The sequence below is a fragment of the Hylobates moloch genome, unplaced genomic scaffold (assembly GCF_009828535.3).
Source record: "Hylobates moloch isolate HMO894 unplaced genomic scaffold, HMol_V3 SCAFFOLD_14, whole genome shotgun sequence".
In the NCBI taxonomy this organism is placed as follows: domain Eukaryota; kingdom Metazoa; phylum Chordata; class Mammalia; order Primates; family Hylobatidae; genus Hylobates; species Hylobates moloch.
The window spans coordinates 51,635,289-51,705,495 of NW_026652289.1; the positions used below are offsets into that span (position 1 = coordinate 51,635,289).

At 53.7% G+C, this 70,207-nt stretch overlaps 1 protein-coding gene and 1 pseudogene across 1 annotated transcript; one reads left to right on the top strand and one right to left on the bottom strand.

Moving 5' to 3' along the window:
- Positions 1–4,567: 4,567 nt before the first annotated feature.
- Positions 4,568–47,169, bottom strand: PSTPIP1 (proline-serine-threonine phosphatase interacting protein 1). The gene is made up of 15 exons (XM_032176130.2): positions 46,699–47,169; positions 23,847–23,947; positions 23,561–23,635; positions 16,840–16,874; positions 16,552–16,658; positions 14,183–14,245; positions 13,468–13,566; positions 12,544–12,589; positions 11,438–11,517; positions 10,741–10,839; positions 9,632–9,728; positions 9,072–9,162; positions 6,491–6,546; positions 6,118–6,251; positions 4,568–4,997 (listed from the first exon to the last, which is right to left on the bottom strand). Exons 1-15 carry the CDS (start codon positions 46,732–46,734, stop codon positions 4,866–4,868), a joined length of 1,251 nt encoding a protein of 416 aa, XP_032032021.1. The 5' UTR covers positions 46,735–47,169; the 3' UTR covers positions 4,568–4,865.
- Positions 47,170–61,830: 14,661 nt separating this feature from the next.
- On the top strand, positions 61,831–63,309 carry LOC116481659 (keratin, type II cytoskeletal 8-like; annotated as a pseudogene).
- Positions 63,310–70,207: the final 6,898 nt, after the last annotated feature.

A 70,207-nucleotide genomic window follows, 5' to 3' on the forward strand; every position in this document is an offset into this window, starting at 1 on the left:
TTGGGTTTTGGTTTTTGCTTTTTGCTAATAGGAATTTTATCCTACAAGGTCCTCTTTCTGTCTTCACAACATAGTCTGATGCTCTTTCCACGTTGGACTGTAGGATTTGTCATTCCATTGTGTTAGCTGTGTGGGTATATTAGTACCATGATTAACCAAAGTGCATAAAGGGCGGGCCTGCAGGCTGCCTCCAGTGCCTCCACTACTCGCCACGGTGACCATCTCTATATACACACTGCAGTCATTTACAATTTTTAAAATTAAAACAATTTTTATTGAGATGAAATTCACATGGCATGAAATTCACATGGCATACAATTAACGATTTTAAAGTGAACAAGTGGCCTTGAGTACATTCACCATGCTGTGGCACCACTGCCTGTATCTAGTTTCAAAGCACTTTCATCACCCTGTGTCATGTATTTTACATGAACTCCAAGGGTGGATTCTTGATAGTTGGATTTACTCTGGATTGAAAGTCATGTTTGGCTGGGTGCAGTGGCTCACGCCTGTAATCATAGAACTTTGGGAGGTCGAGGCAGGTGGATCACTTGAGGTCAGGAGTTCAAAACCAGCCTGGCCAACATGGTGAAACCCGTCTCTATTAAAAATACAAAAAATTAGCAGGGCGTGGTGGCATGCATCTGTAATCCCAGCTACTTGGGAGGCTGAGGCAGGAGAATCGCTTGAACCAGGAGGCAGAGGTTGCAGTGAGCCGAGATTATGCCACTGCACTCCAGCCTGGGCGACAGAGCAAGACTCTGTCTCAGAAAAAAAAAAAAAAGTCACGTTTAAACATTTTCATGTATACATCTGGTTGCTCTCCAGAAAGATTATATCAATTTCTATTCCCACCAGCAGTGAATGAAATGTGCATTTATTTACACCCTTGTTGACACTTTGGGTGTGATCAGCCTTCATCTTTTCTTCCATTCTGAGAGATGAAAATACGTGTTTGTTAGCTAGGGCCAGGATGCTTTTAAAGGTGTTTCAGCCATTTGTATCTTCCGAATTTTGTTTCTGTCCTCTGCCCGGTTTCATTGGTTATTGGGTTTTTTTCTTTTGGATCTTAACAGAGTTTACTTAGGAAACTTTTCTGTGAAGCTTAATGTCTGTAGCTATTGTGAATGCAATGGTTTTCCTAACTTATTTCCCAGTTGGTTGTTGTTGGTGTGTAACAGCACATGCTTTTTGGGTGCATCCTTGCAGTTCTTGAAAATAACTTGCGTGTTGCACGTGGCTTTCTATTGCAGTGCCTGTAAGGTCTGTGAGGTCTCCTGAGAGTGTAACACAGTGACCTGGCAGAAACCCTATCTACTGAATGGTGCTGCTGCATTGCTGGTTGTGGGGAAGTTGAGTCATACATAAATCCTGCTTTCCTGAGTTTATCCGATGAAGAAAGTAAGACAGATGTAGAAATTATAGGGTAGAAAAGAGACTTGCTGATCTTTTTTTTCCCCCGAGACAGAGTCTTGCCCTGTCATCCAGGCTGGAGTGCAGTGGCACGATCTTGGCTTACTGCAACCTCCGCCTCATGGGTTCAAGCAGTTCTCCTGCCTCAGCCTCCCACATAGCTGGGATTACAGGCGCGCACCACCACGCCTGGCTAATTTTTGTATTTTTAGTAGGGACAGGGTTTCACCCTGTTGGTCAGGCTAGTCTTGAACTCCTGACCTCGTGATTCACCCGCCTCCGCCTCCGCCTCCCAAAGTGCTGGGATTACAGGCATGAGCCACTGTGCCCAGCCTACTTGCTGATCTTTGTTATCCCACCATCTGGCAGGTAGTGGGCACTATCACCTGAGATAAGTCACTATGGTGCCATAACTGTTTTTCAAACTTTTAAAAATGTTTAGCTGAAGATCCTGTTAGCCAGGGGTTTCTCAGCTCCGGCTGCATATCAGAATCACCAGGAGAATGTTTCAAATATTTATGCGCAAGCTCAGTTTGCAGGGATTTGGTTTCAGTTTGTCTGAGGTGGGACCCAAACATCAGCATTTGAAAATCTGCTCAGGTGACTCCGTTGGGCAGCTGGGTTGAGAACCACTGCACGTGCAATATGTAAACTCTCCAAGTAGATCTCGAAGTGGAATGGCTGCCCCCATTCTCCTCCTGTTGGCCCCTAAGAGGGCTCTACTGAGCACAGTTTGATAATCCCGTGAGGGTGCTGAGGGCAGCAAGCCCACTTGCTGGTGCGACCTTGTCCTGGGCTTGTGCTGGCTCAAATGCCAGGATGGAGAAATAGGCAGACGCCCAGGTACGGTCAGACCAAGGCAAGCAGGTGACCCTTACGCTGAGGTTTCTTGGCCTAGGAAAGGCTGTGAGAGTGGTTGGAATTAGGTGTCGGACACCAGTGGCGCGTGCTTCCAGTTTGGCCAAATGTGAGTTGCTGCTTTTCGTCATCATTGCAAAGGATTCACTGACATAACCACAGCTGTCCCAGAGGGCGTGCTGAGTGAGGGGGATTATGCCAAACTCAAAGCTGCTGTTGAGTGTAGCCAAGATTCAGAGGTTGTGGGCCTTTTCCTTAAAAGTGGTATCCCTTGCTGGTAAGTAACACCTAACCATTGTTTAATTTGAACCTTAGGGGATTTTGCATGGGGGCATGTTGCACCCATCTTACTGACGCTGAAACAGGCCCAGAGAAATTGTGACTTGCCTAAGACCACCCAGGAAAGCGTGAGCCTGGATTCAGGCCCTGATGTTCTGATTCAGAGACCGTGCTTGTCCTCCTGCTCTGTGCTGTCTTTGAGTGGCCCTCTGTCAGGAAGAGGCTGCAGTTATTTATACACCCAATTACACGCTAACTCCCTCTTTATCTGGCACCGTCTCTGCTGGGAAGGCCATCCATCCATGCAGTTGGTTCCCAGCAGCTGAGGTGGTGCCCGGTGATGGGAGAACGAAGAAAGCTGCAGAGGCAGTGAATCTGACTTGGATTCATTTGTGGGCATTCTCCCCCTGGCATAAATTGTGACCCAAGAGTTGCTTTCAGTTCTATTCTCTGGCCACCCAAATGACTGGAGAACAGACTCTGTTATCTAACACTTGTTACCCATCACCCTCTGGGGCCCACAGACACTGCGGCACCCGTCAGAGATGATGATAAATATCTAGGCCAGAGGTTTTTAAAAAAATCTTTGCAGTGGAATGGAATGTTCAATCAAGATGACAAGGCATCTTCAAGGAATAAGTAAAGTATTGATTCCTAACTTTTTCCTTTCCCTTCCCTGTCCACACATGGCCTGACCCAGTGGTAAGCCTATGCGGCTATCCTGCCTCTCCCAGCCCTCACCCAGGCTTTGTTCCCGCACCACTTCCTCCAGCTTCTCCACCTGGGGAGGAGCCCATCTTCAAGTCTCAGCTCCGAAGTCACTCCTCACCTCTTCACTTTCCTCTCTTCCCACCCGTCTCCCATCCCGTAAGTTACCAAGTCCTGTCCATCTGCTCTGTGTTCTTCCAGAATTGCTCTCCAGCCCAGTCACCACTTCCCAGACAAGCCACCCTCCCCTCTGCTGGATGGCCTGCACCGGCCCCCAGAGCCCACTCACCCAGCTTACTGCCTCACATCTCAGGGCCTAGAGGGTACCTGTCTGTCCTCCTGGGCTGAATGAGCTCTTTGAGGGCCCCTTTATCGTAGCACCACACCCCCATCATCAGGTACAGTGCGGGTCACACAGAAGTCATCAGAATGTCCTGGTTGAATTACTTGGACCACCTGACAGGTCTGGGACCCAGCTGGACCTGGTGGGGCTTGAGACGTGTGTCCTGGGCAATGTTTTTGGCCCAGGCAAGCATTTTCACATCCAAGGCTTTATTCACAGACTTCTCTCTCCTTCAGGAGGGTCTAAGACCAAGCACCAGATGACATTTTTCTCTCCAAATATCTCTATTGGGAAACCTTGGATGTATGAGAGCAGGAGTGGGCATTTGGTCGGCTCTCACAGGATAGCTTTAGGAGGGAAAATGGCATTTCAGGAAGGATTTAAGCATCACTGAGTTTTTTCAGAGAACCAAAGCCTTTTCCCACCCTGTCTGCCACACGCCCTCTGATGGGAAGCAGTGATTGATTGATGGGTGACATTCAGCAGACGGCTAGCCTGTCCCCAGCTCTGGAGCCCCACTTCCAGGGTCCTGCACCTGCACCCTGTGTGCCCGGGGCCAGCCTGCCTGGGCTCTGGAGCCCTGCTCGGCCGGGGTTGCCAATGTTGAGGGGAGTGTCACAGGCAGCAGTGGCTTCCCCAGGCCCCAAGCCTGTCTTCCTGGGCTCCCACCGTGGCCTCTCCAACAACAGATCCATCACCAGCTTCCTGTTTCCAAACTGAGTCCTCAGACTATTCTTGGGTGTACCCCCAACCTCACCTTTGCCCACGCAGTTGCCCTGGCCTGGCCGCTGCTGCCCAGCCATGGACCTGCTCAACCCTCTGCCCCCAAGAAGCCTGCTCTCCCCATTGCAGCCCTGCTGAGCCCCTTCTTGCCCCTGCCACATCCTCCTGCACCCCTGTGTCCTCTGTCCAGGTGTGAACGTATCTCCCTGGCAGTCTGGGAGCTCCTAGCAACTGGGGCCAGGCCTCTTCTCCAACTGTAGCTGAAGCCTCGGCCGAGTTGGGGAGCTCCGCCATCCAGGCTCCTTCCCTTGGTCCTTTGCCTCCTCTGAACTGAGCACTTGGACACTGGAGCAGGAGAAAAAGAGAAAGGGACCCCCAACACACCAAGGAGAACAGAACGCACTCCTTTATTCCCTGGGAGACAGGCTCCCTCTCAGGGCTGGGGGACGCTTAGTTCTGGGCCCCAGCAAGGCAGGGACAGTGCTGGGGGCACTGCTGGCTCCACTGGCAGGGCAGGTCCGAAGGGGCTCCTGGCCCTTCCTCAAAGCTTCTCCAGGTAGGAACCAGGGACGAAGCCACGCTGCCCATTCCTCTCCACGGTCCACCAGCCATCCTCCCCTTCCAGGATCACTTCCAGGATGTCTCCCGCGGAGAGGTCCAGCTCATCTGGGTTCTGGCCAAGAGATTGAAAGCGCATGACGCTGGAAGGGCCTGCAGGGAGGGGCCTGGCGTTCTCCCACCCAGCAGTAAATGCGGCATGTCTCCCAGGGTGGGCAGGGGCAGCTGAGCTGTGTCCGTGCCTGCCGGGGCAGCCCCTTGGAGACACAGGATGGGGGTAACCCAAGGGACCGGGCCTCCCGTCCCCTTCAGTTTGTCATCATAGGCCTCCCCCAACCTGGGTTTCTTCCCAGCCTTACCTCCCCTCTCCCACTCTGGAGACACAGTGACTGGACCATGTCAGGGGTCATGGGTGCTCATCATACCCCAAGCCCACGGCACACACATGCCCAAGCTTACCACATAGCCTCCCCTTTGTGGTCCCCAGCCCCAGCTAGCCACTGCCATCCAAGTACCCCGTCATTCTCCTGGCCTGGCTTCCCTGCCTCCCCGAGCCCTGGCCTTGTCAGTGGAGTCCACACCCAGCCTGCCTGGCCATGTGGGGGTGCTTGGCCTCAGTCCAGGTGGATGTGAGGTCTGGCTATGCACCCCTCCACTCAAGCAGGGAGCAGAATGGACTCTCATAGCTGCCCCATGGCTGCCTTGGTGCATCCTCACCCTATGGACATCAGAAAATCAATCCTGGCAGGATTGTAAGACTTATTCTGGCCACAGTTTTCCACACCCATGGCCACGAAGGACAGGGCCCTGACCCAAAGGCACAGAGCCTGGCCCTCAAGCTATGACCTGCAGGCAGCCCCAGGCTCTGCCAGCTCCCTGCACGTGTGCACCATGCAGCGCCCAGCCTGTGTGGACGGCACAGGCACATGCGCTCCACGTGTGTGCTGTGTACAGGCCCAGGCAGACACAGGCCTGCTGCACACCAGCTTCCAGTCAGTACATGCACACTGAGGCCCCCCAAGCCCTGGGTGCTGTTCTCAGAGCTCACACCCAAGCACACTCCCAGGTGCCCTTGCTAGTGTAGACACACAGGCACATGTGCCCTCCTGAGCAGGAGAGGACGCTCGAAGATGAGTGAAACCATGAGGAGAGAGGACACAAGGCACTGGATGGGAGAGGGAGCTCTCAGGTGCAGGGGAGGTGGCACAGGTGGGTTTGGGGTGTAGAGGCCTCACCTGCGCTGTATAGTCATAGAGTGCCTGGTACTCCTGGGCTGGCGAGGCCGGGTTTCCCTGCATCTCCTTCACTGCGATGGCTGCGTAGACACCCTCATTCCGCTCGGGGGTGGGGGTCATGGTCTCTGTGGAGGCTAAGAGGAGGGTGAGATATGGACCCCTCGCCTTTCTGGGGACACTGGCCCCTGGAGGTCCTGCTAGAACGGGGTTTCTCCATGCTGGGCCCTGCCTCTTCCTTCCACTGTCCACACTTGCTGTTGGGGACACACTCTTCCCCTTGAGGGCCTCAGTGGCCCCATCTGTGCCATGTGGGAGACCTCTCCTCCCCCCCCGGGGTCCGTGTGTTTGGGGGTCCCCTCCTGACCCCCTTTACCAGCAGAAGCTGCCGACGAAGTGGTCTTGGGACTTCCGTGCAGCAGTCCAGAGAACCTGGGAACGGGGAGGATAGAGGGTGAGTGCCCCCGCCCCACACTCGGACCCACCGGGAGGGAGGGTTTAGACAGGGAGAGGTCTCAGAGCTGCACGTGCTCTGCCAGGGCTGGGGCTGCCCCTAGCCTCCAGGCATGGATGTCATTTATGAGGTGCCCCTCAGGCAGGAGGGCTCCCCAGAAAGTGGTCCCGGTGGCTCCACCTTCCCCAGCCACGCCCTCCACTGGCGCCCTCTGCAGGCCATCTCAGCACCTGCTCCCTGCAGGGCCCTTTGGGGGCATCCTAGAACCCCCAAAGCTGCAGCTTCATGGGAAGACTCCCATGGCCCTTTGGGGGGTTCTAGGACCTCCGTGCTGAGGCCTCGTGGGAAGACGCCCAGTCCTCACCCTCCAGGCTCCTGCTCTAGCTTGCCCTAGCAGCTTCCCCCGCGGGTGGGGGTGGGGGGTGCACTGCCGCACAAAGCCTGGCTCACGTGCCCTGCTGAGGCCTCCACTGCCTGGGCCGAGCCAGCCCTCCTCCCTGTGGGCCTACGGTGATCAGGCCAGCTCAGCCACCCTGTGCACAGGAGTTCGGGGACAGCGCTGGGCTACTTACCCCTGCCCCTGCGCCAGGCTTAGGCCTGGACTGAGCTGGGGTCATGAAGGTTTACTGAATAAAGGAAAATAAAATAGAAGAGGCAGATGCTGGGGGCACCCCCTGAAGTGGGCAGTAGTGAGGGCTCAACAAGTAGAGGCTGACACTGCCTCCAAGGCGAGAAGGCTTCTTGGTGGAGTGGGGCTGAGTCTTCAAAGGTGAGTGAAGCTTTACTAGGAGAGAAGGGGGAGCGAGGCACTGCGGGTGACCAGGAGAGGGAGCGCTCAGGTGCAGGGGAGGAGGCAAGGCACAGGCAGGGTTTGTGGAGTGGAGTGGACCAATTTGGGTGTGTTGGGGACAGGACTGAAATAGGGACTGGACCAGACCCTGAGGGACCTTGAATGCAGGTGAGGGGCTGAGCCATGACTCAGGGTCCTGTGGGAGGCAGCCCTGCAATTCAGGGTGGCATGTGGAGGGCCTTTCCCACATGAGGGGCCAAGGGCCAAGGCCCCAGGAGTACACACACATGCTCAGGGTGGACATGCGTGGACCCAGCACATGGGAGGGCCTGACACCAACACAGGCGGGCAGACACACGCGCCAGCAACCCAGGCAGCAAAGGACAGGGTGAGAGCTAGCAGGGGCTGGGGACAGGAGGAGGAAGCGACCAGGGCAAGGGGAAAGGTTGCAGGACTTGCTGAGCCATTGTGCTGCCTGCCCCACACCTCTTTTCCCCAGACTGTCTACACTTCTGACTCTCAGCCACTGACACCCGCCTCTTCCCAGCCCTGCCTGGCTTCTAGATGCCCCATCCAGAGGCCTGACCAGCCCCCTCCAGCAGCCAGGCCTCCCTCCGCCCTGTAAGACATCTCTCTCTCATTCTTTCTGGGGCCACTCCTTTCTGCCCCTTCCTGATACTGCTTCAGGTGAGCTCTTTTGTCCAGTTGCTTAAATGACCACCTTTGCTGGGATCCAGGTCCTCACCAGGCGCAGGGAAGCCTGTCTCACAAGCTTTTGTAGCATGTGAGGCTGTGAATGTGCTGCCTCCTGGGGTCACTGCTTTCACAAGATTCTCAAAGAGGGTGTGTGTATGCCCCTCTCTAAGCACGGGTGGTTCCCACGAGCCTCTGCCTCCCAGGAGTAGGAAGTTCCAGGGGCTCCTGAGGCCCTGGAATGAGCTGGTCCTTGCAAAGGGCCGGGAACTGCATCAGCCTCTCCCCAGAGTCCACTACCTTCCAGAGGCAGGGCCTTCTTGGTTGAAGGTTGGCTGAAGAGTGGTGGCATGGTGGTGTGGGCGCAGGCACCATGTGAAACCCACAGACCCTTGTGGATGCTCACAGACAGGGCACGTGGCCTCCCTCAAAGGCCTGGCTATGAGGGCTTCCTGAGCTGGCTATAGTGCTGCCAATGGGCTGTCACCTTTGTCATTCAAGGCCTGAACCAGGAGAGTCCTTAGATTCTGAATCTGACCCCAACACTCAGGGCCCTGGCCTTAGAGAATGCGAATGACTTGCCCAGGTCACACATTGAGGCCCATCGCTAGGACCTGGGCACCTGACTGCAGCCAGGCCGGGGAAGGGGCCCTGGAAAAGCCTGGAGAATTCTCCAGATGCCCCAGTCCTGCTCCAGCCAGACAGCGTTACCACTGCAGCCTGACAGCACCAGGCTCACGTGAAGCCTCAGGGACAAGGAAGCCGGCATAGGGGCCTCCCCAGAGCTCGGAGTACATCCCCTAGTGAATAATTGGGGTGTGATTATTCACTTAGTGTCTGGGTCCCTTGGGCTGAGGGTTCCATAGGCTGAACTGAGCTTATCTTGTCTCCTAAACTGGGCACCAGATACAGATACACAGTAGGTGCTCAGTGAACGAGGAAGGGCCAGGCGCGGAGGAGGGGCTCGACCCACTTCCTGGCCCAGCCTCAGGCCCTCACCTCCATCTGTCGGGGCCTCACCTCTTTATCATGCCGCAGGACGGCTGTATGCCAGGGCTGCCGGTCAGCGGGGTGACCTCCCGATCGTAGTAGTTCTGGTAGGGCACCGGAGCTGCAGACAGCAAGCTGTGAGCCCCAGGGCGGCCCCCAACACCCCATTCTGGCCCTGCCAGAGACTCGGCTGGGGCCCTATGTTCCCAATCTGGCCCTGGCCCATCCGGGTGCCTGGGGAGGTGCCTGTCTTGCTCCCATGAGAGACCCCACTGTAGGTACCATCAAGACCTAATATTCTGGACCCGTGATCCAGTGGAACCAAACAGGCGGGGAGTGGGGGCCGTGGGAGCTCCTCACATCAATCCCCATCCCCACCTCTTCCTCTGAGTGCCATTGTGCCCTTAGCTTTGCCTGAGAGAAGGCAGCAGGCCTAGGACCCAACCCCCCACAACCCCTGCTAGGGCTCCTCTGCCCGGAAGGGAGCTGTGAGCTACCTCAGCCCTGTCCTGGCACTTGAGGCTCAGGGCCGGGCCTTCCCAGGGGCTCAGTGCACCCAGAGGCTGCGCTGTCCGCAGGCCGGGCCTCACCAGGGGGCTCTGTGCCCGTGCTCTTGGCCTGGATGAAGCCGTCGATGTCGGCGTCTATGCTGCAGCCTTCCAGCGTCAGCCGCACTTCCTCGTAGAGCTGGGGCAGGAAAAAGCAGAGGCTGCAGCCCGATGCCCACTCTGCCCCTCTGTGGGCCTGAACTCTGGCCAGCGGCCCCCACCCACCGGCCTCCTCACAGGCCATTGTGCGCGGCTCGGGGTCTTTGATCCTGAGGGGTCACGGCCCTGGCTGACAGCTTCCTGTTTCCTGAACACCTTCTGTGCGCAAGGCCCTGTGCAAGGGACTTAACTCACACCTGTCCTCTGAGGTAGACCCCACTTTTCCCATTGGATAGATGAGGAAACTCAGAGGAGAGTGACTTGCCCAAGGTCACAGAGCGAGAATGCAGCACAGCCAGGCCTTGGGGCTAGGAGAGTGGATCCAGAGCTTGCCCTTCCACCTGGAGTAGGCGAGGAGGCAGCAGGGGGCTTGAGTCACTTGGGCAAAAACAACAAGAAAATCAACCCCCACAGCCCCCAGACAGGAGCATCAGGCAGGAAACACAGCAGGCAAGGGGGCCAGGGCCGCCCGGGAGAGCCATGTGCTGGGCTGCATCAGCAGAGCTCAGGGCCCCTGGCTGGGGGCCCCCTCGGCTGGGGAGGACCCACCCAGCAGGTTGGGCTCAGTAAGGGGAACCAGGACACCCTGGAGATGTGGGGAGCAGAGGAAGGACTGCGCCTCGGCTCCTGCAAGCACCAGGCCTAGGGCAGAGCAGCCAGGATCCTCCAGCTTCTTCCAACCTCTGACAGCTGTGTCCACCTCCCCTCCCACCCCCGGCAGAGGGAGCAGGTGCTCTGTGGCTCTGAGGCATGAGGAGGAAGTCAGATGGCAGGGGAACCACAGAGTCACCATCTTCCAGGCAGAGAAGCCATGGCCCTGTGCGGTACTGAGCTTCTGTCCTGGGGTTCTGGGGGCAAAGGCTGAGCTGCTGAGGCCTGAGACCCCTGGGGCCAGGCTGATCACAGAGGACCAGGTGCTTGTTGACTGGACCTGGGCACTTTGCCACCTAGAGGCTGCCCTCCCTTACCCCACCAAGGCCCTCAGCCCCCACCTCATCATCCTTGACACACTGCATGGAGAGCTGGTTGCTGTGCACCCACAGGGCGTTGCGGAGAATGGTCAGCCGGTCAAACTCTTGTAGCTGAAAGGCCTGGGGGCAGTGAGAGGGAGGTGAGCAGTGAGGAGGGGGCTACAGGGCCCGGCCAGGCTTGGCCCCATTCACAGCTCTGCTGGAGCTGACCAGGCCGGCCCTCTCTGCTGGAAGCCCAGTCCAAAAGAGAGAGTGCCCTGGGGTCCCCATCCTGACTCCGGGCCAGCGCTGAGGCTGCAGGGAGGGAGGTGGAGCTGCGCAGGGGGTCCCTGTCCCAGCCTCCCTTCAGGCTGCACCACACCGAGGCAGAAGGGTAGTGAGAGGAACCTCAGACAGGAGTCCTGAGCCCTGTTCCCCAGGCCCTGTCCATCGGCAGCGCCCAGAGAGGCTGTGGGTTTTGTCGAAGTCTCAGTTTTGCCTTCAACAAAAAGGGTGGAAGAATGCCTGCCTGCAACGAAGGGGCCCAGGACTCAAGGGCAGGCAACAAGCACCAGGGCCAGGGCTCAGCACAGGCCTGTGAGCAGGAGGCTGAATAAACGAGTGAGTAACGGGTACCTTCCCCCACTGCCTCGCTTGGGCCGTTTGAAGCGGCTGGAGCAGGGATGGGCGTCTCACACTTCCCAGCTGGGGAAAGCGAGGCTCCACGTGGGCCACTCACCTCACAGGTGGTCCGGTGCTCCTGCTCCCACTCAGCCCGGACCTTCTCCAGCTGCGCAATACTCTGCCTGTATACCCGCTCTGAAAGCGCAGGCAGCCTCAGAGAGGGCCCTGACAGGAGCTCCTCCACCCCTGTGCTCCAGCAGGGTCCCATCCTGGAGGCCTCCTCCCCCCTGGGAGCCCCGCCTCCCCCGTGGGACCTGCCCTAGCAGCTGGCAGGGCCTCATCTGAGTGCCTGTCAGGGCCACCCACGCTGGTACTGCTGCTGCTCCCCAACTGTGCTCTGAGCTGCCTGAGGGCTGGAGTGGAGCCTCATATATGCAAGTCCAGAGTATTGGCCTCTGGGCATCTCTGGGCGCCCCACCTCACTTTCCAGAGGGGAAACTGAGGTTCAGAGAGGGCAGCTGAGAGGGCGCTGGAGGAGGGGTGGAGTCCCACAGGCTTGGGTCACAACTTCCGTGCCCAGATCTCTGGAGGTCACCTGTCTCCCAGCCAAAGGAGTAGCTGGGTCCCAGTAAAGGCAGAGCAGAAGGGAGAGGCCTTCCCAGGGGAAGGGAGAAGGGTGGGTGCTGTGTCTGGTGGGTGGGGCACCAGCAGGGACAAGGGTGTTGGTAGGATTCGGGCATCAAGTGAAGGACAGAGGCCCAGAGAAGGCTGTGTGCACACATGAGCACACATGCGTGTGTGTGTGTGCGCACATGCATTTGAGAGATGAGTGGCTGTCTCCTGGGGCTGTGCCATGCAAGTCCTGGGCTCTGAAGCCCGTTGGCCTGGGTTCAAATGCAGTCCCCACCACTTATTGGCTGTAACCTGGGGCAAGTACTGGACCTTTTAGTGCCTCTGTTTCCTCATCTGTTAAGAAAGGGAATAATAACAGCAGCCACCTCAGAGGGCAGCTGTGAGGACTGAACACACGAAGCGCCAAGAAGGGTCGGCGCCTGGGGGAACACAGCATTTACTTTGACTGCACATATCTGGAATGAGAGCGCCGCGCCCATGACTGTGCAGCCAGGTGGGAGTGTGTGTGTCCCCAGAGTGAGGAGGTGTGTGGGGGGAGTACCGCCCAGGCCTCCGCCCCGGTCGGATGGGGCAGCCAGGCCCACATACCTGCCTCGGCAGCCGAGTCCTTGCACTGCCTGGCTTTGTTCTGACTCTGAGGAAACAGAGGGAAAGCAGCGCTGAGCCCCTGCCCCAGGAGCCAGGGCCCACCCCGGCGGCCCTGAAGTGACTGTCACACCTTCCCCGGCCACTCTGGGGGGGGACATTCAGGAGCCAACTGTGGGCAGATGCTATCATCCACCAGCAACCTCCGCCCACAGAGGACCACAGGCTAGCTCCATGGAAAGGGAATGAAGGCAGGAACCGAGCCCAGGAGGATGCCTGTGAAGAGTGGGACCACAGCCCACAGGAGAGGTGCAACTACTGCTGAGCCCCCTGGCTGGGACTTGAGCTCTGGCCGCTGACTGACTGCCCCCAGCTCACCCTCGGGCCACTTCCCTCTCTGGGCCTCAGCCTTCCTGTCTGTGCAATGAGTGACATGTTTCCTGGGCTCTGGGAGCTCTGATACCCCCACTCTGGCCTAGGGGCCACAGCAGCAGGAGCATGGGCTCTAGACCACCTGAGTTGGGGGTCCCTTCTCTGCTGCTTCCTGGCTCTGAGACCTTAGACAAGTCACTTACTGTGAGCCTCAGTTTCCTCTCTGTGACATGGGCCTACTGAGCCCTTCTTCAAGGCTGTGTGAGGGTTGGCATCTGCTCTCATCGCCCTGTGGGCCTCAGTGGGCCTGCTCCGAGGAATGGCTCCCTGAGTGCCGCCTGACGGTGGCAAAGGGGATCCAGCTGACCTGCCTGTCCATGCCCTGAGGTTCTCTCTAGGAAACCCATTTCACAGATGGGGAGACTGGGGGTCAGAGAGGGCTGAGCAGCATCCCCAGATGCAGATCTTGCCTGGGGGTGTCTACAGCACCCCTTCCGTGCCTCCCCCACTGCCCCCAGCCCTGGGCGACCCACATGGCCCAGCAGCCCAGCGCACCTTCTCCACCTGCTTCTGGTGGCCGTTGGCGCTAATGCGCTCGAAGGCCTGCTCGGCGTCGTCCGCGTCCCGGCACTTCTGCTCATATGTCTTCTTGGACTGGGGGTGTGGAGGGGTGTGACTTGGGGGCTGCACAGCCCTGTTCTCTGGTCCCCGGGAGTGAGGCTCCCTTAGCCCAGCCTCCCTTTTTCCCTGGCGAGGGTTGCGGGTGGAGTGGGGGCATCCTCACCAGGGACAGGGATCTGGGGGTCCGGAAGGAGATGGAGAAGGCGTGGGGGCTGCTGGCAGTCCTGCTCTCAGGCCCTCCCCACTGAGGACAGCGTGGCCTGCCCCAGGCCCCGCCTCCTGGGCTGTGCTCCTCGGCGAGGGCACGCCCTTCGCCACGCCACGCCCTCTTCGGAGCCCCTCTCCCTTCCTGTCCAGCGTCTCGCAGGATCCAGCTCAGGGGTCCCTCCTCCTTCCACCCCTGGAGTCCCCAGCTGACTTCATCTGCCCTTCATTCATGAGCCCCCCAAGGGAAGGGCCCGGGCCCATCCCCACGGGGCCATGGCGCCCAGCGCAGGCCCAAGCGCCCCGCAGGCTGTTGCGCCCTGCAGGACCAAGGCCGAGGCCAGCCTGTTCCGAATGCCCTGCCCGGGGCCACAGCCCAGGATTGCACCCTGAGCTCTGCACTGCTCCTCGAGGGAAGGCCGCGGCCCCAGGCCCTGGCGCTCACCTCCATGGCCTTCTTGTAGAGCGACAGCTTGCTCTTCTGGACCCGGTCCATGACGGCCTCATACTGCAGGGGACACGAAGTTCTGAGCCGAGGGCCACGGCCTCGGGAGGCTCCCCTAGGCCAAGAGGACGAAGTGTCCCTGGGATGAGGCGCAGCACCTCTCCTGGCTCTGGAGAGAGGGTGACAGGCTGCCCTCCCTCCCCCAGAGCCTGCTGCTTCACAGTGACCCTCACAATGGAAGGCCACAGAGAATCCCAGGGCATGGGTGTGCCGTGAGGTCCTGGCTGCAGACCTTGGCCGGGGCTTCGTCTCCAGCTGGAGTTCCCACCCCAACACGCGAGTGCACACAGTCGTTCATCCTGCATCCCCGAGCCTCTGCAGGCATCACCGTCGCTCACATGTGTGTGTACACTCTGGCACACATATACATGCAGAGTTCCACATTAACTCGGAGGCACATAGGCCCCATCCCTAGCTGCCCACACGCATGATCACAGGCATTCCTGTGCACACCCACAGACGCCACTCACAAGTACACACTCCCACAGTCACCCACACACAACCACAGGCCACATGCAGGCACAGTGGCCACTGGGTCCCTATGCCGAGGTCTGGGGCCAAAGCCTCCCTTCACCTCCCAGGCTTCCTGTTCTGATAGAGAAGGCAAAACAGCCAGGACAGCGACTGGGTTATGAGGTAGGAGAACTGAGCCAGTTTGTGCCTGGGGTCTCAGGGGAGGGGTTCTGTGCCAGCGGGGAGACCAGCGAGGCACAGGCACTCACACACACACCCCAAAACACCCAAGTGCACAGGGCTGGACAAGGACACATGCTCACAGGCATATGCAGGGGAGCGTAGGCACGTGTGTACTGTCCTGTGAGCATGCGTCCTTGCTCTGTGGCACACACACACAGGCTCAGACACACATGGCACACACTACAACACAGCGCTCTGCCTGCAGGGCCCTGGCCACCTGGGGAAAGAGTGCTCTGTCCAAAACAGCCTTTGCAGCCAGAGCAGCTTCTCTGGCCACAGGGCTCAAAATAGCAGGGCCAGGGTCCCTCCTTCCTGGCAGGCTCTCTGCAGGCTCTGCAGGCAGGTCCCAGCTCAGAGAGGGTGCCTGCTCCAGCACCTCAAGCCTGGGCTGGCTTCTGGGGACCCACAGTCTGCTCAGAACCCCATATTTAGAATCCTGAAAGCCCAGCTGGCAGATGGGCAGGTGGTGCGGGCAGCCACGCTACATTTCTGCCAGCAGAGCTGCTAACCAGAGCTGGAGCCCTGTCTGTGGAGACTGAGGGGCGATGGCTTGGGCTGAGCTCCCAGCACTTGGGAGGTAGACATATGTGTCCCATCCTGTGAGAGGGAAACTGAGGCACAGAGATGGGAAGTGGTATGGCCAGGACACCCAGGCCTAGCCTGGCCCCAGCCTCAGGTACAGCTTCTTCCCCAGCCTCAGGTACAGCTTCTTCCCCAGCCTCAGGTACAGCTTCTTCCCCTTCGAGGCTCAGTTGTGTCTTTTCATTTTCAGTTCTTCGGCCACTTTACAATGATCCTCCCCAAGCAAGAAGCGGGTCTGTGTGCTGCCCTCCCACCCTATGCAGGGCACCACCCTATGCAGGGCACCACCCTATGCAGGGCACCACCCTCAGCACTAAGGCCCTGAGAGGCTGAGCCCCCATCCTCACAGGCCCAAGCCCAGCCTCCAGGCCAGCCTGTGTCCTGCCTGCCCTCCAGGGAACCTATATCCAACTTCAGCCCTGCAGCCTCCCTGACAAGCATCTGCCAGCCTCTTGCTTACACACCTCCCATGATGAGGACCTCACTTCCATGCAGTCACTCTGTCTCGGGATAGCCATGCCCTACATATGGGTGAGAAGTACCTTTGGATGCTAAACAATGCCATACAACTCTCCCACCCCAGTCTGTGTCTGACCCCTCAGCCTTGGGCAGTCCTGTGGGGTGACTGGCTGCAAGTCTGCCTTTTTCCAGGACAATCAGCCTTGATCCTTGGACTCAAGACCAGTTTCCAGTGACCCCCACAACTCAAACTGCCTCCGCTGGACACCGCCAAGTTGCCACAGACCCTCTAGAGTCTGCTGTAGTAGGATCCTCCTAGGCATGAGGCAGCTCGACGGGAAGGACCCTCCATGGGGCTCTGGGACTGAGAGTTGGCCTTGGTGCCAGCGGCCAGGCCTCTGCCCTCCCCACCCACTTCAGATCACCCTCAAGCCCCAAAGCCTGGGGTGCTGTCCCACCACCACCCCTGTTGCCCTCCACTGGCTCCACCAGGAGGGTCAGCCCCTACCCTCACAGCAACTGAGAGGCTGGCAATGGGGCAGCAGCTCCCCCACCCCCTGCACCTGCCTCACCTTCTTCCTCTGCTCCTTCTGCCTCTCACGAAACTCCTCGAGACTCCGTAGCTCCTCGCGCAGGGTCAGGGCCAGCTGGATGTGTGAGCTGCCCACATTCTCCATTTCTGGGGGCAGATCATGGATACTGGTCCCCAGTGTCAGATCTGATGGGCCTCAGCCACCCACAACTCACCCCTGTGTGGGCCAGCCCAGCCCCAGCCCCAACACCTCATCTTCTGTCCCCCCAAACCCTCTACCAGCCTCACAGTCCCAAAAGATCCCATTGCCCCAGGGTAGGGGACTTACGCTGCTTCAAGGAGTCAAAGGAGGCCCTCAGGGAGCTGCAAAACAGACGGATCCAGGTTAGGAGGAGGAGAGCACAGCGGGAACCTGCAGTCCAGGCTGCCCCCCCCCGGCGGGGCAGGGTAGGGGGGAGGACTTTTATTTTGGTGGGAAGACCCTGAGTCACTCTAGAACCAAGGGACCCTTTAGCCAGATGGTGACCCTCCACTGGGGCCCCAGACTGATTTCTGGAAGACAAAGCTCTCTGCAAATTAAAGCAATCAACCCCCTGCAATGTGGCAGAAGAAGGAGGTACCGAAGACCCCCACCATCTGTGCTCCTAGCTGCATTCTTAGAGAAGAGGGGATTGTCTTCAGGACCCTCCCTCCCTCCCCTGAACTCCTCTTCCACACTCACAGCCCTCTCTCCTCGGCAGGTACCAAATGGCCCCAGGGTGAGGCTGCAGGGCAGGAGACAGTGTTCAGATGGGCTCTCAGCAGGTGGCCCAGGGGATGTTTGGAGGAGGTTGGATGGCCGTGGGAGAGGCTAGCAGGTCAGGGCGCAGGAGGTGAGAGGTGGGCACTGTCTGCCAGGGAGGGAAGAAGGGAAGGGCCCAGCACAGCTCATAGGAGGCAGGGAATGATGGGCGGGGGCTGCCAGAATGAACACATAAAAACAGGACACCCAGTGCAATGTGAATCTCAGATGAACGAGCACTTTTTGAGTATAGTATGCCCCTTGTAGTATTTAAAACGGACTTTTATTTTTTAAGTATTTGTTGTTTATCTGAAATTTACATTCGCCTGGGCATCCAGTATTTTATCTGGCTCTCCCTGCAGCCTCTCTGTGGAGCAGCTCAGCTGCCCCCTGGCGGCCACATGGCCTCATGACGCCCACCGGACAGCGCTGGGTGGCGGGGGCAGCGCACCAGGCAGGCTTCTCAGGGGGCTTCTCCTCTCAGTAGACACCTGGGGAAGAAGAGGCCAAGAAGGAGCAGTAGCCTGGCAGGAGCCTGGGGATCCAGGCCTGGGGGAGATCTGTGGGGGCCAGGCCCCTCGCCCTAAACTCGTGGATCCCAAAGTGAGGTCCACAGACCAGCCGCATCAGCATCTGCGGAGCCTTTAGAAATACAGATTCTCAGGCTCCTCCCTGACCTCCTGAGGCTGAGGCTTCGGGGTGGGGCCCGGCCCCAAGTGCTGCTGATGCCCATCCAGACGTCAGAAGTGCTCACAACTCTGCCAGCACAGGTGCCTTTATTATCCTATTTCACAGATGAGAAGCCAAGGGTCAGAGGAGTGAAGGAGCTGCGCCCGTGGCCACCCAGGCAGAATCCAGGGAGAGGAAGGAGGAGAGGGGTGGCTGTGTGGTGACCCCACCTTCCCTTGTGGGGCTCAGGACTCTTCTCTGACTCCTCACCAGCAGTGACACCTCCAATCCCTCTGCTTCTTGTCAGTTCACCCCTCAGCTCAGTCCCACTCATTCAGTTAGAGGCCTCCAGGCACAGCGTGGTCCCCACACCCCCAACCCAGCCCTCACGCACACCACCCTCCAGCCCCGCCTCCTTCATGACCACAGCATGCCCAGACCCCTCCCAGAGCTCAGGGCCTGCACATTCACTTCCCCGCCCTCACCTTTTGGGTCTCATATCTGACAGATACCTCAAATTCAGCATGTCCAAAACCGGACTCAGCACCTGCCCTGCAAACCTCTCCTCTTCCAGGGCTCCCCTCTCGGCAAAGACACCACTGTCCACCAGCTATACACACCAGAAACCCAGGAGTCACCCCTGGCTCTGTCCTCTCTCTTCCTTGCCGCCACCTTCTATTTTATCTCCTAAATCTCATGCCTGTCCCACGCTAGCTGCCACCACTGCTGCAGCCTCTGCCCCACCACCTCCATCTCCCACCTGTCAGCCCTGCTCTCTGCCCCTCCCCCCAGTGCTTCCAGGTGCCAGCCTCCATCTTGCCTCAGGGCCTTTGCATGTGCCCATCTCCATTGCTGCATCTTTGCCTGGCATCCTCTTCTGTCCTTTCTGAGCACTGATGTCACTTTGGGCTGACCCAGTGGATGTGTGTCACCCGGCTGAACCATGAGCCCTTGAGGACAGGGGCAATGCCTGGCTCTCCTCCTCATTGTCCCCAGGCTCATAATCTAGATTTTCTCAACCCCAAACCCACCTGTGGGCCACCCTGGTCCATGGTTTCAGGCTGGGGGGGTGCTGTAAGGAATCGCAGGTTCTGGGAGCTGCTGACCCTTTTCCCAGCCCCCATCTGAAAGCTGGGAGCCTGCCTGAACATACAGCACTGCCAGGTGGACATTCAGCCTCTGTCCCACCCCTGGGACAGTCTTGACAGTGATGGTCTGTGCTCACCTTGAACTCCCATTGGCCCCCATGACCTGGCTAGGCCTTGGGTGCTGCAGAGATACTGGTGCTGCCTCTGTCTGGGGTACCTGGGCAGGCAGGCTCCGGCCCCTCCAGGCCCCTCTTGCTGTCCCCTGGGCTGCAGGCCTTCCTGCCCCAGGTCCCCTGTCCCCATTGCTGGAACCATCAGGCCACCCTAGCTCAGCTCACACAACAAGGCCCAGAACACTCCTCCCTTTCTTGGCCCCAGATGAAATTTCAAGGAGCAGCCTCAGCTCTGTGGATGAGAGGAGGAGCCCAGTTTTGCCCCAGAACTCCCAAAGTGAACAGCCTTGAGCTCTGATCTTGGGGAGGATCTAGGGGCCACATAAAGTCATTCTCTGCCCCATGAAATTCCGGCTTCCTCCCACCGTCTGCGCAGGGAAACTGTCAAGATCTCCCTGAGCGCCTCTACTGTGTCTCCATCGCATGTTGAGGACAGGGTCCCGCACAGGCCTCTGCCTCCTGCCATCTGTCACCAGTGCCTTCATGTGTAACTCATCCCATTGCCCTTTTTGACTCAGCTCTCAGGAAGCTCAGTCTGAAATTCTGTGCTCAAATACAATCCAGATTTCCAGTGTGTTTCCTGCTCTGACCCCACTGTGTCCCTGCTGCCTGCCCACCAGCTGACAGGAGTAGCTCTCTCGCCTCCCTGTGCTGAGGCTGTGCCCACAGTGAGCCAGCGTCAGGGGACATCTGACAGGAACAGGGCCTGGCTGTCTCCCGCCAATATCCTCAGCAATGTCGTCATTCTCTCCGAGTTCAGAGGAAGAGAGACCATGAAAAAAAAGTTAAAAATCTCTCTGACAGGAAAACCACAGCATTTTTGGTTTGTGACAAGTGGGGGTGAGGCAGGGACGTGAGGATTCAAACCTGCACCCCTTGGGGGCTGTGCCTGCCCACTGGTAACCACAGAGGGGCTACAGGAAGCTGGCCTTGCCTTGATTTTCCTTTGTTTCCCAAACCCCTGCCCTGTGCATCTTCTGGGGGCATGCAGCACCCCAAGCACCTTACCTGACGCAGGAGGAGCAATAGGGGAGTGGAGGTGACAGCTTTCTGAGGGAGGTGACATTTCAGGCAGATCTTGAGGGATGGGTGGGACTGGGCAGGGGAGCAACAGGGCAACAGCAGGAGCAAAGGCCCAGAGGCTGGAAAGGAGAGTCAGGCAAAGTCTCTGCAGGGCTGGACATGTGACGTCAGCAATATTGGTAAGCCCCCTGCAAATACTAACACTGTCTTTTTTTTTAAGATGGAGTCTCGCTCTGCAGCCCAGGCTGGAGTGCAGTGGTGCAATCTGGGCTCACTGCAACCTCCGTCTCCCAGGTTCAAGTGATTCTCCTGCTTCAGCCTCCTGAGTAGCTGGGACTGCAGGCTCGCGTCACCATGCCCAACTAATTTTGATGTTTTTGATAGCGATGGGGTTTCAGCATGTTGGCCAGGCTAGTCTCGAACTCCTGACCTCAGGTCGGCCTCCCAAAGTGATGGGATTATAGGCGTGAGGCATGGTGCCTGGCCCTAATGCTGTCTTTAAAATGCACTGAAAGCGCTGGTGGGGATCCCTGGAGTTTGGGGACTGGGTCTTACTTGTCCGTCCTCCATTGCCACTGCCCCACGGATGTTTGCTGAGTTAACATGTGAAGGAGGTACATGTCAAAAATCACTTAAGATGTAACCTCCTGTTAATTTCAGTGGCCTGAGCCTCCAGGCCTGAGGGTGTCTCCTGGCTGGTTTGAGGTCAGGGGACTGTGCAGAAATGCAGCACCTTCAGGCAGCAGTTCTGCCTTTAGGGCTCACTAGGCTATTTATAGGGTCACTTAACCACCTGGCTTTTGTCCTCATTCTGCACCCTGTTCCTAGTCTTCCCACCCCCCAGTCCCCTGCCCGTTCTGCAAGGGGCAGGGAATGAGCATCCCACAGACCTGGGGGGCAGCTGTGGGCCTCAGGGAGGCCAGGGGCTTCCCCTACTCAGGGATAGGCCCTGGAGGGTGGGCCACCAGCCCCCATGTTGAAGAGCCGGGTCACCTTTCCTGAGGGCCAACCCACACCCTCCCCACAGGAGTCCAAGATGAGGAAACAGGTCCGCGGCCACTGCTCACACTTCGCCACCAAAAGCCCTTCAGGTTGGCATAGGGAGGGGTAATTGGGTCTAAGCCAAGACGCTGACAGGCAAGGCAAGGTGTCTGGGAGGGCTTCCTGGAGGAGGTGGGGCATAAATGGGCCCTAATGCAAAGGACTAGGAAGGAGAAGGAAGTCACCCTCCGTGTGCTGGACTCTGGCTAAGGAATGGCAAAGCCCTTTATTTTATTTTATTTTAAATTAATGAATTCTCCTGACCCATCCAGGGCATGGCACATAGTAGGTCCTCAATTAAATGGTGACTAAATGGATGGAGGATGGATGCTTGGCCTACACTGAAAGGAACAGCTGCATGGCCTCACCAACAGTACTTCATGCCACATGGGTCAACAGCAACACTATGGAACCCCACTGTGTGCAGTGAACCCCTGTGGCTTGGCACTCTCTGCTTGTCCCTGTGACTGCCCAGAACACCTCTCCAAGTGACCGTCCCCTTCCATAGGTACAGACTCTGGATTCAGAGACAGGGAGGACTATCCAGGGCCACACAAAGGATAAGTCAGGGCAGAGCCTGCCCCACCTGGCCTTGAATAACCATGGCACAATCAGGGCGGCCAAGAGCCTCCACCTGGCCCCTTCCTGGTTCTACAAATGGAGCAAGATGCTGCGTACCTCCCGCTTCCCACGGCCCACCCTGCTCCCCACCCCCATTGTATTTTCTGTGGGTAGATTCTCCTTCCCTGCTGTAAATCCCCTGTGACTCACAATCCCCTGAGCCTGCATCACACAGACCCACTCCAGCCTGGCTCCCATTGTGCCCTGCTGGGGCCACCCTCTCCACCTCTCCCGAGTCTCTGAGTTCTTCCCATGAGGTACCCTCTCTTTCTGGGAAAGTTCTCTTCCAGCTGGCCTGGAGGCCGGGAGGCCGGGAGGGGCTCCCCTGGTCGTGCTGCCAGGCCCCCACAGCTGCTCCTCCCCTGGCTGAGAGCTCTGGGCACTGCTTCCTGCAGAAGACACCTCCCTGCATACGTCCATTCACTCCTCACCATGTCCTGAGCCCTCCTCTGTGCCCAGCCTGCACCCGGCCCTCAGCCCTTCCCTCAGGAGGCCCTCAGACCATGTTCTTGTTGATTTGCACAGCAGCTCGCTGGAGTGGGAGATGAGACACAAACTCGGAGAGGCTAGGCGACTTGCCCACGGTCCCACAGCTCACATTGGCCGAGCTGGGGCCAGAGCTGCAAGGGCTCCTCAGAGCCCTGCATCCTCCCAGGGCTGTGTGCACACTTTCTGGCCTCACACACGGCTCCTGCCACATCTAAGCCTTCCTGTGATCTCTGGCTCCTGGTTGGAAGCAGGAGCCGCCAGGGTGCCTGGTGTCTTTGGGGGACCTTCAGAGTATGGCACATTCAGTTCCTCTCTCGGGGGACAAGGCAGGAGGGGAAGGGGTTCCACAGCAGCTGCAGGGTCAGGCTAAGGGTCCCTCGGCAGGAGGACTCTGCAGAACCCTTTCAAGAACTTGCAGGCCAGTGGTCTGTCTGCCCCTTAGACTGGCTCTGTCCTCACCCAGGGGGACAGTCTGGGCCTTCCCAGAGCAGCCTCTCCACTCCACTGTTAGGGTGGCTCTGTCCTGAACTCAGCTTCATCTCCTCACCTCTCCTCCCACCCCAGCAGTCTGCGTGCAGAGACCTGTGGGGCTGGAGACCTCCGCTTCATCAGAGCCACTCCCCTGATGGCCTGCCCTCTAACCAGGCCTCAGCTAAGCCCATGAGCCCACTTCTTCCTTTGAGGAGGGCTGCGTTACTTTCCCATCACTGATGAGGAAACGGAGCCACGGAGTGTGTCAGCAGCCAGCCCATGGTCAGACAGCTGGGGGATGAGGAGCTGGCACCGGAACCCAGGTGTGTCCCCTCCTGGACCCCCGTCTCTGGCTACATCTCCATCCTTGAAGCCCATGCTGAGCCAGTGCTGCGGGAGACTTGGGCCACCAGTGCAGAGGCCTGTCACCTGCCCCTCAGGACTTCAGTGGAGGCCACCCAGGCTGGTGCAGGCTGCGCTGCAAATGACTGAGGATGCTGCCCAGACCCTTTCCAGCACTCAGACCCTCGGGCTTCCTCCCTCACAGAACCCGGCCTCCCCCTGAATGCCCGACAACCAGGCACCAAGGAGCAATCCAGCCTCCCCCATGCCAGGAAGACCTAAACCTCATCTAAAGGCCCAGAAACTGGCAGCAGAGGAGAGGAGTGGGCCCCAGGGCCCGGGAGCTCTTACTTGATCTCCGTCTGGCCGCCTGCCTTCCGTGCAATCTGTACCAGCTCCTTCCCGTATCGCTCCTCCGCCTGGGCCCTGCAAAAAAAAAAGGGCATTTGAAAGATCATCAGTGACTTGCCACCTTTGGGGGAAGCCCAGGTTTGAGGGAACACAGGAGAGTTTTTTAAAGCAGGGCATGTTCTGACAGAGTTTGGCTGGGATCGGGGCCTTGTCCACTGTCCCAGGAGCTGAGCAGAAGGCACCTGCCTCCTGCCCTGTGCTCCCCATGGCCTGCCCAGCAGCTCACCTCTGCCTCAGTAGCTCCTCCATGTCTTTGCACATCTTCCTGCCATCCAGAAGCCGCTGCAGCAGCACCTCGTAGCCCGTGTGGGCTGTGAAGTCCCTGCACTGTGACACAGGACAGAAGGACACATGAGGGCCACGATGAGGCGACACTGAGCACAGCCCTGTGGGGACCCTCCCACCATCTCTGGGAACAGCCTCTCTCCTGCCTCCATCTCCCCTGCTCAGGGCAAGCTCTTGGGACTCCAGACCTGGCTTTACACAGGCACATGGGAGGTCCCCTCACATCTGTTCATAAGTGAGGTACATAAGTGAGCCCCACCCAGCTGACAGGGCCGGGGGTGCCGGGCCTGGCATCAGATCTCACAGGACAGGACACACATCAGCATGAGACAGCAGATGGGAAGGGCCACCCTTAAGTCCCCCTGATGACAACCAGCCCTGAAATTCACTCACTCACGGTACCACCCTTCCAATATCCCTATCTCAGCTAAGTGGGGAAACTGAGGTGTAGGAGGGTGACATGTGATCGCATCCAGAGTGGCCCAGCTGGAAAGTGGCTGGCCTGGCCTTGAACCCCAGGCTGTCTGGCTGGGGTCCCTGTCCTTCACCTCAGCACTGTGCAGTCTCCATGACCATCACAGCAATTGCAGTTTCTTGGGCACCAGCCATGTGCCAGATGCTGCGCTCGGCTCTCTGTGGGCTCAGGAAACCCCCCCCCACACAGATCCAGGGAGGTGGGCATGGAGGGTGACTTCAGTCAAGGTAAGAGCACGTGCAAGCACACCCTACATTCACCTCTGGACTGGGGCGGGGTGGGGAGCCTCAGAGAACTCTCCAGGGACAGCTACCCTCTGCTGCCTGGCACTTGCCCAGCTTGCTCTGGCTGTTGTTCCTAGCCAACCCAATTCTCCTTTCTCACTGTGCAGTGGATTCCAGGTGCGTGTGTGAGCTGCTGGTGTGGGAAGCTGGGTGTGAGAAGTTGGGGGAGGGAGGTAGTCTTTAAGGACTATGAAGGAACAGAGGTCTCCCAGGACATTCCCAGGCCTGGGGAGTGGGTCCCAGGGCCAGGCCCCCACCACAACCCCCTGAGCTCTCCCAGGCGCTGCATGCAGGCTTACTCCAGGGGCGCTTGAGGGGTGCTGGGGAGACAGGATTTTTGTCACCAACTGCACCAAGGCAGGCCTGACATTCTGCACTTAGTCTGTCTTCCTTTCTATCCCTGAGGACCCCTAAAGCCTCAGAGACTGGAGGAAGAAGTCCCAGCTCCCCTGACCACACACATTACAGTCTCCAAGGTCACACACACTCCAGGGTCGCACACACTTAACTCAGGTAAAGCCTGGTACTCCTTCCCCTGACCCATGTCTCCCCTCAAATGCCACCTTAGGGGTGTGAGGGGAGCAGGGATGGAGTCGAAATCCAGGAGAGCTCTCTGCAGGAAGAGGCATTTGAGTCAGGTGCTGGAAGGAGAAGGTATTCTCCAAGGTCTAAGAAGAATCTGAAGTAGGGGTAGCAATGGCATAAATTGCCCGAACAGTGCCCCCCCTCCCCACCAACTCCAGCCCACCCTCACAGGTGGACTCTCCTGGCATGTAGGACACTTAGGACCCCAAGCTCCTACCCCCTCCATAAGCATCCCTAGAAATTCCTGAGGAGGGCCTGGCCCAGGCTCAGCTGTCTACAGAACAACAAGCAGGGTGTCTAGCCTGGAAGGCCAGAAGCTGTCCCCCCCAGCCTCAGAGGCAGGCGTCCACCCCCATGTCCAGGTTGGCGTCACTGGGCTAGCTTGGAGCAGGCTTCCATTTCTGTGGTTTTGGTGGGCAGCTGCTTGCAGCCAGCAGCCCTCCCCTTCTCACCCCTCAGCCTCTGCCCTCACTCCAGACCCTCAGGTCAGAGCCCCTGGCGGCTGGGAAGAAAAACAAATCTGGGGCCACAGCCTCCTGCCCCTGCCCGGAGGGACACCAGCATTCATGTCAGAATGCCACAGACCCCCCCGCCCCAGAACTGGGAACCACCTTGTGTGGCTCCCCTCACTCCCCAGGAAACTGAGGGCAGAAAAGGAAATGGCTAGCTCGTGGCTGCAGAGTCAGGATGAGAATCTGGACTCTCAGGGGACCTGTCATTCCTTCCTGATACCTCTGGAGAGGCCACCTGGAGCCCAGCCCCACACCCAGCCCTGACGCCAAGGGAACCCTTCTTCTGTCCTTATGGAGGCCCCCAGAGTGGAAAGAGAAGCAAACCAAACCTACGCTGGCCATTCGGGAGGAGTCAGAAAGCAGCGAGAGGCCCTGCAGGCTGTGACCGCCGTGCTCAAGTCCCCAGAGGCTGCCAGGCTCCAGGATCCCGCCCAGTCCCCCGCTCAGAGCTTTGGGCTGCTGGCAGGGGCTGTGGCTGAGTGAGCTACTGTCACAAGGACTGGGCTGTTCCGAGGAAGTGCCTGACTCCCCAGGGACTGCTCACGATGCTTCCCAGCCCTGCACCCCTTCCCCCAGCCCGCGCCCTCCTCCTTCACCCCCACCCCTGCCACCTCCTCAAGGGCATGGGTCTGACTCAGTGCTCTGAGCTGGGAGAGTCGGGCTCAGGATGTGTTTAGGGAATGAATGAACCAATCATCCTATAACTTAATCAGTCGTGTGGGTCCGCCATCTAAGGCCCAGCATCAGCATCACCCCAGGGGGCCTACCGTAGTTGTCCCCCACTCCTCTTACCTCCCTCTCCCCTCATCCTGTCCAACCTCTGTCATCCGAATGCTGCCTGTGGCCCTGCCCTTTGTGAAATCTCTATTTACCAAGTCTACCTGGCACACACTGCACCAAGGGTGTCATAGCGTTACCTTCCTGACCACAACACAGATCTCGGGAGGCAAAGATGGGGACAGGCGGCCCAAACAGGGAAAGAGACTGCCCAAAGCCACTCAATGGGCAAAGGGCAGAGTTTGGGATCTGAACGCAGGTCAACCTGTCCCCAAAGCCATATACCTACATCAGCCATTTAGTAGACAGCCCAGGAACCATTTTCTATTTTGGAACATCCAAAGATGATTTGAAAAAATAACTCTTGAAAATGATTACTCAAATTATCTCCACCTCAAATCAAAGCTGTATTTTGGGCTATAATTTGGTCACTGTGGATTCACAGAGGCTAGCCTGGTGCCTAGGCTGGGTTAGAGGAGTGCAGCCCTGGGGAACCAGTGAACAGCCAGTGGTCACGGCCCAGCCGTGTGGCACCCAGGACAACCCGTTCTGGACTAGGGGTGCCAGGTGGGGAGCAGGCACAGTCTCTTCCTCTGGGAGGCTCACTTGAGCCAGATGTGGGACCCAGCCCTCGCCATCCATGGTGTGTGGCCATCGGCTCCAGGCTGCATCCCAGAACTCCAGGAGGAGACTCTTGGGAGGAAACATATTCCTGCCTCTGCCTTGAGGCAGTGTGGCCAAGGCCTGGGTGCCCTGTTCTGTCCAGGGACAGCCTACTGGCTTCATTCTCTGGTGGGTGTTGGTGTGAGCCATGACCCAGGCCTGTGAGCTGGCCAGGGCCCTCCACACCCCCACTGGTTGAGTGGAGAAGTACCCTCTGTAACTACTGCCACTTCCCACTTTTCATGCCCATAACACTCTTGGTGGCTGCAAGGGGCAAGACCACAGACACCGGGGCCTGAAGCAAGCCACTTTACTTCTCAGGACCTCGTTTCCTCATTGGGAAAGCGGGGGCAGGAGGCTAACCTTTTCGGGCTCTGACAGCCCGCCCCTCTAGGGCACAGTCCTGTTAGTGTAGGCCACAGGTCAGAGAGGGTACTCGGGCCTGTTTGAGAGGCTGGGAAGGGTCTGACCGACTAGATGTGGGTTCACACCTCCCATGACCCTGGCCCTTCTCAGTCTGTTTCCTTCCCTGTGAAAATGGGCCTAATAGTTCTCACCACATAGAGATGACCTGAGAAGCAAGTGACATTGTGCGCATAGGTGAGAACGGTGGACTCAAGATCAGGGCTCACCACAAGGCAAGATACTGGGCTAGGGGTGATGACTACCATTTTATGGATGAGGAAAAGGTAACCCAGAGAGGTTACCCAATCAGCCCAGGGACCTGCCGGGTGCAGCTGGGATATAACCCAGATATCCCAAGCCCCGATCTTGGCTGTTAACTTCCCATTACTTCACCTCTCTGCAAAGCCCCACACTCAGGGCCTGTCACCCGGGGGCAGTTCAGCAAGCAGCAGCTCCCCAAGCCCTGCCTGCCTGCCTGCCACCTCCCCCACCAGAAACACCTTCCCTCAGCTGGGGCCAGGCTGGAAGAAATGAGTCACCTCATCACCTCTCCTCTCGCCCTACACACCTTCCTCCACCAGAGGGTCCATTTAAAGGGGAGCAGAGCCTTTTTCAAACGCTCCCTTGCCTGGCACTCCAGAATACAGCATCTATCAGAGGACAGCTAAGCCTCCAACCTTGGAGGGGGACGCCTGGGTTTTGGTCCGAGTTCCCATCTGCTATGTCCAAGAATTGGCACCAAAATCTTCCCTGGGAACCAAGTGAGGGCCATGGAAGGTAGCCAGGAAGAGCTGCCTGGTAATTCTGTCCATGAGAACAGCCTGACAGGGAGAGGAGCCCCAAGGAGAAGCTGAGTGGAGCAGATTGTTGGGTGCAACGGGAGGGGTTGGAAGTGGAAGGCTGTAGGGTACGGAGTGGTCAGGGACTCCAGGGGGGCAGGGTCGCCAAAAAACCTGCCCAGGTGCCAGGGAGAGAAAGGGCTGACCTGTGTGCATTCGCTGTCACCAGTTACAACAATACCAGGGCAATGAGATGTTTCTCCCCTTTATAGTCACGGCCCCGTGCCCCACCCCACCTATGGAGACCCCAGAGGCAGCTGGCAGTGGAGTGTGGGTACCTCATGGCAAGGGAGGAAACCGACCCTGTTCTCTTTTCCCCATCAGAGGTTTCCAGTGAAAGTCAGGGGACTGGGGAGCTTTAAATTGAATGAGAGTGAGATTGTGATACTGGGTTGGACTGGATTGGGTTACACCTGAAGATGACTGGGAAAGCTCCAGTATGGGCCCACAGGTGGGGAAGCAAGACCTAGCAGTGGCTTTGGAAGGTAGCTGCATGGTGCTGCATGGTGCTGCATGGTGTTGAATGGTGCTGCATGGTGCTGGAAACTGAGGCACAGGGACGCTAAGTCAATGGGTAGCAACCAGGCTCCTTCCACTGCCCTACAGTCAGTACCCCACAATGGGACTCCTCTCTACCATTACTGGTTGGCAAAGTGAGGCAGGCAAAGGACCAAACACTCAAGTACAACTTGATGGATGGATGGATGGATGGATGGATGGATGGATGGATGGATGGATCGATGGATGGATAGATGGATGAATTGATGGATGGAAGGATGGATGGGTGGGTGGATGGATGGGTGGATGGGTAGATGAGTGGGTGGATGGGTAGATGGGTGGGTGGGTGGATGGATGGATGGGTGGATAGGTGGGTGGGTGGATGGGTGGACTGGTGGACAGGTGGACAAATGGAGGGATGGGTAAGTGGGTGGATGCATGGATGGGTAGATGGGTGGGTGGATGGGTGGATGAGTGGATGGGTAGATGGATGAGTGGGTGGGTGGATGGATGGATGGATGGATGGATGGATGGATGGATGGATGGATAGGTGGATGGGTGAATGGGTGGGTGGGTGGGAGGATGGATGGGTGGATGGATGGGTGGATGGATGGGTGGATGGATGGATGGGTGGATGGATGGATGGATGGATGGCCAGAGCCCTCAGTAAACAAGGCAGTTGCTTACCCAGAGTATTTGGGAGGGGGTGATAGGGAGGGAAGGGAGAGTTCCAAGCCAAAGCTGTGAGGGAATGGCTGAGGAACAGTCTCACCTGGAGATCTCTGTGGGGCCATCAGGAGCAGAGGGAGCACTAGTAGCTGGCATTTCCCAGCCCAAGCCAGGACTCATGGGGGCAGAGACAGGGAGGCCAACTCCAGGACGATGCAAGGAAAGGCTTCCCAGGAGCCCGAATGGCTGCAGGTATGGAAAGAGGGCGGGGAGCTTTGACAGGTGAAGAGCGCCCATCACTACAGTCTGTAAGCAGGTCTGGTTCCACAGAGAGGACTCAAGCCTCAGATGGCCTGTTAAACTAGGGACTTGGTGTCTAGGGATCCCCTGACTCAAGTACTGCTGGGATCCACGTATAAGCAAATAAATATGGGATGAGGATGACTTACAGCTGTCTGAGATGGCCCAGGGTAAGTGTTGAACAGAGGGCCAAGAAGGCAAAGACATTTAGTTTTTAGAGAACGAATATGCATTAATGTTGTCAGATGAGCTACTCTGTGTTCACCTGGGCTGACAGGACCTTGGGATTACAAATGAGTTTCCAGAGTGCCACGGTTCTCCTCCAAGTCCCAGTCTGATGGCCTCTTCCAGGCCTTACAGGGCCCCTCACCTGAGCAGCCCAGCTGGCCGAGTCCCGGAGATGCCTGGGCTGGGCTCCATTGTGCTGGGAGGCCCACAGGCCCGTGGCTGACAGGGACCCCATCAGAGCCCTGTGAGCTTCCAGGGACTCCCAGGAGTCCCACTGAGGGGACAACACAGGCACTGGACAAGGACACACTGCGCATGAGTGTGGCACCTGCCCTCAGCAATACTGACCACGAGGCAGCTACTGTCTGCCATGAAGATGAGGAAGGTGAAGACAAGAGAGGCGATTCTCTCTAACGTTGTGGGGCGTCTGGCTTTTTGACCAAGGTCTGTCTGGCTTGAAAGCTTTGTTCTTTTAAATAGGCCTTCTCAATGATGAGGCAGGAAAGCACCCCACTACCTGAGTTCCCCTGACTGCTTCCCCTCCTGCACTCTCATGGGGCCAGCCCAATTCCCACTTCTTTCTCCTGTGTCATGAAACCAAAACATGCAGAAAAGTGAGAGGGGGCTGGACGTGGTGGCTCACACCTGAAATCCCAGCACTTTGGGAGGCGGAGGGGGGTGGATCACTTGAGCTCAGGAGTTTGAGACCAGCCTGGCCAACATGGTGAAACCCTGTCTCTACTAAAAATACAAAATTAGCTGGGCATGGTGGCGGGCACGTGTAATCCCAGCTACTCGGAGGCTGAGGCAGGAGAATCGCTCTAACCTGGGAGGCAGAGGCTGCAGTGAGCCGAGATTGCACCATTGCACTCCAGCCTGGGTGACAGAGTAAGACCCTGCCTCAAAAGAAAAAGAAAAGAGAAGAAAAGTGAGAGAGGAGGCAAGGAGCAAACACAAGGCGGCCAGAGGTAGATGGAGACACGCCCCTCAGGCTCAGCTGCCTGGAAGTCCAGTGCTAGTGCTGTTCCTGTGCTAGCCTGCTTCAAGGCAGCAGAGACAGGTGCAGGGAGATGGAGCAGGCGTCTGTAAAGGTGGCCTGAGGCCAGACTGAGGAGAGCCAAGTCACACACAGCAAAGGGCAGGACCTTCCCAGGAGGTCATAGGAACCAGATTCCAGGTTCAGGGGGAGGGACTGAGTGGGGGCGGTGCCTGGTGGGGCTCTCACGGATCCCCTCCAATCCTCAGGGAACCCCGTCAAGTTAGTACTGTGCTGTTACTGTCCCATCTTACAGGCAGGCCAGGAAGTGAGGATAGCAGTGACTCGTCCAGGTCACACAGCTCTGTACCGCCCCTGCCAAGCTGATTTGGCAGTCGGAGGCTCACTAGGTTCCAGCAGTGGGCGAGGAAGGAGGCTGATGGTGAGGGCAAGCGAGGAAGGGAGGCCGTGGGCCCTTGAGGGTGACTGATGCAGGGGAGGATGGAGCTGAGCCACCCCAGACCCCGAGCCCTGGAGGAGGCACTGACCCTGTAGCCAGCCAGGAGGGGTCCAGCCATCTTCACAGGAAGAGCAGGTATCCTTGCCATACCGGCTCCCGCCTGTGAGTGACCAGCCAGGGGCACCGGTGGTCCAGGCACCGTCGTTGCACATCCCCATCCCCAGGCATCGCCCTCCCACACCACCTACGCCTGCCAGGGGTGTCCCAGGGGAGCAAAGGCCCACGGCGAGTCCAGGCAGTGGGGCGTGACAGGGCTCAGGCACTGAGTTCTGGTTCTGGCCAGTTCCACACAGTCTGCATGAGTCACAAACCTCCGGAGCCCAGATTCCTCCTCTGTGAGATCAGGATGAGAGCATCACCCACTTCCAGGGGCTCTGAGGACTAAATGCACAACACCTGCAGGAGCCTCACCCAGGGCACTTGACGCTCACTGGGCTCCTGGAAGGGCAGCCGAGGGGATTCACGCATGTTAACTGAGAGGAGCCCAGGGAAGGGGCGTTTACAAGGAGAATTGGGTTTGATCCTAGCCGGGACACTTCTCTAGACTAGTGGCTCCCACTCTCTGGCCTCGATTTTTACATCCGTAAGTTGGGGAGAACACGTGGAGTCCTAAGCGCTTATAGGGCTGATATGGGATGTCCTGCCTTGCGGCTGTGATTTGCTGTAGGTGTGAGGGCTGGCAGGCTCCCCTGGGCTTGGGACTTGCCCAAGAGACAGAGATGGGCCCCTAGAGCTTCAGGGGAGCCCCACTCCTATGTGCATGTCCTTCCCTGAAGGCAGGGACAGACCCCTGCAGCCTGTGGAGGCCCTTTGGCTCTCTCTGCCAGCCTCAGCAGGTTCAGGGCCTCGGAGCTGAGCCCGAGGCCTTCCGCGCCTGGGGGCTAGTTGGACTCCACACCTGCAGGGGATGGCAGGTGGGGCTCCTTATCCTTTTTTGGCCATTAACCTGCACGTCTCCACTCTCAATCCTCTAACCACCAAAGCTGGTTTACTACTACAACGTTTACAGACACGGAACAAAGGCTCAGAGAGTTGAGGGGCTCCCCAGGGCCACCCATGAGTGTAGTAGGATCGAAGCGGGCCACTGGGCTCCAAGGTCAGAGTGAGAGACAAAGATGGCGCTTGCCAAGTAAAGGCTTCTGTGCTGGAGTCCGGGAAATGGCTCTGCTCTGCCCAACACAGCCAGTGTACATGTTGCACACAGCCACATGGTGGAGAAACACGGCTCTAAGTAGAGTCAGATGCTCCCCCTACCCCAGGCCTGGGGAGCTGGGCTGTGTGAGGACCCTGGTGTTCTCTGGGACCATCCATTATTTAACGTTTTACTCTCAGCCTATACAGAGGTAGGACTCAAATCAAGACAGCCGGGTGCAGTGTGGCTCACGCCTGTAATCCCAGCACTTTGGAAAGCTGAGGCGGGTGGCTTACCTGAGGTCAGAAGTTGAAGACAAGTCCCGTCAACATGATGAAACCCCATCTCTACTAAAAATACAAAAATTAGCTGGGTGTGGTGGTGGGCGCCTGTAATCCCAGCTACTCGGGAGGCTGAGGCAGGAGAATTGCTTGAGCCCAGGAGACGGAGATTGTAGTGAGCCGACACAATGCCACTGCACTCCAGCCTGGTCAACAGAGTGGGACTCTGTCTCAAAAAACAAAACAAAACAAAAATACTGCCAGACCCTGAGTGCAAGCTCCTTCCCTTGAGGACTGGGAGTTATCTGAGGACTGGGATGAAATTTCTGCAGCTTCATAGCGGCTCCTGCTCTGACCCTAGACCCAGGCTCAGCTGCTGGTCTTCCCTTGGTCCCGGCACCAGCCACACCTGTTTCTTTGGTTTCGGGGTCAGTGAGAATCCTCACAGATATCCCCAAACACCCCACCCACACCCTGTGCTTCCCTGTGCTGTGCAGACCTCACACCTGGCCGTGTTTAGTATTCACTGCAGCTCCAGGGACACTGATCCAGACTTCTGTGCTGATCTCCCGCCCTCCACCCCCAGCTCTGCTTGCCTGAACCATCCTCAGCTGTTCTGGGTCTTCCTACCACCTGTAGTCTGGGGTCCTGATGCCTAGGAGAGTGGGCTCAGAGCTGCTCCAGGTCAATGGGCAATTGTTCAGGAGGTGACCAAGAAGGGAATCCCTTCTGCTTCAGTGACTGCAGTCCTCAAAGTGTTCCATTGCCAGTCGGGCGCAATGGCTCACGCTTGTAATCCCAGCACTTTGGGAGGCCTAGACGGGCAGATCACGAGGTCAGGAGATCGAGACCATCTTGGCTAATGCAGTGAAACCCCGTCTGTACTAAAAATTAGCTGGGCATGGTGGTGGGCGCCTGTAGTCCCAGCTACTCAGGAGGCTGAGGCAGGAGAATGGCGTGAACCCAGGAGGCGGAGCTTGCAGTGAGCTGAGTTTGTGCCACTGCACTCCAGCCTGGGCGGCAGAGTGAGAGTCCATCTCAAAAAAAAAAAAAAAAAAGTGTTCTATTGCCCAGGCTGGAGTGCCGTGGCGTGATTACAGCTCACTGCAGCCTCGACCTCCTGGGCTCAAGTGATCCTCCCACCTCAGCCTCCCAAGTAGCTGGGACCATAGGTGTGCACCACCACGCCCCAGCTAATTTTTATATTTTTTTTTATTTTTTGAGATGGAGTCTCGCTCTGTCGCCCAGGCGGGAGTGCAGTGGCGCAATCTCAGCTCACTGCAAGCTCCGCCTTCCGGCTTCACGCCATTCTCCTGCCTCAGCCTCTCCGAGTAGCTGGGACTACAGGCGCCCGCCACCACACCTGTATTTTTTTTGTATTTTTAGTAGAGACGGGGTTTCACCGTGGTCTCGATCTCCTGACCTCGTGATCCACCTGCCTCGGCCTCCCAGAGTGCTGGGATTACAAGCGTGAGCCACCGTGCCCAGCCTAATTTTTATATTTTTTGTAGAGATTGGGTTTTGCCATGTTTCCTAGGCTAGTCTTGGACTCCTGGGCTCAAGCAATCCACCTGCCTCGGCCTTCCAGAGTGCTGGAATTACAGGCATGAGCCACTGCACAGGGCCAGAAGTCTGATTTTTATCCAGGAAGGTGAGGCCGGGACAGACATTAATTCCTTGCAGGGTCTTCTCTTGATCCACTGAGGAAGTTAGTGACCCAGCCTCCAGGCCTTCCCACCAGACCCTCCTTGAAGAAGAGTGAAAGCTGGTGGGGCCTCAAGGAAGCTGAGACATCATAGATGGACCTTCTTGGGGAGCTGGAAGGCAGAGCAATCGCAGAGAGGAGCCCACAACCCAGGGGCCCTCTAAAGCAAGTGTCTCCCTACATGTGCCCAGGGTGGGAGTATGATGAGGAGTTTGTCATGGACTCGTGGCCAGTCCAGGCTGGGCAAACTCAGGAGGGTCCAGGCCTCAGTCTCCTCACCTATAAAATGGGAACAACAAAAGCAGCTCTACTCAGGCCCCCGAAGAGCCAAAACAATCTTGAAAAAGAAGAATAAGGTTGGAGGACTCACACTTCTTGATTTCAAAGCTTACTACAAAGCTACAGTAATTGAAGTAGTGCAGTACTGTCATAAGGACAGACATATAACCAACAGAATGGAAATAGTGAGCTCAGAAATAAGCCCTATCATATATGGTCAATTGATTTTTGACAAGGGTGCTGAGACCATTCATGAGAAAAGGACAGACTTCAACAAATGGCACTGGGAAAACTGGGTATCCACCTGCAAAAGAATTAAGCTGGACCCTTACTTTATACCATATGCAAAAATGAACTCAAGATGAATTGAACACCTAAATGTAAGACCTAAAGCTACAAAATTTTAAAAGGAAAACATAGGGAAAAGCTTCATGATATTTAATTTGGCAATTATTTCTCTGATATGATATTAAAATCATAGGCAACAAAACAAAGAGTAGACACATTGAATTCATCAAAATGAAAAACTTTTGTGCATCAAAAGACAACATCAAAAGAGTGAAAAGACACTCCAGAGTGGGAGAAAATACTTACAGATCATATATCTGATAAAGGATGAGTATCCAGAATAGATAAAGAACTCCTACAACTCAACAATAAAAAGACAACCAATTCAAAAGTGGGCAAAGGTCTTTTTTTTTTTTTTTTTGAGTCAGAGTCTGGCTCTGTCCCCCAGGCTGGAGTGCAGTGGTGCCATCTCAGCTCACTGCAAGCTCCACCTCTGGGTTTCACGCCATTGTCCTGCCTCAGCCTCCCTAGTAGCTGGGACTACAGGCGCCCACCACCATGCCCGGCTAATTTTTTTGTATTTTTAGTAGAGACGGGGTTTCACCATGTTGGCTAGGATGATCTCGAACTCCTGACCTCGTGATCTGCCCACCTCAGCCTCCCAAAGTGCTGGGATTATAGGCTTGAGCCACCGTGCCCGGCCGCAAACGTCTTAAATAGACTTTCTCCAAAGAAGGTACACAAATGGCCAATAAACACATGAAAAGATGCTCAACATCATTAATTATTAGAGAAATGCAAATCAAAACTACGATGAGATATCACTTCATGCCTCCTAAAGTGGCCATGATTTAAAAAAAAAACAGAAATTAACAAGAGTTGGCAAAGATATGGAGCAATTAGATCCCTTTTGCATTGCTGATGGGAATGTAAAACTGTTTGGCAGTTACTCAAAAAGTTAAACATAGGATTACCATATGATCCAGCAATTCCACTCCTAGGTATATATCTAAAAGAACTGAAAGCAGAGTTTCAAACAGGTACTTGTACACCAATGTTCATGGCAGCGTTATTCACAATAGCTCAAAGAAGCAGCCCAGTGGTCATCAATGGATCAATGGATGTACAAAATAAAGTATATATGTAGAATGGAATAGTATTTTGTCATAAAGAGGAAGAAAATTCTGACATATGCTACGACATGGATGAGCCTTGAAGACATTATGCTAACTGAAATAAGCCAGACACAAAAGGACAAATATTATCTGATTCTACTTACAGGAGATGACTAGAAGAGGCAGATCCATAGAGCTAGAAAGTAGAATCGAGGTAGAACAAGGTATGTGGTGAAGGGGTGGGGAGTTATTGTTTGATGGGTACAATTTCTGTTCAGGATGATGAAGCAGTTCAGGAAATAGTGAATGTTCTTAATGTCTCTGAGTCATATACTTAAAAATTGTTAAAATGGTCAATTTTATGTTACATATAATTACCACCACCCCCAAAACTTCTAACCTCTGCTCACTCAGGTGAGTCAAATGAGGTCATGAAAATGGTAAAAACCAGATGTATGCCTATTGTCAGCAATGGTAATTTTTGTTTTGTTTTGTTTTGATGTTGAGTGTTCGCTCTTGTTGCCCAGGCTGGAGTGCAGTGGCACAATCTTGGCTCACTGCAACCTCTGCCTCCCAGGTTCAAGCAATTCTCCTGCCTCTGCCTCTCAAGTAGCTGGGATTACAGGCATGCATCACCACACCTGGCTACTTTTTAAATATTTTTAGTAGAGACAGGGTTTCACCATGTTGGCCAGGCTGGGTCTTGAACTCCTGACCACAGGTGATCCGCCCACCATGGCCTCCCAAAGTGCTGGGATTATAGGCATGAGCCACCACGCTCGGCCAGCAATGGTAATTAATTACCACAATTATCTATGTTGATGCCTCTCAACCTAAAGTTCCACATGGAGGCACTGGGGAACTTTGAAAAATACTGATGTCCAGGTCCTACCCCCAGAAATCGGGATGTAATTGACCTGGGGTGTGGCCTGGGGATTGGGATTTTTTAGAATGACAGTCCTACAAGATCTGGCTCTCTGCTTCATTTCTTTTCTTTTCTTTCTTTTTTTCTTTTTTGAGACAGAGTCTTGCTCTGTTGCCCAGGCTGGAGTGCAGTGGTACGATCATACAGTCACTACAGTTTGCAACTCCCGGGCTCAAGTGACCCTTCCACTCCAGCTTCCCAAGTAGCTGAGACTACAGGTGTGCACCACCAGGTACAGCTAATTTTTGTACTTTTTTTTTTTTTTTTTTTAAAGAAGTGGTTTCACCATGTTGCCCAGACTGGTCTTGAACTCCTGGGTTCAAGTGATCTTCCCACCTCAGCCTCCCAAAGTGCTGGGATTACAGGTGTGAGCCACCACGCCTGGCCGCTGTCCTATTTCTTACCTTATCTCCAACTACTCTCCACCTTGGTCACTTTCTCTAGCCACGCAGCCATGCTCTTGCCTCAGCCCATCACCCCCTCACTTCCTCCCCAGTGTGGCTATTTCCCGTTCCTGTTTCCACAGCTGGGAAGCCCTGAGTTCCATCTGGCCACCGCATCCCCACACTGGCTGCTGGTCTCCAGGGCTCCAGCTGGCACTTCCTGTTGCCCAATGGTGGGTGGCCTGTCAACACCAGCGGAAGGAGCTGTCACTCTCCTGCCTGTTCCATCACCCATTGCTCAGTGTGCCAGGCCTCAGCAAACCACCACACCCTCCCATTAACTGCAAAGGGTCTGACCCAGACCTGGGAAGGTGGTATCCAGGCCCAGCCCAGTCCGATCCATCTGTGTGGCATCCCCCAGGCCCACATCCCTTCCATGAGGCTCAGTTTCCTCTCTGTAAAACAGGAATAAGAATACTGACCTCACAGGACTATTGTTGGAATTAAGTGAGATAACATAGATCATCTTGTTACTTGAAACCAAAGGAATGATTCTCTAGTGGTGGAGTATAACATGCAGTGGTGAACATCAGTGGAGAAGGCATTCTGGAAACAGCAAGATCTATGTATAAGGCTCACCCTGTGGGTGCATATCCAATTAGAAATCTGGGTCCCCTGGGACCTGTCTGCTACCCCACTATGGTGAGCAGGAGGAGGTGGTCCCTTAGCACTGCCCTGAGCTGCCCCATCCTCAAAGCCCTTATCTTAAGTGATGATGACCCTGACATCCTACAGATGAGGAAACTGAGATTCAGAAAGGGAAAATGATTCTCCAAGGCCACCCAGCAAGTGTGGGTGAGGGCTGGGTGAGGCTTCAAAGAAGCCCGCTTCCTTCTTCTTCTTCTTTTTTTTTTTTTTGAGACAGAGTTTCGTTCTTGTTGCCCAGGCTGGAGTGCAATTGTGAAACCTCAGCTCACTGCAACCTCCACCTCCTGGGTTCAAGCAATTCTCCTGCCTCAGCCTCCTAAGTAGCTGAGATTACAGGCACGCGCCACCATGCCCCGCTAACGTTTTGTATTTTTAGTAGAGACAGGGTTTCACCATGCTGGCCAGGCTGGTCTCGAACCCCTGACCTCAGGTGATCCACCCGCCTCGGCCTCCCAAGAAGCCCATTTCCTTCTAAGCCTGGAGGGTGGGGCATGACTGAGTCTGTGAGGGAGGAACCTTCCGGAGCCAACCCAGAGGGAAGTCCTGGTGTGGGCGGCCCAGGGCCCAGGGCATCATTCTCTCTAGCAGAGGCAGTCTTGGTTTCCACCCAAAGTTCCCTCCATCGTGTGGTTTGCAGCGTCAGCCAGGCTCTGGGTGAGGAGGAAGGGCATCCCGCTCACAGCCCGCAGCCTCTGTCCTCTTTTGCATGAGAGGAAACAGCCACCATCAGAGAGGGTGCAGAGAGGCAGAAGAAAGTATCTCTGCCACCACTTAGGGCAGAGACTTTTCACAATCCAGCTCGTGCCTTCCCTTCCTACCAGTCACCTTGCACAATGCTCTGGGCCAGAAAACTGTCTTCCAAACCCCCTTCCACACCTTCGCCCGTGCCGTACCTCCCACGTTGAGTGCCGTTTGTCCTCCTGACATGTCTCAAATCCTCACCCACCCTTCAAAGCCCAAAGCAAGGCCCTCCTTCTCCATCCCAGGGGCTGCCCTAGTTCTGTGTAGATGCCAGGAGCAGCCAGGAAAAGCATGTGGGTTCCTGGGGACTGGAGCACAAAGCGGGTCATCTTTGTGCTCCAGATCTTGTTTTTTATCAAGCAGATCTTGTTTTTTATCAAGAATAAAATTGAATTCAGAACACCAAAGCGACCCAGAACCCTGCAGCCAGCAAATCCTGTCGGTGACCATCTGCAGGCATCACAAAAGCAAAGCAAGCATGACCACAAACCTCTGCAATCTTCTAACACCTGAGCAGCCGGCCACGTCCTGTGAAATGGGCACAGATGAACCAAGTTCTTGGTCCCCAGAGGCCCACGTACCACAAAGAATGCACCAAGTGTGTGGAAAAGGGCATGCTAGCAAACCACAGATTTGGCCTAGAAACACCAACTCAGTCTTGAAAGCAGGAATTGCTTAGTTTTCTTTTTAAATATTTTCTTTTTAATGACAAAGGTACTCTGTATTGACTTGCAGAAAATTAGATGGGGGATGGAGAGAATCCTACTTCCAAATCCATAGACACCAATGTTAACATGTAGGGAGGCATCCTTTCATCCTACACAAATTAAAATAGAAGCAAGAACAAACTCTCTAGAATTCAGGGGCAGAGGGCAATAGAGTTCGACAGACCTGGGTGGGAGTCCCTGCTCTACCCTGCACAGGTGACCCTCGTTTGGTCCTAGACCTGCCATGCGTTAGGTCCCATCACAGTCAGGAAGACACTGACTATGCGTTTGGGGGCATGTGGCCTGAATGGCACCATGCCTGTCATGGAACGGGCACTCAGCAAACAGGCAGCATTGCTGCTCCTCAGGGGATGATGTAAGTAGCTGGGATTCAGGGAAAAATTCTTCATGGGACTTGAAATAAATGTCCTCTTTTTCATTTTTAATTGTTTGATTTAATTTTTGAATAATTAATACATTCATATGGTTCAAAACTCAAACAGTATAAAAACGTCAATCCTGAAAACGTTCACAGCCGCTCAGCCTCATCCCTCATCCATCTCTTTTCTCTCATTCTCCCAACAGGCAACCACTTTAATTAGCTCCCTGTGCATCCGTCCACAGATTTTTGTTGTTAATACAACAAGCCAGTGCCAGTATAAATGCTTATTTCCCCACTTTTCCCAACGGGTTGCCGACCAGGCACACTGCTAGGCTCTCTGCTTTCTACAGGGAACACCAGGTCTTAAAGAGCTTTCCCAACCAGGAAAGGGAGAGCCTCCGTCCTCACTACTTCTGACAGATGCAGCCAGACAGGTGCTGGGAAGGTACTTGGTGGCAGGATGGCCAGGGCCTCTCTCTCCCACCTCCTGCACTGTCTGCAAGCTCTGAGTGCACCAGGGCCACTCCTCAGCCACCTGGCCTCCTTGGCCCTCAAGGCCACAGCAGTTTGCTGGGCTGCAAGGCCTTCCACAAAGTCAGAGCAGGCTCTGGTTTCCAGCAGGGCCCCGTCCACAGGCCCTGACCCTTCCAGGCCATTCTGGGGTTCCTCCTTCCTGTGTGAAAAAGCTCCTGCCCAACCAGAGGACTATGGGAGATCCCAAAGTGACTGCTAGTGCCCATGGCTAGAGAACGGGCCCCACTCTTTCACCCAGAAATGCCTCTTTCCCTGGAAAAGAGCCATTAGCCTCCTCTGCCCAAAGAAATAATCCCCAAGTGAAAAACCTTTATAGTCAAAGATCTACCCATGGTGTCACTGTCCAGAATAATAAATAATTGACAACAACCTAAATGTTCAGCAATGGGAGACTGGGCAAAAAAATCACAGCATGGTCACCAAATTCACAAGCTAGAGAACTGTGAGGCCATGAACAGTGGTGTCGCTGAAAATGAGGAACCCATATCCACACCTGCAAGTGTTTCTGATGGAGTGAGTTACGCTAAAAAAAGGGGAGGGTGGCAAAGTGTGAACAAACATAGCGCTACTGAACCATACACCAAAAAAATGGTTAAGGTGGTACATTTTATGTTACGTGTATTTCACTACAATTTAAAATAAAATTTAAAATACTAGAAGAAAAAGGAGGGAGGACCATGCATGGTGGCCCACGCCTGTAATCCCAGCACTCTGGAAGCCAAGGCAGGAGGATTGCTTGAGCCCAAGAGTTTGAGACCAGCCTGGGCAACACAGGGAGACCTCATCTCTGCAAAAATAAAAAAATTTTAAAAGAGAGGGAAAATACAAAATTATGTACACAATATGTTTGCACCTATTAAAGGCAATCTTACGCAAACACAGCAAAATATTAGCAGCTGTGTGATGAGACTAAAGGTGCTTTTTCTTTTCCTATTTTTCTCCATTTCCCCACTTTTCCTTTTAGGATCTTATATTAGTTGATTTTGTTTCTTTAGAAAGTGTGTGTATATATATATACATATCTTTAAATGCCCAGGATAGAACAGGTACCCAGCAAATGGCAGGCTCTCCTGATGCCCCTAGGCCATGTAAACAGGTCTGGGGGTAGGGACAGGCAGCTTTATGACAGGTCAAAGTAGGGCCCCTCAGTTCCCTTCTCTGTAGCCTCATAAATGGGCACCTCAGCGTCTCAGAACTGGGAAAGGAAAAGGCACCGGCGGCTGAGTGCCACATACGGAAGGGGCGGACCAGCCCAGCCAGTCCCACTGTGTGAAGCTGGTGAGTCACTGCCCCACTCAGCCGCAGTGCTGTCACCTGTTAAATGGGCTTGGGGAGGCTCAGCTCCTCCCAGTGTGGCACAAGGGTTTCCAGATCGAGCCGAAGCCCAGCCTCAAAGGAGAGATACGCCCACATGTCAAGGGGAAAGTTCAGGCCTATTGTCCCTATACCCCCTTGGTAGTTCCCACCCAAAGGGTGGGTGACAGTCACCGTAGTGCATGTGGCCCAGCCTCCCCAGGTCCTTACTTTTCCTTTTAACTACCCTAAAAGAGATAGGATGTGGATCTCAATAGAATCTGGTCCAGAACTAGATTTTCCCTCTTAAAACAATATCTAATGACATCTTTGCAAAGGCCGCTGGATGGACATACAGGTTGCAGGGAATGGGGGTCCTGGGAGGGGATGGCACAGTTGAGATACTGCTCCTCTCAGAGCACTCCTTGCCCCACCCAGTTATTCCTCCAGCCCCGGCACTGGACTGTGGCTTCCTTCAGGTCAAGACAGTCTCATACATCTGATTAGATGTTGCAGGGTGAAGAAGCTCAGGGGTCCAGAGTGGACCACCTAGTAGAGAGCCCTACTCCCCAGATATTTGCAGAATATAACAAAAGTGAAATGAAGTGCTTGGTGCGGTGGCTCACCACTGTAATCCCAGCACTTTGGGAGGCCAAGGCGGGTGGATCATCTGAGGTCAGGAGTTCGAGACCAGCCAGGCCAACATGGTGAAATCTCATCTGAACTAAAAATACAAAAATTAGCCAGACGTGGCAGCGCATGTCTGTAATCCCAGCTACTCGGGAGGCCGAGACAGGAGAATTGCCTGACCCCAGGAGGTGGAGGTTGCAGTGAGCTGAGATTGTGCCACTGCCCTCCAGCCTGGGTGACAGAGTAAGATTCTGTCTCAAAAAAAAAAAAAGTGAAATGAAGTAAAAAATGGGTTCAGGAAGGGACATGGACCATGGAGACATTCACTGTCCATTCATTAATTCTATGAACACGTCCTCAGCCAGTACCCCACTTGTGAGCCCTGTGCAGAGGATACAGACAGACGTTTCTTGTAATAATTTGGCCGCCTGTTGGGAGTGGAGCCATAATAAACTGGGGGCAAGGGGAGAACCCTTCCTTCTCTGGGCTTCCCAGCGCCTCAGACTCAGTGACAGGCCCGACAACGTGAGGTCTAACGCCCTCTCCACTCGGACAGCTGGTATTCTCAGATTCAACCTTGTCTCACTGACAGGTCCCACTCTGAGGCTCATTTACAAACTTCCTGCCAAGGGGTGATGCTCTTTATCATCTGCATGTATCACAGAAATCACATTATCCCTTCCCTCCCCCTGTGGCTGGTCCGCCCTGCCTCACTCCTACAGCAGCGTGCGTCTGAACACTCAGCTGCAGCTAAAATCAGGCTGTAAATAAATACTGTGTGGCCACCCTGACAAAACTGCAAAAACAGGCCGACTGACGGACAGGACTGTGTCTGCTCCCACGCTGAGTGTCCCCACTACTTCTGTGCCATTACAGCTGCTTTTCAGACTGTTTCTGTCTCCTTCCTCGCAATCAGGCTGCTAGCTGCCTGTGAAACGTCCTCTCATAGTCCAGGTCCATCAGCATTTATCCATCGCCAACTGTATATCAGGTACTGTACAGACTGCCACTAATTGCTACATCTATAGGCTGAAAGACCCCATGACCAAGCTCGTTAAAATTGTGGGTGAAATTAGAGCTCATAGGACCTGAGTAAAAGCTAGGAGACCTCCTAGGAGTGTAGTGTATGAGCTTTAAGGAAAGCTCTTAGGGAAATCATCTTTGGCCCCTGAGAAACCACTTTTGCTTCCTCCCTTACTGTGAGCTAAAGCCAGAAACAGCAGGGCTGGGTCCCCTCCTCCACCTCGTGTTCTGTATAGGTAAGGTTGCCCAATAACTGAAGAGCTGTGATATCAAACATGATCTTTCTAGTTTAGCCAAAGTAGGGTCCCTCCACTCTGTCAGCTCTGTCACCCAGACTAGAGTACAGTGGCGCAATCTCGGCTCACTGCAACCTCCGCCTCCTGGGTTCAAGCCATTCTCCTGCCTCAGCCTTCCAAGTAGCTGGGATTACAGGAGCACGCCACCACGCCTGGCTAATTTTTGTATTTTTAGTAGAGACAGGGTTTCACCATGTTGGCCAGGCTGTTCTTGAACTCCTGACCTCAAGTGATCTATCCACCTCGGCCTCCCAGAGTGCTGGGATTACAGGCGTGAACCACTGCAGCCGGCCTAAAAACCAGTCATTTCTAAACACTGTGCTGGCAGGCTGAAGGGTTTAATGACAGTGCCTTGGGCTGGGGTGGGGGAACGCCCGGACAAGGGCCAAGCTGGCTGGGCCGTTCCTAATATAACACCTGCAGTCAGGGCAGTGTGCCTTTTCTGTTTCACAGATTTGTCTACAAATGAAGCTTCAAAATATTGTTCTAGCCACCTTGTCTGATCTTCTTACCCCTCTGGAAGATAAGAGGGGTTACCTCTTATCTTACCCCAAAGCCAAAAGATCCAATGACATGTCAGATAGAGAGAGGGATCCTGCGACAACACAGGTGCTGGAGCCAGCCTGCCAGGGGTGTAATCCCAGCAGTGTGACCTTGCGCAAGTCTCTTAATGTCTCCGTGCCTCAATTTCCCCATCTGAATAAGAGAGAGAACAGTAGCACGTGTTTGAAGGATTGAATGAGTGAATATGCATACATCTGGAGAACAGCACCTGGCACATCTTTCGTGCTCAGCAAATGTTAGTTGTTATGCACTGGGATGGGCTGAGCATCAGGAAGAGGTATTAGAATCCAGAGCCCTGGGGCAGGTGATGCCTACAGTGACCTTTCAGGGCATCGGCCCAGACTCAGTGTGAGAGGTTCCCACTGGCTACTTCTCTCCCCTTCCTGCTCTGGCCTTCCCTAGGGAAACTATATGCCCACCCCAGGCTCAGGGAGCCAGACACAGAGGAGACCAGGCACTTGGAGGCCAGGAAGCCCAGAGGTGCGACGAGCACAGAGTGTGGGCAGGATGCCACTCAGGAAGCTCCACAGGGGCTGGCTGTTTGCTTCTGCTGCTGCTGCCACACCCTGCTCCCTTATACGCCACCCCTACCTGTGCCCAGATCCTGCCATGGAGGCTGCTCCTTGCCCAGCTCTGCCCTAGGGAAGGCAGGCCCAGGGGCTCTGGGACTGGACAGAGGTCTCAGTGATAAAATAGTCAAGGGGTCCTGGCCTGCCCTGGGCTACAGAGTGGCCTGGGTTTCCAGGCCCTACCCCTTCCCCCAACTTTGTACACCAAGGCAGGGCAGCAAGGTGGTGACTCACATCCCCCATCCCCCAGGGCTCCAGCTGCCAGCCTGGGCCCTGAGCATCCTGGTGCCTGGTCCTCCGGATGGGCTGAGGCAGCTCTGTCTCCATTGGCTTCTCTGGGCTGGGCCCACACTGTCTTTGTAAAGATGGGGAAACTGAGGCCCAGAAAGGCACAAGGTGGCCTCCCCACATAAGGTCCTTTGCCTACTGTGCAGTCAGTGCAGAGGAAGCAGAACACTCACATGCTGGCCACAGGCCCCAAGTGGAGCTGGCCGGAAGGGAAGGAAGGCCTGGCTCTGTAGCTCTCATCCTCCTGGCTGCAGCCCCAGGAAAAGGCCCGGGGAGGGCAGGGCTGTTGGCTGGGGCTCAGCCGGCTGAGCCGAGGGCCAGAGCGTCCTCTTCAGGGTTGGAGGCAGCACCCCGGGACAGCCACATTCCCCAGCTCCAACCAGAGAGGTCTCAGCTTTTCCCCAGAGCCTTGGGCACAGCCAGAGCTGAGGGGCAGAGGGGTAGTTGAAGGACAGCTGGAAAAGTGCTGAGATGATCCAGGGGTCCAAGCTGGGCTACAGGCTACGTGGCCCGGGCCAAGCCACTTTACCTCTACCACTGGCTGGGCGCCCTTATTTCATGGGGGAAATGACTTGATTTAAGCCTGTGTTGAATTCAAGAAAGTAAGCAAGCAATTGCCCGCCTGGCTGCCTCCTTGAAGGACCCCTATGGTCTGCAAGGGACAAGGGGCTTGGTGAGGGGAACAGAATTACCATTTGGAGTGAGGCAAGGTGCTGGGGGCTTTAGTGCATTGGATCCCCTTGCTGATCCAATGTATTAGTTGGTGTGTTGATTTCTATTTTATCCCCATTATATAGATGGAGAGACTGAGGCTCAGAGACAGAAATGACTCGCCCAGCCTGTAACAGAGCCAAGACCTGAACTCAAGTTTGTCTGGTCTCTAAATCTGTGATCCCTCCTTTGCTGCCCCACACATCCTCCTCAAGCCCCCACCCATGTGTTACCCTCTTCTGAGGAGCTCCTGCTGTGGGGAGAGGTCTCCCAGAGGAGAAAACAGCCGGGGCAGCAGAGAGGAGGACCCTCATTCACGGAGTCCACTTGCCTTCCAATCCAGAAGGGGTGGGGGCCTGGGCCACCTCCATGATGATTAAGACCAAGAATCAACCACTGTTTTATGAGAAAGCTCCCCTCTTGGAGCTGCATCCCATCACCTGCGTGGAGATTTCAGCCTAGCTCTGCCCGCTCCACTTGTTCAGTGCCCCCAGCCATCCTCACTCACCCAAAAGGCATCTTTGAAGTGCAGCTGGGGCATCATCCTCAGGCGTCTGCCGCGGCAGAGCTCGCTCTCCTGCCACAGGCTGGTCTGATGGAGGGCCAGGCGCCAGCAGCAGCGTCCCAGTCCTGGCAGGGCTGGCCCAGGCCCCCCTTCCCAGCCGGCGCCGTCTGCAGCACTCAGAAGGCAGCCACGAGCCAGAGAGGAGCTGCCGAGGGGAGGAAAAAGCTCAACCTGTTTTGTTTGGGGCTAGAATCAGCAGCAAAATGAGGAAGGAGTGGAGCTCAGTGATGGGAGGGCGGGCCCTGGTGTCCAGCCCAGCCCCTCACCGACCCTGCGGTGATGGAGGACACAGTCTGGGACCCAGGGCAAGAAGCAGGGATGCCAGCCCTGGGTGGGAGGCAGTGGCCAGTGGAAGAGGCAGGCTGGAGCTCGGGCCAGGCAGGCAGGCAGCCCGAGGCCTGCGCAGGAAGGTTTGTGCAACCTCCCCTGGGGCAGGCACGGGGCCCTCGCCCACAGGAAGTGGAGTTGCTGTGCTCCCCGTGCAGTCCTGCCTGCCACCTGCCATCCTGCTCCTGCCTCTGCTTGCCCCCTCCCGAGGTGCGGGCTCACTTTATTCCAGAGGCCATACCCTAAGGGAGCTTGAGGCCCACTGACAGTGTGGCCAGGAGGGGCCCAGGAACCCCAGGTGTGTCACCCGCCAGCCAGTCCGGCACCCTTCCAGGCTGGGCCTAGAGATGCCAGACTCTTAACCCCTCATCAGCAAGTCATTCTGGAGGGGCTTACTCAGGCCTAGGGCATCTGTCATTCATCAAACCTTGGCTGCTCTGGGACCCGAACCAGGTCCTGCCCTCAAGGAGCCCACAGCCTGGAAGACACAGCTGTGCTCTGGGGGTCTGTGAGCACACAGAGGCAAGGTGAGCAGGCAGCAAGATGAGGGAGAGCAGCCTGAGGCCCCGGCACTGCTCCCACCACCACCACCGCCACCACCGCAAGTCTCCAGATTAGACGCAGTTTGGGGCAGAGAACCCCCCTCTGAAGATGGAGGCTTCCGGCTCAGTGAATGGGAATGGACGGAGACAGAAACAGGATTATCAAGGCACAGAGTGGGGTGTTTGGAAACCCAGTCTGAGGCCCAGTTTTTGTTTAATTTTGACCCTACCCTTCGGGGGCTGAAGGACTTTAATAGACCCTCCAACTCGCTGAGCCTCAGCTTCCTCATCTGCCACACCCAGTATTTGGAAAGGAGACGGTGTCAAGAATATTTCTGGAATTTCCAGTTTGGTGGGCAGGTGCTGGGGGCACTGTGTGGTACCACCTTAGGAAGAGCCCTGGACTAGAGCCCCAGCCCCAGCCCTGAGAAGCCATGCCATGCCCACTCAGCAGAAGATGCAGCAGGAAGTCCTGAGCCCAGGGCGGGCTGGCAAAATGGGGTGAGTCAGGGATTGTCCACAAATCACCACCCTCACTGATGTCTGCCTTACAGCTGACAGGTTGATGAGAGCTGCTGCAGATGAAATAGTTGAGCTCCCAAGTGCCCATTATGCATGCCCAGGGTTTAGAGACAGGGGCACACCCAGGCTCTGAAATAGCCACCCAAGAGGAAACACTTTGGGGAGAATTGCAGAGCAATGGGAATGCCCCCAGAAGGCCCTCACCTCCAGAAACCTTGGATGTGAGCTAATCTTTAATCTGTAAGGCGCCCCAGTCAGGTTTTTTGTTACTTGCAGCTGAAGACCACTAATAGTGTAAAAATCCGCTTGAACTTTGTAGGCCATAGAGTGAGGCAGGCTGCACCTCCCTTCCCAGTCGTACCACCACCTCTGATAGCACTGGCTTAGCCTCCCTGAGCTCAGTTTCTCCATCCATCAGATGGGATGATGTCTCTAGATCTGGAGCAGACTAGAGACCCTCTGTTAACAGAAGGCTCCTGCCCTCTTATTGGCAGAAATTTTCATAGCTGGGCTCCCTGCCCTGCCTCTCTAGGTGTCCTTCCCATTACCTCCCAGAGACTTCCGCTCCGGCCAGGCCTCTTCCCTCTCCCCAAAGACACCTTTCCCACTCCCACCTGCTCTGTTCCCGGCCTCCCTTCTGGCAAGCCTTCCTTGATCTTCCTCAACTGGGCAAATCCTCCCACCCCCTCAAAGCCAACCTCAAGGCTCCCACACAAGAGGCCTTCCTTTCTCAATTGCACTTATCCAGCCAGGGCAGCCCCGGATGGAGGGCCATGCAGGTGACAGGCTGGAGCAACTGGGGAAGGAAGTAATGTGAGGAACCTCCGGAGAGACTCTGCAGTTCTCTACTAGAGAGGCCTTCCTCCTCCCCTCCCTTCTACCCTTACCTGTTGCAGCTCCCCAGGCTGGGCGACCAGACAGCCAATTCGGCTTTGGAGTACTTACCCAGCACCAGGTACATCATTCCACTTTTCACACGGACCGCCTCACTTACACTGTCATTATCCCCACTTTACAAATGAGCAAACTAGTGATTAAAGAGTGTAAGTAACGCACCCAAGTAACAGGGAATAAGCGGAGGGCTGGCCTTTGGTCCTTGATCTGTCTGAAGCCAAAGCACACGCTCTTAACTTCCACAGTTGTCTTTTACTAACAGCCCTCTATTCAAAAAGCGTTTCATTGTTCCTTTCTCCAGTTCTACCTCGAGACCTTCTCACCCAAGTCGATAGATGGAAAAACAATCTAGGGAAGCCACCGGGACTGATGGTGCTATAGGGATGAGAGGCCAGCCTTTAGCACATGCTATTCCGCAGTCACTGTGTTATTCGCATCAGTTGAGGATGCTTTTGGCTGCAAAGAACATAGACCAGAGGGTCTGACACAGAGGACGTGTGCTGTCATCTACACAAGGGGGCTGGAGGCAGGGCAGCCTCCAGCTGTGGTACATGAGGGCTTTAGCTCAGTCTCTCTGAGTTTCTCGTGCATTTACGATCTTCCTCCTTGGGCTGCAGGCCAAGGAGCTGCAGCAGCTCGTCTACAACTCCAGACACAGCCACAAGCAGAGAAAGAAAAGGACACCTGCCCTTGTGTCTCATTTTCTCCAAAGCTCCTGCACCCTCCCTTCTGCCCAGCTCCCCAGGAGACCTTCCCCTGTGTCTCCTTGGCCCAAAGTGGGTCACGTGCTCATACTTCCCCATGGTTGGCCTTGCGAATGGGCAGCCAGGGATGCTGAAAGCCAACCACGTGAACACCACAACCTTCTCCTCAGCCCAGGCACACAAGCACTGCTGAGCACCAACTCCTGCAGGGTCCTGCTGGGACCGGGGCCTCAAGGGGAGGCAGACTTGGTTTTTGCTCTGAGGGGCCTAGAGACTGACAGACAGGTTCTAGGGAGTTCTTTCTCCATGAGGAGTGGCTCAGAGCGGGTGAGACCAGAAGAAGATATTGTGATGACTTAGACAGGAATGAGGTCCGGTTGGGGCAGGTGGGGTGGGGTTTGGGTGGATTGGTGGGATGTCAGGGAGATGGAGGAGCAAGACTGAGATGTCTGAGTGCCCCCTCAGAAAAGACTACTGTCTTAGGGGGCCCCTATTCACACCAGCCCCACCCACACCCAGGCCCAGGCCCCTGGGGAGAGGAATCCATCCCTGAAAATCACCGCTTTTTAGTGACTGTTCCAGCTGCTTCAAAACAATCTGCCTTGAGGTCTGTGCAGTTGTGCCTCAGGCCAGGCTGTGGGGGCATCCCCCTCCCAGGCAGAGCCCCTGCCTGTTTTGCCTGGTATCTGAACACATCTGCTTGAAGAATTCAAGAAGCAGTAGCTCCAAGGATTGAGAATAAAATGCAAAATCAGTTTTTATAACATTTACTGTCACAGCCCCCACCACTGACTGGCAGGACTCAGCTCCTGAAGACACTTCATCCATCCCTCTGAGCCACAAAAACCACAAAACCAGTAACACCAGCTGCCACAGAAGGAGGATCAATATTTACAGGACCTCCACCAATTTCACAAGCTTAATCTCACTGATTGCTCACTGCCTGGACAGCTACATAATTTGTGGGGCCAGTGCAAAATAAAAACGTGAGACCTCTTACTCAAAAAGCAGGGACAAAATTGCCATTAAAGGTACTAATATATAAAACTTGTTTCTTTACTGTAGTCTCTCTCTCAACCTGGAATTGTGTTTTTGATTTGTTATTTAACGTTACACTCCCTTGGGCATGGGAATATCTGTGGGACAACTTGCCCCGCCCCACCCTCTGACTTGACTCAGTTCTGTGTGAAATTCACCAGTTGCTGGAGTTCTCCTCCTGCCAGCCACCACGCTGACCTGCATTCTGCGTTCCCCAGTGGGGGTTGGGGAAGTCAAGCCAGGCATTGCCATTTCCCACGGACCTGCCTCACCAACCCACAGTGGACAGGCAGTCCCCAGGGGTGTTGAAAGTCGAGGACAGGAGGCACTAGGGACCTGGGTCAGAAGTGAGTGAGAGGCTCAGCCCTCGAGTCACCTGTTGAATTTGCCATGGTGTTGCCAGCCTGGGGCAGGCTCCACATTGCCATGGCCAACCCTCAGATGCTACCAGGTGTGCCCTTGACCCTGACTGTCCCCATGCCTGCACTCAGGTCTCTGCTGGGGGCAGAGGGTGGCAGTGGTTGCTAGGCAGAAGTGGAGAAGGAGACTGAGAACCAGTCCAGGGGAGGCAGTTGGAGGCAGGACCACAGGAGCCAAGGCTCCAAGTCCTTGATGTATGCTTCATTGTCCCACCAGACTGTACTTAAGAAAAGCAAATTCAAAAATAATGTGATTAAGAATTCTAAGATGGCAATCTCAGAGCATTAGACCCCAAGTACAATTTCCTTACACGAGTTGTACATCTATGAAACCAACCCTGCTCACTTCTGTCTGCTCTCCACACAGCAGAGTGACATTTTCAGATCCACATTTGGTTATGTCAACGTCCCACTGTCACCTTGCCATGATTTTCCATTATTCTCAGGACAATGGCCATTGCCCTTACATGGCCCACACACCCTGCATAATTTGGTCCCAGCCTACTCTTCAAAACTTCAACTCACGTTATGCCTCCCTCAATTTCTGGTACTGCTTCCTGGACCGTCTTTCAATTCCTCCATTCTGCCTCATTCTCTTCTACCCCGGGTCCTTCACACATGATCTCCCTGCTGCCTGGAAGCTTCTTCCCATTCCATCCTAGACCCTGCCTTGGCCCAGCTAACTACTCCTTATCCCTTGGCCCTCTTATCAAATGTCACCTCTTCAGGAAAGCCTTCCCTGACCAATAAATGGATGGACAAATGGACAAAATGCAGGCAAGATGCAAAGCAGATAAACATCTTTTTTCTTCTTTCCTTTTTTTTTTTTTTTTTTTTGAGACAGAGTCTCACTCTGTCACCCAGGCTGGAGTGCAGTGACACAATCTTGGCTCACTGCAAACTCCGCCTCCCAGGTTCAAGCAGTTCTCCCAGGCTCAGCCTCCCGAGTAGCTGGGATTACAGGCATGCACCATCACGCTTGGCGAATTTTTATATTTTTAGTAGAGACAGGGTTTCACCATGTTGGCCAGGCTGGTCTCAAACTCCTGGCCTCAAGTGATCTGCCCGCCTTGGCCTACCAAACTGCTAGGATTACAAGTGTGAGCCACTGCACTCGGCCGAATAAACACCATTTTGAAGGAAGTTCAGCCAAGTTGTCAAGGGCTGGAAGAGAAGACGTTGTCGGGGGAATAGCCCTCAGAGGTGAGGCTGACACCAAGCTGGAGGGCAGCACTGCACTCTGAGGGTCCTAAGATTCTAATTTGTTATCCAGAAGGAATCTAAAGCGAGAGCTTCGCGCCTTCTGAAGAGGGGCAGGGGCTGGAAAGAAGAGGGAGAGAAGGAGGGTCTGAAAGCTCTTTGGTGACATTCGAAGAGCCAGGAGGCCCTTGCCATGAATTTCATTTGGAGACGGCATTGCCACTGGTCCAAGGGGTAGGGCAAGCGACGCACACTTCTCCCTTCTGCAGGGGAGCATCTGTCCTGCAGGAGTAATTCTCAACCTGCCATCAGCTTATGGCCAGAAGGGCACTCACGAGTCGGCCATTTAGACCTCGGTGGGTGCACTGTCACGACGCTGCCCGTAGCTGTAGGGTTGTCCACCCATCCCATGGCTGAAGTGGGATGTTCCAGCACCTGGCCATGATGGTTCACTGTTGCTGGGGGAAATACCTGCGGGGTCCCTCCAGGTGGCCAGAGGCTCATCCCCACTGTACTGGGGCACCCACTGTCCACGCCACCTACCCTGTCCCAGAATGGAACAAGCTCCACTGAAGCACACCCACCAGCTCTGACTGGGCCTTCCTGTCTGGGAACATGCAAATGAACAAGCTCAGCCCCTGCCAGTCTGGTGAGGGAGGCAGCCTAGGAAGGGAAAACGTGCTGAGCGCAGACAACAGAGAAAGCCTGTTGAGGAGCTTGGCATGGGAAGTCCTCCCAAAGGAGGGGAGTTGGGTCTTGATTAATGGGAAAAAGCTCACCCGTGAGGCAGGAAGGGAGTTCCAGAATAACGCTAATAGCCTACTAGGGCTGTGCTGCATCAGGCTCTGTTGGAAGCACTTCACATGCCTTATGTATCACTTAATCTTCCCAACAACAGTGTGAGGCATTACGGCCACATTCAACAGATAAGGAACCTGAGGCTTAGACAGGTCAGTTAACTTTTTGGAGTCCCATCACTAAAAAGGGTCTTTCCCCTTCCCAGAGTGTGGGGCTGGCAGTGAGGGGCCAGGGCCTGGGGCAGAAACAGGATGAGGAAGAAGGGAAAAGCAAGTCCTGGCTGAGGAGGAAGTGCAGAGCCCATACGGGGTGGGGTTGTGGCGCTCAGATGGAGGCTCCCCTCCTCTGACTCCAGGAAATATCCTTGCCCCAGAGTCCTCCACTGGGGCTGAGGGTGTGGCCTTTGGCCTTCAGGATGTGATATAGTTTGTTTTTCAGTTTGCCCCCAGGGACAGCAGTTGCAAAAAATAAGACCTCTTCCCACTCACACAGCTCTTCTGAGTTGATGAGCTTTCAGGTTTACTAATTTGCAGCCACAAGAGTGTGAGTCTGAGTTTCCAAGCATTATCAGTCGTCAGAAACTGAGTGCTGGTCAGGATTCTTGAAAGACAGCGAAGGGGTGCAAAGTGGCCCTTCGGGAGGTGGCCCAGGAACTGGTGGGCATGGGGAAGGGACCTCAGTGAGTCCCAGGAATGCACTGCCACCTGGTCACTGGTCAGAGGGCAGAGGCCTGCAGTAATGGAAGAGTGTGCAGGGACCATCCAGAGGTGCTCAAACAGCACAAAGCGTGCCTACCAGAAGTGGGACTTTGTTGAAAAAAAAAAAAGAAAAGCAAAAGGCCAAGTCTCAACCTTGGCCTACTGACTGGGTGGGGCCAGGGAGTATAGATTTTAGGTTTCATAAGTGAGTCAGTCATACACCTTGGAGCAGAACTCCTGCTATTGCCTTACTTTGTCCTTTTACAAATGGGGAAACTGAGGCCCAATAAGTGGGGGTGGCAGGGCCCAGAGGGGGACCAGTAGAATGATCTCACTGACAGGGAAGGAAAGGCATAACCATCTCCCACCCCCCACCCCCTTTTCTAGCCTGTTTTGTTTTGTTTCCATTATGGCAGCTGTCTCTCAAAACAGCTTCAAAAATGTGTTTCTAGCATCCTCTTCCCCGTTGGGTTGGTTTAATTCAGGTGGAAAATGACTTGTTCACAGTAAGGCAAAGCTTGATTTCAGCCCAGCTGGTGTTTAATTTTCCCTGAAAACCTAGGATTCAGAGGCAGGAGACCCCAACTTCAGTCTTGGCTGGGCCAGAAAATCAATAGGCAGAGACATGTGGTGGGCCTGTGTGCAGGCAAAGGGAGCAGCATGTGCTGAGGCTCGGAGCAGGGAAGCCCCAGCCTGTCCAAGGAGTGGAACTTGGGGTTGGGGGTGGGGATAGATGACCCCTGGAGTCAGAGTTGGAAGAGCTCCAGCCTCACCTCATTGAGACTCAGTTACCTCACCTGGAAAACAGAAATGATGAGCCTACATATTTAAGCAGGTTACTCGTTTAAAGCTTAAACAAGATTCTGGCCAGCCGCAATGGCTCACGCTTGTAATCCCAGCACTTTGGGAGGCTGAGGTGGGAGGATCAGTTGAGCTCAGGAGTTCAAGACCAGCCTGGGCGACAAAGCAAGATCCTGTCTCTACAAAAAAAATTAGCTGGGCGTGATGGCATGTGCCTGTAGTCCCAGCCACCCGGGAAGCAGAGGTGACAGGATCACTTGGGCCTAGGAGGTTGTGGTTGCAGTGACTTGTGTATAATTGCACCACTGTACTCTAGCCTGGGTGACAGAGTGAGACCTTATCTCAAAAAAAAAAAAAAAAAAGAAAGAAAGAAGGAAGGAAAGAAAGAAAAGAAAGAAAGAAGGAAAGAAAGAAAGAAAGAAAGACGGAAGGAAGGAAGGAAAAAGAAAGAAAGAAAGAAGAAAGAAAGAAATAAAGAAAGAAAGAAAGAAAGAAAGAAAGATACATGCCTACACCAGTGTTTGAGAACATGAAAAGGCACCTAGTCCAGGTTCACCCACAGTAGGCTCACAACCAGGGTGATAACTGTACCCTTAGACCTGACAGTGTTGCTGCTGACAGCCCTGTCTGCTCAGCTGGAAAAGCCTCATTCCCAGAACTTCGAATCGTAGAACAAAGCTGAGGAGCGGCTGGAAGCCAAAGTAGCAAACAGACTTCCCAGCCCCATGAGAGCCCACATCCTCAGGGTGCAGGCACTGCTCTCTAGCTGCCTCCCAAGCCCCGCCCTCGTAGTACCTCCTCGGGTCATCTAGAAGAGGCAGGCTTTCTCGTGTTCCTTTTTTTTTTTTTTTGTAAATTTTTATTTTGGTATAATTTTAAATTCAGAGAAAAGAGTACAAAAAACTCCTGTTTTACCCAGATTCATCAGACTGTTTAAATTTTACCTCAACTGCTTTATTATTCTCTATTTTTATATATGCATACTGATTTTTTTTCTATTAGTTGGGTAAGTTGCAGATATGGTATCCCTTCATCCTTAAATTATTCAAGTGTATATTTCCTAAGAACGAGGAAATTCTCTTATATAACCACAGTACGGTTTTTTAAATTAAGAAATTTATCATCGGCCAGGCGCGGTGGCTCACACCTGTAATCCCAACACTTTGGGAGGTGAGACAGGCAGATTGCTTGAGCTCAGGAGTTCGAGACCAGCCAGGGCAACATGACAAACTCCTATCTCTACAAGAAATTAGCCAGGCATGGTGGCATGTGCCTGAAGTCCCAGCTACTTGGGAGGCTGAGGTGGGAGGATTGCTTGAATTGGGGAGGTGGAAGCTGCAGTGAGCCTTGATCATGCCACTGCACTCCAGCCTGGGTGACAGAGTGAGACCCTGACTCAAAAAAAAAAAAGAAGAAGAAGAAGAAATTTAACATCAATATAAGGCTATTGTCTAATTTGCACTCCATATTCAAATTTAATTTCGTTAATTGTAACGTCCTTTAAAATTTTGTGTTTTTTTCTCTTGGTCTCCTTAATTCTGTGACAGTTCCCCAGTCTTTCCTTGACTTTCATGACCTTGATACTTTGGAAGATTGCAGGCCAGTTGTTTCATAGACAGCTTCTCAGTTTGGGTTTGTGTCAAGTGCTTTCCTCATGATTAGACTCAGATGATGTGTTTTTGGCAAAAGATACCACATAAGTGATGCTGCGTCTATCTCAGTGCATCATAAAAGGAGGCACGTGATGTCAATTTGTCTCACATTGGTGTTGTTAACTCAGATCACTTGATTAAGGTAGTGTCCACCAGTTTTCTCCACCTTAAAGTTACTGTTTTTCCCTTAGTCATTTGTAAGTATCTTGTGGGGAAATCCTTTGAGACTATGTGACTACGTAGATCATGTTTCTCTTTGCATCTTCCCCCACTAGTTTTAGCATCCATTGGTGATTCTCCAACTCCATCATTCCATCTACATTTATTATACCGTAAGGAAGAATTTTCCCTTCTCCCAATTATTTATCCATTTCATTATATTAGTGTGGGCTTGGTAAGTTCTATTTCATCCAATGAGTTTTAATCTGTTACTATTATTATTTATTATGATGCTCAAATTATCCCAGATTTGGCCATTGCGAGCCCCTTAGGGTGGCTTCTGTTTCCTTCTGTTATGGCCCCATCATTTATTGAGCACTTCTTTACTTTCTGGCGCAAGTTTTGAGGCTTATCTTGTAAGTTACCTACCCCTTGCTCTCAAATCAACTTTTCTCCAAGGATCCCTGGTTCGTTTCAGTGGTGAGTCCAGAGCTCTGGCTCTTAACTCATTATTCTTTACCTCTTATCTCCTAGAAATTGTTTGGAGTAGACCTTGAGGAGACAGTTGAGGATTTTTTTTTGGTTTGTCTGAGACGGAATCTTGCTCTGTCGCCCAGGCTGGAATGCAGTGGCGCGATCTCGGCTCACTGCAACCTCCGCATCCTGGGATCAAGTGATTGTCCTGCCTCAGCCTCCTAAGTAGCTGGGACTACAGGCACCTGCCACCATGCCCAGCTAATTTTTGTATTTTTGGTAGAGACGGGGTTTCACCATGTTGGCCAGGCTGGCCTTGAACTCCTGACCTCAAGTGATCCACCTGCCTCAGCCTCCCAAAGTTCTGGGATTACAGGTGTGAGCCACCACGCCTAGCCGACACTTGAGGTTTTGTATGGGCAGATGAGCCAAGCAACTTTAGCTTATCACTGGTACTGAGCCCCTATGAGTACCTATGGTTTGGTGGAGCCTAGAGAAACATGCGTCCTTTTATTATTATCACTATTAACAGAAATAAGCATTTTTCCTTTTTTTTTTTTGAGGCAGAATTTCATTCTTGTTGCCCAGGCTGGAGTGCAATGGCACGATCTTGGCTCACCGCAACCTCCGCCTCCTGGGTTCAAGAGATTCTCCTGCCTCAGCGTCCCAAGTAGTTGGGACTACAGGCATGCGACACCACCCCTGGCTAATTTTATATTTTTAGTAGAGACAGAGTTTCTCCATGTTGGTCAGGCTGGTCTAGAACTCCCGATCTCAGGTGACCCACCTACCTTGGCCTTCCAAAGTCCTGGGATTACAGGTGTGAGCAACTGTGCCTGGCATTTTCCTCATTCTTACTCACTGAGCCCCCACTCTGTGCCAGGCTGGGAGGAAGCAGCCCAGCTCATGAGGCACTTCATGCCAGGCTGAGGGATTGGACTTTAAGCTAAGGGCACTAGCAGGGCACTAAAGGCCTTGAAGCCAGATGCATCCTCCTCTTGAGGACTCAGGTCCCATGTCTTTCGGGCTATCTCCTTACTCCCGACTTCAAGGCCTCATGGCCAAATCCCACAGAAACAGGAAAAGAAGGGAAACAATGCTCTCTGCTTTAAACAGAACGACGTGGAAACTTCATCCAGCAGAAAGCATATTACCAGGCCCAGGAGCTAGCACAGCAGGAGGGGAGGGAAGTGGTGAGACATGACAAGCCAGATATTTCAAAACTGCCAGGCCAGAAAATCAAGAAGCAATGGACTCAGAGAATCTGACTCTCCTAATTGGGACTCCTTTAGTACAAACACAATGACTTATTTTCCCTATCCACATTTATCAAAGCATCTGTCCAAAGCATAGGTTTGTATTCTCTAAAGTTTGTCTCTCTGCCATGTACAGTTGATAGGGTGGTTCACTGCTTAAAGTGTGATAGACATGGAGATGTGCAGCTCAGATTCCCCCTTCAAGGAAGGACCTGCTGCTCAGCTGCAGGGAAAGAGGTCGTCAGACAGTCTCAGCTTTCAGTTCCTGCAGAGCCTGCCTCCACTGCTGAGGGCCACCTGATCTCAGGTTATGCCGTTGCTGGGGTAGCCTACATCTGGTGACTGATGGTGGCAGGAGTACAGAGGCCCATCCACTTAGATCTGATGCTGGACAACTTTGATGAACACTGCCGGTTTAGCTGAGACTTTGCTGAGCTGCAGCACAGGTCAACTTCCCTCTGCCCAAGCCTGCTTCCCTGCCCCTTTCATAGCTGTTGACCACTAATAAACATCATGTGCCCCAAATTCTGTCTCAGTGTTTCTGCTTCTGCAGAACCCAACCTGAAACACAAGGGTATCCAGCCAAGGGAATGAGTGAGGTCTGAAAATGAGACCTTATTCTTCTAGCCAAGTGATATAAACATGAGACTTCACCAGCCAAAGCAGGTGACATTTTCTAATCTTCATTAAGGGGCGGTGTGAATGGCAGGGAGCCCAAGACAATCCTCGCCCTGCCTTGGGGCTCCCCACTGGGCACCTCCCACCTCTGCACTCCTCTCACCCATGCTCCCTTTGTCTACCCCCCCTGCCTCCCCTCCCACCCCACCCCTCCCCCTGACCCTGCTCTGCTTTGGCTGTGGTCACTCTCTTTAAGCAAGCCCCCTCCCTCTGGATTTTCTTCCAATAATCCTCCCGAAAAGGCTTCCCATTGCTCCAAGAGACTCGGTTACACCAGCACTTGTCTCCTGTCTCCTGCAGAGGAGCTATGTTGCTAGGTTTTTAAACTTATGCGGAGGTCCAGATGGAGGGTCATCAGTCTCTTCAGGACACTGCCAGGCCAGAGGTTGTCCAAGATCGAAGGACACCCAGGAACTTCTGCAAATGGGTAAACCAGTGCGCAGTAAGGGTGAGGTTCTTGTTCAGGGTCACACAGTGAGCTAGTCATAGAACTAGGCATCGGGTGTCAGAACTTCCTGGGACCCATTCCTGCCCATTCCTCTGGCCACCTAGTAGCTGGATTCACCTTATGTCCTGGTACTGAACCAACCCTTCCCTTTGGACCTCATCATCTGGTCTCCACCTTTCCTGTCCACTCCTCCTCTCCCCGACCCAGCTCTCTCCCTCCTGCTCCTTCCCAGTCCCCTTTTTTTCCTCTCCCAGGCAGCCTGACGATCACTTCCCCACTCTGTTTTGCCCTCAGAGCCCTTTGCTCACCTTCTCTGGTCTCGGACCTTGGTGTTGGTTTTTGCTTTCTGCCCATCTGTCTGAAGGGATCCTGGGGGCCCTGGCTGGGTCAATGTAGGGACACACATGCCTGGGTTGGTGGGTCTCACTCTGCAGCTTCAGCTTTCAGAGGCCAAACGTTTACACCAGTCCCAACCAAGGAGATGCCGAGCTATCGCGATAAACAATTGCTGTGCTCTTCTGTGTGCCAGACCCTGAGCTGTGTGCCGCACATTCACGGGCCTTGGTCCTCACAAAACTGCTTGAGGGTAGTATTACCACTTCCATCACACGGACCAGGAAATGAATCTCAGGAGGATGAGGCCATGTGGCCACAGCCCTGTGATTAGTAAGAACCCCAGAGCCGTGTGATTCAAAACATTCCATGCCCACCATCTCTTCTTCTGTAACTCCCATATCTCCACACAGATGCAAGGACGAGGCCATAACTGCGACGGGACCCACCGGAAAGCCATCTCAGAAAGTCACTAAGGCCATAAGTATCAAGAGATTATTGAGAGATTTTAAAATGTTCACACACTGTGTCCAGAATTTCCATGACTAAAAATCTACCCCAAGGAAATAAGAATCATGGGAAATAATTCTGTACAAAGATATTTGTAACAGTATTATTTGTCAAAGAAAAAGCCTGAAAACGAAACTAAATGTCCAAGCCTCCTTCTTACACCTGTAATCCCAGCACTTTGAGAGGCTGATGTGGGCAGATCACTTGAGCCCAGGAGTTTGAGACCAGCCTGGCCAAGGTAGCAAGACCTTGTCTCAAAAAAAAAAAAAATCAAAAAATTAGCTGGATGTGATGTTGCATACCTGTGATTCCAGCTACTTGGGAGGTTGAGGTGGGAGGATCACTTGAGCCCAGAAGGTCAAGGCTGCAGTGAGCCATGATCACACCACTGCATTCCAGCCTGGGTGATAGAATGAGACCCACTCCCCGCCTCCAAAAAAAAAAAAAAAAAAAAAACCAGAAACCTAAAAACTATGGCACTGCTTTACAGAAAATACATCACAGACATTGAAAATGTTTACCAAGAGTTTTATAATATTATAGGGCAAATGTTTATTACATAATGCCAAATAAAAATTGTAGGTTAGGCTGGGTGTGATGGCTCACACCTGTAATCCCAGCAATTTAGGGGGCTGAGGCAGGCTTATTGCTTGAGCCCAGGAGTTCGAGATCAGCCTGGGCAACATGGAAGACCCAGTCTCTACAAAAAAATACAAAAATTACCCAGGTGTGGTGACGTGTCTGTAGACCCAGCTACTTGGGAAGTTGAAGTAGGTGGATCACTTAAGCCTGGGGCAGGGGGTTGGGGGGGCAGCGGAGGTGGGGGTGGAGGCTACAGAGACCCTATCTATAACAACTACAAAAAAAGCAGGTTAACAAAGACTGAATAGCCAAATGAATCTTTTTTTTTTTTGAGACGGAGTCTCACTCTGTCACCCAGGCTGGAGTGCAGTGGCATAATCTCAGCTCCCTGCAAACTCTGCCTCCCATGTTCATGCCATTCTCCTGCCTCAGCCTCCCAAGTAGCTGGGACTACAGGCACCCGCCACCACGCCCAGCTAATTTTTTGTATTTTTAGTAGAGACGGGGTTTCACCATGATAGCCAGGATGGTCTTGATCTCCTGACCTTGTGATCTGCCCACCTCGGCCTCCCAAAGTGCTGGGGTTACAGGTGTGAGCCAGGGCATGCAGCCAGCCAAATAAATCTTAAGCAAAAAGGATAAAGCTGGAGTCATCACACCTCCAGCTTTACCTGACTTCAAAATTTACTAAAAAAATGTTTAGTATCCAAAACAGCATGGTAATGGCATAAAAACAGACACATAGACCAATGGAACAGAATAGACAACCCAGAAATAAATCCATGTATTTACAGTCAACTGGTTTTCAACAAAGCTGCCAATCATGCCCTTTGGCGGAAAGGACAGTCTCTTTAATAAATGGGTATGGGGAAAACTGGATATCTATATGCAGGAAAATGAAACTAGATCCTTATCTCTCATCATTAAAAAAATTAAATCCAAACTGATGAAAAACTTAAATGTAAGACCCCAAACTAGAAAACTACTAGAAGGGACCTAGAAGCAGCTTCTCTGCTCCTTCTTGAATGCCCACCTGGTTCAGCCCACCTGCCTCCACTCCTGCCTCCACCATGTCCATCAGGGTGACCTAGAAGTCCTACAAGGTGTTCACCTCTGGCCCCCAGGCCTTTAGCAGCTGCTCCTACATGAGTGGGCCTGGCACCCACATCAGCTCCTCAAGCTTCTCCTGAGTAGGCAGCAGCTTCCAGGGTGGCCTGGGTGGAGGCTATGGCGGGGCCAGCAGTATGGGAGGCATCACAGCTGTCATGGTCAACCAGAGCCTGCTGAGCCCCCTTAAGCTGGAGGTGGACCCCAACATCCAGGCCGTGCACACCCAGGAGAAGGAGCAGATCAAGAGCCTCAACAACAAGTTTGCCTCCTTCATCGACAAGGTACAGTTCCTGGAGCAGCAGAACAAGATGCTGGAGACCAAGTGGAGCCTCCTGCAGCAGCAGAAGACGGCTTGAGCAACGTGGACCACCAGTTCGAGAGCTACATCAACAACCTTTGGCAGCAGCCGGAGACTCTGGGCCAGGACAAGCTGAGGCTGGAGGTGGGGCTTGGCAACATGCAGGAGCTGGTGGAGGACTTCAAGAACAAGTACGAGGATGAGATCAATGAGCGTGCAGAGATGGAGAATGAATTTGTCCTCCTCAAGAAGGATGTGGATGAAGCTTACATAAACAAAGTAGAGCTGGAGTCTGGCCTGGAAGCGCTGACTGATGAGATCAACTTCCTCAGGCAGCTGTATGAAGAGGAGATCCGGGAGCTGGAGTCCCAGATTTCCCACACGCCTGTGGTGCTGTCCATGGACAATAGCCGCTCCCTGGACACGGACAGCATCATCGCTGAGGTCAGGGCGCAGTATGAGGAGATCGCCAACCGCAGCCAGGCTGAGGCTGAGAGCGTGCACCAGATCAAGCATGAGGAGCTGCAGACGCTGGCTGGGAAGCACGGAGATGACCTGCAGCGCACAAAGACTAAGATCTTGGAGATGAACTGGAACATCAGCCGGCTCCAGGCTGAGATTGAGGGCCTCAAAGGCCAGAGGGCTTCCCTGGAGGCTGCCATCGCAGATGCCGAGCAGTGAGGGAAACTGGCCGTTAAGGACGCCAATGCCAAGTTGTCCGAGCTGGAGGCTGCCCTGCGGCAGGCCAAGCAGGTCATGGTGTGGCAGCTGCCTGAGTACCAGGAGCTGATGAACGTCAAGCTGGTCCTGGACATGGAGATCCCACCTACAGGAAGCTGCTGGAGGGCGAGGAGAGCCGACTGGCGTCTGGGATGCAGAACATCAGTATCCACACAAAGACTACCAGTGGCTATGCCAATGTGCTGAGCTCGGGCTACGGGGGCGTCACAAGCCCCAGCCTCAGCTTACGGCCTGGGCTCGAGCTTTGGCTCTGGCTGGGTGCTCCAGCTCTTTCAGCTGCACCAGCTCCACCAGCGCCATGGTCGTGAAGAAGATGGAGACCCACGATGGGAAGCTGGTGTCCGAGTCCTCAGACGTCCTGCCCAAGTGAACGGCCATGGCAGCCCCGCCCAGCCTATCCCTCCTGCAGCTGCCCCAGAGCCTGTGTGGGAGGCCGAAGCCCACCCACGGGTGGGGGGGTTTACTGCCTGGGGTGCCCCACTTGGCCATGCTTCCAGCTACAAACCAATCGATTTTTTTTTCCCAAAAGAAAACCTCAGCTAGCTATGCCAAAAAAAGGAAAGAAAGAAAAAGAAAGAAAAAAAAAAAACTAAAACTACTAGAAGAAAATATAGAGGAAACACTTCAGGACATTGGATTGGTCTGGGCAAAGATTTAATGGAGACCTCAAATGCACAGACAACAAAAGCAAAAAATAGACAAATGGAATTAGATCAAACTAAAAAGCTTCTGTACAGCAAAGGAAACAATCAACAGAGTGAAGAGACAGCCTGCAGAATGGCAGAAAATATTTGCAAACTATCCATCTGACAAAAGACTAATATCAAGAATACACAAGGAACTCAAATAACTCAATAGCAAAAAAACAAATAATCTCATTTCAAAATGGGCAAATGAGCTGAATAGACATCTCTCAAAGACATACAAATGGCCAACAGGTATACGAAAAAATGTGTGACATCACTCATCATTAGAAAAATGCAAATCAAAACGGTGATGAGATATCATCCCATCCCAGTTAGAATGACTACCATAAAAATGACAAAAAATAACAAATGCTGAGGATGTGGAGAAAGAAGACTTATATGCTATTCATGGAAATGTAAATTAGTACAGCCATTGTGAAAACCAGTATAAAGTTTCCTAAAAAATCTAAAAACAGAACTAACATATGATCCCACAGTCCCACTACAGGGTATACATCCAAAGGAAAGGAAATCAGTATATTGAAGAGATATCTGCACTCCCATGTTTATTGCAGCACTATTCACAATAGCAAAGATATGGAATCAATCTAAGTGTCTATCAGTGGATGAACGGATAGAGAAAAGCTAGTATACATACACAGTGGAATACTATTCAGCCAGAAAAAAGAATGAAATCTTGACATTCACAGCAATACAGATGAACATGGAGGACACTATGTTAAGTGAAATAAGCCAAGGACAGGAAGAAAAACACCGCATGTTCTCACTCATATGTGGGAGCTAAAAAAGTTGAGTGCATAGAAGTAGAAAATAGAATAGCGGTTACTAAAGCCTGGGAAGGGTGCGGGATAGTGAGAGGTTAAAGGACACAAAATCACAACTAGATAGGAGGAATAAGCTCTCGTGTTCTATAACACCCTAAGATGACTATAATTAACAATTTATTGTATATTTAAAAATTGCTAGAAGAGTGGATTTTAAATGTTCCCAACACAAATAAGTGATAAATGGGCTGGACGCGGTGGCTCAGGCCTGTAATCCCAGCACTTTGGGAGGCTGACGCGGGCAGATCACTGAGTTCAAGAGTTCAAGACCAGCCTGGCCAACATGGTGAAACCCTGTCTCTACTAAAAATACAAAAATTAGCTGGGGATGGTGGTGAGTGCCTGTAATTCCAGCCACTTGGGAGGCTGAGGCAGGAGAATCACTTGAGCCCTGGAGGTGGAGGTTACAGTGAGCTGAGATCATGCCACTGCACTCCAGCCTGGGTGACAGAATGTGACTCCATCACAAAAAAAAAAAGAAAAGAAATGATTAATATTTGAGGTGATGGGTATGCTAATTACCCTGATTTGATCATTATGGATCATATACATGTATTGAAATAGCACACTGTATCCCATAAATATGTACAATTACTACATGTTAATTAAAAATAATAATAGCTGGATGTGGTGGTGTGTGCCTGTAGTCCCAGCTACTCGGGAGGCTGAGGCAGGAGGATCGCTTGAGTTCAGGAGTTCTGGGCTGTAGTGTGCTGTACTGATTGGATGTCTGCACTAAGTTTGACATCAATAAGGTGACCTCCCAGGAGCGGGGGACCACCAGGTTGCCCAAGGAGGGGTGAACCAGCCCAGATCCAAAACGGAGCAGGTCAGAACTCCCATGCTGATCAGTGGGACTGCACCTGTGAATAGCCACTGCACTCCAGTCTGGGCAACATAGTGCGACCTCGTTTCTAAAAAAAATTTAAGAATAGCAGGTTATAAAATTATACAGAAAGGTAGGTCTCAACCATAAAAAAGTGCTCTGCAGTTAAAAAGAAAAAAAAGGAAGCGTGACTCTTCAGCAGCTCCACTTCCTCAGGGTTCCCCATGTGTCATGCACACACCTCTAACAGCAATTTCACTCTGACAGTGTCTCTTTGCCTTGTCTCTCTCTCTCTGTCTCCACTGGACTGTGAGCATTTAGGGTGGGGAGCAGTTGGGTCTTAGTTCTCTTTGATAGAGCAGCATCCAGGACAGAATCTGGCCCTGAGTGGATGCTTAATCCACATCTGTGGAATGAATGAGCAGATGAATGAAAGGAAAGGACAGGAAGGCTGGGCCAGATCCCAAGCCACTCACTTCCTTGAAATCAGAGATCCCCCAACCCACACCCCACTAGGATTCTCTCCTAAAGCCTTTGGCAGTTTTGTTGCCTGAGAAACAAGAAGGCCCTTCTCAGCAGTTCCCCCATCATCCTATGCCTAGGGACATGGGGCTGGAGGCCTGAACAGCCACGCAGGAGCAGGCTCTTCATCTATCATTTCCTCTAATCCTCATAGCAATAAAATATCAGAATTGTGATTCCTCATTAACATTTGCAGAAACTAAGCCTCAGGGGTTGAAATTTGCTCAAGCTCTTATAGCTAGTAAGTGGCAGAATTCTAATCTCCCTGTCTCCAAAATCCATATTCTTGTCTTAGAAACAAGACTGCAAAAGTGACCTTGGACAAGCCCCTTCTCCTGTGTGAGCCTTGGTTTCCCCTCTGGGTAATGAGGCTGCGGGTCCTCAGAGGGCTCAGCTATCCATTTCCATTCAGATAGTCCACAATAATAAAATGTCCCAACTCATCCCTCCCCAGCCTCCCTGTGTTACTGGAAGCAGCCTGTAACCTACCGGAATGTAGGACTGCAAGCTTCCCAAGTGAGGCCGTGTTCACCTGGCTGGAGAAGAGCTCCTGTTCCTCCTCAATGCTGGCAGAAAGCCCTGGGAGCATAAGAGCACCTCATCCGCAACTCACCTAAACAGGTGTGCATGGAGTTGCTGGCCATTGCCTCACATCCCCTCTGCCTTAACCCCCTGGATTGGCATCTGAGGGTTGTGGAGGGGCTTCATGCTGGCTTTGCTTAGGTCTTATGGCCAAGAGGCACCAAGAAACACAATATCTCCCCCAACCCCAGTACACACCCCACCCTCAGGGAAAACCCTTGTAACAGCCTGCACCTGCACAGTCTCCCACATTAGCCTAGTAAGGTAACCAGGACACGGATGGCAGCCGCATGTTATAGCTGGGGATCCTGGGGCCCAGAAAGACAGTAATGTTCCAGAGACCACCCAGCAGTTAAGTGGCAAAGCTGAGACTGAGTTCCAGCCCCCAGGCCAGTATTTAGTGCTTTCCTTCCAGAGCCCATGTTTGTCCAGGTCATGTAGCACATTTATTGACCCCTGCCACAAGCAGGGAACCATGAGGCCATGGAATGGGCAAGATGCGCCTCTGCCCTTGAAGGGTTACAGTTCAGAGGAGCAGAAGGATAAGGTCTCATGCAGGAGTTAATAAATGAAGATTAATAAGATCACAAAACAAGTGGATGAGGTGTCAGAGCAGGGGGTGTCCGAGTGCTGCCCAGGAATGGTGGGCACAGAGTGGGAGCCTGCAGAGCCTGCTGAATGCAAGGCTGGCTGACTGAATGAGGGGCTGTTTCATTACCCAGAGGGATGCAGGAGGGTGGCGGGGAGGGGGGTTGAAGGAGAGAAAGACAACTGAGCAGAGGTGTGGCGGAGGGATGAGCACCCACAGTTTGATATACGTGTAGGATGCACCTCTGAAAGGATAAATAAAGCTGTAAAAATTCAGTAAGGCCACATTTTTGAACCATTTTAAATGCCAAGCCAAGTATTTTCAAAGATCCTCTGCAGATGAAGGCTGCTGTTATAGAATATGGTTTAGAAGCATTAATTTGGCAGCAACACAGTAACTAATCAGAGAAACAACGGCAGCCCCTGGTGGACACGTGGGCAGGGTGAGCTGGAGGCAGGGAGGCAGATGAGGATGCTGGACAGGCTGGGCCAGGGCCAGCCAGGGACAATGGGAAGGGAAGAGCTGGTGGGTGACAGGGGCTGGTTCGGACATCGTCTTCCTCTGATCCAACAGCTTGGCCTCCCTGCTGGCCAGCCTCAGCCTCACCCCATCAGGGGGTCAGTCCTGACCCAAGAGGAGAATAAGAAGGCAGCCAGCAGCCAGTCTCACAAGCCTTGCTGGTGGTCAGCTTCCTCTCTGGATGAAGCATATTAACACAGTGAAGTGCCTGGCATGGCCCCTGGCATACAGGACCACTCAGCCCCTAGACCCGGGCTTATATCTTTCAGACCCATAAGTGCCACTTCATCTGGATGTGGGACTCTTCCTCCAGCCTGCCAGAGCTGGAGTTAGGACCCTGAACCCCAAGCCGAGCTACATATGGCCCTGATGCCAGGAGCCACCTGGCCCTCCATGTGGGCCTGTGTCTGTCCTCCTCGTTCTTACCGCAGTTAACAATGCTGCATTTGCTTACTTGTTGTTCGTCTCTGATATCCTCCAATGTCAGCTCTTCGACACTAAGACCCACACATCACTTGTTCACAATTATATCCTGCAACTAGCATGGTACCTGACACATACAGATATCAAAAATGGTTGTGGGATGAATGAGTGACAGTTACCCTCATAGTGGGTGCCCTTACCCAGCCAGGGGGTCGTGCTTATTTCCTAAGGGTCTGCCACCCCCTCCACCTCCACTCTAGGTTGCCTCAGAGGCACTCACACCCCCATGGGGTCCTACTCACCTTCCCACTCTCCTACCCTAATCTCACTGGACTTGTCCCAGGCTGTCCTTAACCATCAGAGTCATGCTATGGGTTAAGGGCCTAAAGGACAAATAAAAATCCTTCCCCACCCTATCCTCCCACTGCTTACTGTGTGGTGGTGTCTATTATACACAGAAGTCGTGGTTGTGTCTTTCTGAGATAGGGCCATCCTGGGGGCCACCAAGGAAGGGCCCTGCTCCCCTGCTAGAAGGAGGTAGGAAATGGACCTTCTGGGCCAGGCAGAGTAGGGGAGAGCTCAATCCCTCTTGGTCTGCATTTGGAAAATCTGGAAGAATAGGAGGAACTTCTGGAGCCAGGGGAGAAAGATGGCACTGGGATCAAGGCAGGAGACACCCAAGCTCTGCCCCAAAAGAGTTTTCCAGGTTTGGGTGCTGCCGGGAACAATTTCCATTGTTCTTTCCCAAGCCTTTATCTGAATGGTCTTCACCACCCACGCCGGGCTCTGAGCTGTCGCCTGGCAGCTGCCCTTGGTTCAGGCTGATTCTTGGATGCTGGAGGAACAGCGCCTCCTAGAGGCCAGGAAGGTGGGCAGCAGAAGTCAGCAAGAGCCCCTTAGACCCCCCATGCCAGGGCTTGAAGAGCCTGGTGTCACAGCCAGCCTGGACATTTCTGAATTTTATTTAGCCCAAGAAGCCTGAACTTCCTATGGTGGCTTCAGTCCAGCAGGTAGTGATGCCGTTCCCCTCAGACCCACCCCAGGTGCAGGGGCAGGTGCAGCGATCAAGGAGGCACCACCTCGTCCCAGGGTGTCCCTGCTCAAGTCTTCTGCCTGCCCCGCCCTGCCCAGGCCTCCTCAGTCTTGAGACAAGAGGTGGCTGCTCCCTACCCCGAGCTATGCGGAAGGGGCAAGCTTGGTGTGCGGGACTTTCCAGCGAGTTCTTCGGAGTTTCTGGGCCGCTTAACTGGACCTCGAGATAACTTCTCCCAGAGCAGACGGGTGGGGACTGGAGGCTCCTTAGCTGTAACCTTCCTACCCCAAATCCTGTTGTTTCGAGAGTTAATTCTGGAGCCACAGGGAGGATGGGAGGCATTATTCCTCTTCATACCTCCAGAAGTTCTCTTTCAGGCACAGGAAAGGGGTTTTGGCATCTGCCGTGCTTGCAGTTTTCCAGACTGAAACGTCCGTATCAGTCTTATGACTCAGAAATTCTGTTCCTGTGCCTATGATGAGGGAGTGAGGGGCGGCCGGAGAGTCCGCCGGCCCGGGAGTAGATAAGGAAAGTGGGGTTGATGCACTGCAAGTACACGCATTATGGATATAATGGATATATCTTAAAATCAAAGGGTTTAATGAGAAAAGTAGGAAACCAGGTGAGATTTTTATAACATAATGCCATTCCTGTAGTTAAAAATACATTCATAGACACGCGCTTATTTTTAGCACTGCGTTATTGCCTCTGGTGTTAATAAAATGAACACATGACTCTCTGGCACCTGTATGGAAAAGACTTAAAATACTTATTTTTAGGATATGAGGTGAACATGTTTTTGTCCAAAATCTGGACATTAACTTCATAGGCAAAGATGATTACATAACATCTCTCTTATGTTAAGGACTTTTTAATCTGGAACTTTTGCATAGTCACACAGTTGGAAGGAATTTCGGTGGTATTTTCAATAATTCAGTACTATTTTTTAAATGTGCTTGAAAATTCTATAAATTGACTTAGGAATACTATACTTAACTGGGAATGTAAGTATACATGCTATATTTTTACATATGTATATCCACGATATATTTTGCTCCCCAAATTATTTTTCATCTTCACATTGCATTGGCCCCGGGTTTGAAATAACAAGCTTATTCTAAGCAGAGAGGAAACCAGTGAAGGAAGATGATTTTGAAGAGAGTTTTGAGAAGTACTTATGTTTCTTCTCCCTTTAAAACTCTTGAAAATAATCATAGCCACAACATCACACTTAAAAACAATT

Bases quoted from the DNA above. Each gene is read 5' to 3' on its own strand.
- PSTPIP1 (XM_032176130.2), bottom strand. From the start codon at position 46,734: ATGATGCCCCAGCTGCACTTCAAAGATGCCTTTTGG. The intron at 23,948-46,698 runs GTGAGTGAGGAT...CCTGTGTCACAG, and splicing joins ACTTCAAAGATGCCTTTTGG to TGCAGGGACTTCACAGCCCA. The intron at 6,547-9,071 runs GTGAGGCCCCGA...CCCCGTTCCCAG, and splicing joins TCCTGCGGCATGATAAAGAG to GTTCTCTGGACTGCTGCACG.